General features: G+C 41.4%; 4 protein-coding genes across 4 annotated transcripts; 1 reads left to right on the forward strand and 3 right to left on the reverse strand.

Annotated features, from left to right (window-relative positions):
• Positions 1-10,688: 10,688 nt before the first annotated feature.
• LOC133825632 (uncharacterized) lies at positions 10,689-12,492 on the reverse strand. The gene is made up of 2 exons (XM_062258546.1): positions 11,847-12,492; positions 10,689-11,213 (listed from the first exon to the last, which is right to left on the reverse strand). The coding sequence occupies exons 1-2, from the start codon at positions 12,411-12,413 to the stop codon at positions 10,689-10,691; spliced, it is 1,092 nt and encodes a 363-aa protein (XP_062114530.1). The 5' UTR covers positions 12,414-12,492.
• A 3,657-nt stretch (positions 12,493-16,149) lies between these two features.
• On the reverse strand, positions 16,150-18,176 carry LOC133823992 (protein MOS2). The gene is made up of 2 exons (XM_062256853.1): positions 18,041-18,176; positions 16,150-17,806 (listed from the first exon to the last, which is right to left on the reverse strand). The coding sequence occupies exon 2, from the start codon at positions 17,804-17,806 to the stop codon at positions 16,301-16,303; it is 1,506 nt and encodes a 501-aa protein (XP_062112837.1). The 5' UTR covers positions 18,041-18,176; the 3' UTR covers positions 16,150-16,300.
• Positions 18,177-37,461: 19,285 nt separating this feature from the next.
• Positions 37,462-38,847, reverse strand: LOC133825633 (uncharacterized). The gene is made up of 2 exons (XM_062258547.1): positions 38,123-38,847; positions 37,462-37,831 (listed from the first exon to the last, which is right to left on the reverse strand). The coding sequence occupies exons 1-2, from the start codon at positions 38,845-38,847 to the stop codon at positions 37,462-37,464; spliced, it is 1,095 nt and encodes a 364-aa protein (XP_062114531.1).
• A 21,655-nt stretch (positions 38,848-60,502) lies between these two features.
• LOC133823995 (transcription termination factor MTEF18, mitochondrial-like) lies at positions 60,503-62,674 on the forward strand. Its single transcript, XM_062256856.1, has one exon. The coding sequence runs from the start codon at positions 60,536-60,538 to the stop codon at positions 62,216-62,218; it is 1,683 nt and encodes a 560-aa protein (XP_062112840.1). The 5' UTR covers positions 60,503-60,535; the 3' UTR covers positions 62,219-62,674.
• The last annotated feature ends 9,415 nt before the right edge of the window (positions 62,675-72,089 follow it).

The raw sequence follows: 72,089 nt of genomic DNA on the forward strand, positions 1-72,089 counted from the left end.
GTGCCAATATTAATAGTGTCCGACCGTGACAGACGTTCCACGTCTACATTCTGGAAGGAAAAGCAAAAGAGACTGAGGACTAGGGACCCAACTAAAGTTTAGCACTGTGTTTCACCCCCCTAACGGATGGAAAAAGTGAGCGGACCATCCAAACCCTCAAGGATATGTTGAGATCATGCGTGCTTGACTTCCAAGGGTCATGGAGTGGAAAGCTCCTGTTAATAGAATTCACGTACAACAATAGCTTCCATGACTCAATCAAGAAGGCACCATACAAGGCACTCTACGGGAGGAAATGTTGATCCCCAATCCATTGGCATAAAGCCGAAGAAAGAAAATTTTTTAGATCTAATGAGGTCGATAAAGTTATTGAAGATATTAGAAAGAAACGAAAATAGTTGTAGACTTCGGTTGATCGACAACACAAGTACATGGACCGACGGAGAAGGTCATTGACTTTTCAAGTAAGAGATAAGGTGATGCTAAAAGTAGCACCACTCAAAGGAGCTATGCATTTCAATATAAAGGGAAAGCTCAGCCCAAGGTATATCGAACCTTTTGTGATCCTAGAAAGAATCAGGGAAGTGGCATACCATTTAGTGTTGCCACTTGCCTTATCTCAAGTACATGACATGTTTCATGTATCCATGCTGAGGAAATATATCAATGACCCCAATCATGTACTCAGCTATGAGGAATCAAGCGTGGATCCAAAGCTCTGCTATGAGGAGAAGCCAGTGGCGATCTTGGATCGAAATGACAAAGTATTGAGAAACAAGTCCATACCCTTGGTAAAAGTGCAGTGGTGTGTGACCACGGGGTCTAAGAGGCAACTTGGGAACCCAAAGATAAGATTAGAGAGTTGTATCCTCACCTACTTTGAGTATTGGGGACAAAATGGTAACGTCCCAAATTCGCTAATAAGGCTTAGTGCCTCGATTAGTGTGTCGGGAGGGTATAAATGGATTAATATGTGAATTTAATTGAATATATGTGTGATCATTTGAAATATATGACTTGTATGATAATATGACTATTTATGCATGCTTGCGTGCATTAAATGTGATTGTGGGGCCGTTTTGGTGAAAAGGGGCATTTTTGTAATTTTGACCCATTGAGGGTATAATTATAAATTATATGTTCTTTGTGAGTGGGACCACATTATTATGTGGATATATATTTGAAATGTGTGGCACGAGGCGATCCTTGTGAGCAATTTGGCGGAAAAGTCACAACGGGAAGTTATACCAGACTCGAGGTGAGCCTAGGAGTATTTTAGTAATTTGGTGAGTTACTAGGGATATTAGAGTATGAATCATTAGTGGGGGAAAATATTATTGTTTGGAAGATTAGTGGAGTTAAATGAGAATCTTAAGTGGAATTTGAGGTTTAGCTGGAAAATTTGGTAAATGAAGATATTACCCTTGGGGCATTAAAGAGCAAGGTTTTAGGCTAGGGGCGTATGATCTTTTACCTAGCCTTGGATTACCTTAGTCACCTAGAAGTTGTGGGAAGCTTTCAAATAACATAAGAAACAAACTCAGCAGCTCAACTCTCTCTCTCTCTCTCTCTTGAAGCTTGGAGGAGGTTTGTTTTTCTGAATTTTAAAGAGATTGAAGTTATGAATAGGAGCTAGGATTGGATTAAAGGCAGCTTGAGGTCGTAGCTAGTTAATTGAGGTAAGAATCTTCCTATATTGTAATGAATTCTTTAATTGGTTTAAGTTTTAGCGGAGTTTTAACTTTAGCTTGGGTTTTGAGTTTTGGTAAGGATTTGGTTTGGTTTTGGGGGTATAAGTGTTGGGGTTTTATGCTCTAATTAAAACCCAAATTCTTTGTAATCTCATTTTATTATTAATAAAATAATAGAAATCATTTTTTGACTTGGTCAATCACTTTGCTCACATGTTTTATTTTCATGATTATTTGTTTAATATAAACTTCTATTAAATCCCGAGCATATAACTAATCTTATTTATAGTGACGTAATCACAGTGGAATATAAATATGATTATATGTTCAAAATAAGTTAGTCCTAAGATTAGTCAGTGCACAGGATTTACACTGACTTGCCAACCTATGATATGATCTACTTACACGTTACAGTGTTATGTTCTTTCCAGAACATTAGCAAAGTAGATAAGATCGGATGTATTTGTTACATCGGACAGGACCGATATTGACAGTTGATAAGATAAGTACACATACCGTTATTATCTATTCTAGTCATATCATATAGTTGACCATAGGTCAATTCAATCTCAATTCTGAGTGGTTAGTATTCTAACTGATTGTATTATTTGAGTTCTTTGACTTGTTCGTTACCAGCTTACCCTACGGACTAGCCCATACTTACATCTTGGGAACTCGGTAGTATAATTGAGTGGGAGTGTTAATCATAGATATGAACATCTATAGCTTCTAATGAAGAAGTGAAACGATGGCTTCCTTTTAGTTTGGTTCAAGGTGTTAAATGATAGAGATCTCATTTCAGTAATTAAATTAGTTTACTGAAATATCATTTACAAGGACTAAGTGTTTTAAGGATAAAATACAAGGAGGGGTAAAACGGTATTTTAGTCCTATCTCATTATAGACCGTCTATAGAGGATTGAGTGACAATTATGGTTGTAACAATGGATAACTAATAGTGTATCTATATTTGTTGTAGAGCGTTCTATGAATTCAAGAGTGCAATTCCGAGTCTAGAGTGGAGTCACGAGGAATTAATAAGTTAGTAAATTTATTTGTTAGATTTATGATAACTTATTGGAGCTTGATTTCATAGGCCCATTGTACCTTGGATAAAATCATCTAGATAGTCTCAATTAATTGATTTAATTATCAATTAGAATTATCAAAGTTGACCAGGTCAATTTTGGACAGTTTCATAGAGTTGTGTAATTTTGAGAAGAAAATAGAAATTTTGCCAGATTTATTAATTAAGATAAATTGGTATCTAAATTAATAAATAAATTTAAATCAATTGTTCAAATTATAAATAATTAATTTGATAAAGGATTTAAATGATTATTTAATTAATTAAATCAATAGAAAATAATACAGGCCTTGTTTTTAAGTCCAATGGGCTTATAATCAAATGGGAAATTTCACGGGCCTAAAGCCCATGATAATTTCGATCTAGGGCTTTAAAATGGCTATTATTTTATTAATTTTTTAATTAAATTAAATGGCCTATTTGATTCTATAAAAGGAGTGCTTAGAGAGAAGTCAAAAGATAAGTTTGATAAGTCACAAGTCAGATTTTCTGATAGTTTTAGATTCTCTCTAAACACAAGTCATTTTCTAAGCATTTTTGTTATTTTCTCTTCTTCTTTCTATATCTATCTCATGTGTTGAGAATTGCCCACACTAGTCTAGGTGATTCTAAGGATACATTGGAAGACTGTGAAGAAAATAGAAGATTGGTTCAGTTTCTTGATAATACTCTGCGACAGAGGGGATACAAGAGTTAGAGAAACTGAAGGAATGACTCTTTCATTCCGATGCGTATACTGTAAGTATTCTTATCTTTGTTTCACTTTGAATTCAATTTTAGAAACATGTTCTAGGCTATTTCATATTAATTTGTTTAATATTAGATATACATGAAAATAAATAAATATCATGTATAAGTTTTCCTAACAATAAGTGTTGCTTATGTTGTGTTAGTAACAGTTCTAGGCTCAGTTAGCAACTTTGGGATTGTTTTTGGAGGTTTTGGTTCGAAGGAAATGGCTGGAAAGTGTTGGAAATTCTAGGTTCGTGGGGTTGCACCGCGGCGCTGTTCTTGGTGTGTCGCGGCCTACATGTACCCAGAGGCCAAGGCAGTTCCCTAAATCGTGTTGGCGCCGCGGTGCCTGGTGGGCTGCGCCCCGCGCGTGTGTCCAAAGAGATAGCTTGGGGGCTCTCTAACTTGTGGAGCGACGTGGCCCTTAGTGAGGGGCGTCGTGGCTCAAATGGGGAAAATTGGCCAAATAGGGTTTTTGAGTACGGGGACTCAAACATAAAGGCTCGGGAATGATTCTACTACCTGGTTTAGTAAAATTTAAGGTCCCGGAGGCTAGGAATCCACCTTGAAGCTTTCAAATTGGTTTAGCTCTTGATGATTATCTGTTGTTATGTTGTGACTAGGTTATACCGTTAGGCTCGAGAGTAAGGATCGCGCTCGGGGTCGCCATATGCTATCTATTCGGGACTTGAGGTAAGAAAACTGCACCCAGGTTGTGATTAGGGCTTAAGCCCCGGTTATTAAGTATGACTATAATCATATTTTTGAATATCTGCTTAAACGTGAATGACTGTGTTATGTATAAACTGTTCATTTGATTGAATCTGATTGAAAAGCTCAGCTTAAGGCTGTGATCGGCATAAGCATGTGGAATGCAAGTCGTATGGCTGAGCCATTTTGGAAGTGCGATATGCACTCATTTGATCCTAGGGTCATGTAATTAAGTTGAACGCCTGCTTGAGTATGTTTATTATTGCTAAGCTTGCTATATGTTGATTATTTGTATTTGTTTATTTGAGTTTTCTTGCTAGGCCTCAGCACACGGGTGCTACGTGGTGCAGGTAAGGGCAAGGGGAAGCTGGACCAACAATGAGTTGGAGAGCTTCGGGGGCGGTGTGTACATAGGAAGTCTGCTTGACCACCATGGTCGAGACTTCTTTTGGAAAGCAAGGGTTTAGTGGTTTTTCCGCTTAGAATGGTTATTATGTACTTTATTTATTTTTCTTTCCTTTGTATCAACCTTTTAAACTTCTTTTTTCTTCTTTGGGATCCTGTGTTATGTACTAAAGCTTTTAATGAAAAGTTGCCAAGGGTTAATCAAAAAAATTTATGCCAAATTTTAACTAACCTTAACCACATGCATTAGTCTAAATGACTCGCTTAACGAGTTAAGCACAATTTTAAATACACAGTGTAACGATCCTGGCTATTAGGGCGTTACTTTTATAAATTGTGGGTATTGTAACGCCTCGCGTTTTGGGCACGTGATAATAGTAATTCAGACCAAGATTTTATTCTCATAATATATATCATATTGGGGCTGTATTACGATTTGAAAATCTAAGTTCAAATTAAGATGTGGCATCATTATGAATTTAATTGACTTTTGGTCAAACTAAGAATTTCGATGTCGGCCCGAAAAAAAAACCTTACACAGGTAAAATCTCGGATAATAAATAGTGAAAAATAAATAATTATGGCGAAAATATTTAGTTTGGGCATAGGAATATCAGAATGCTATGAGAGAATTTTAAATAAAATTCTTAGGAAAGAATCTTAATATGTATTTTGAGAGAAAATGTTTATTTTGTTTTATTGGGAAAAACAAATTAAAATGGTTTCCAAAAATGCTATAAGGGGACTTTGATGACATTTTGGTTGGCTATATTTGCATTTTTATCATGTTAATGGGCTTTAGGTTTATACCACCCTTGGACCTTATTTTTGGGCTTAATCACCCTTAAGTGGACTTTTAGGCATATTTCAAAAGACACGCATGCCAAAATCCAAGAATGCACTATAATTTTAAAGTTTTTAAGTTAATTATTTAAATCAAAGTAGGAAAATTAAGAGATCATTAGTAGTGGTTGAGTGTATGAGGCTAGTGGCATGATGTAGTCAACTCTCTCAATGGTGGCTTGTGACACTTGTTGAACATGAAGGCAACCACACTCCAAAAATCACATCACCATTTCTTCATTTCCTCTTGGCTGAGTACCCCATACACTCAACCCCTCTCATTTGTTTCAAATCAACTCTGAAAGTTTTAGAGCCTCTCTCTCCTCTTTCTCTCTCCCTCTGAATTTCGTTGCTCTCCCTCTCTTGTTCTTCCAAAAACTCCATGAAAACTCGTTGCAATCATGAAAACTTAATTTTTTTTTGTTGGCAAAATGATGCAAATGCGATGTTTTTTCAATGATTTTGCGATGCAATCTTGAAAACTTTATTTTTGGCCAAAATGATGCCAATTTGATGCTTTTTCGATGTTTTGCGCTGAAATTTGACGAAATTTTTAGTGATGCATAACTTTTTGCTTAGATGTCAATTTTAGATTATTTTTTTTAATCTTAGTAGTTTTTTGTTGAGATACACGTTTAGAAGATTTAAAGTCTTAAATTTTTTATGTAGAACACAAAAACTAATTATGGATGCTTCAATGGTTGTGGGTTTATTTTTTCTCTTTGTTTTCGGAAGGCCACGAGTAGAGAGAAGAAGAAATGAGAGAAATAGAGACGATTTGTGTGAGAGAGATGAGCTTCTAGCCGTGAGGAGGTGGTGGTGGTGGTAGGGAGGTGGTGGCGGTGGGGAGAGAGATAGTTTGAGAGAGAGAGGAGTTTAATGAAAAGGGCATTATTGTCAAAATTTTACAAAATGACATATATTTGAGATACCCATTAAATTTGTCATATGGGAAAAATATGATATACTATTAAGCATATACGTTGAAATTTCCCTTTTAAATCAAAACTGAACCACCATATGATACAAATGCTCATCTTTCATTTAATACCAAAAATACCCCTCTCATAACACCTTTCCTCTCCTCTCTATTCTCCCTCTTCCTCTCTACCTCTCTTCACCATACATTCTCTCTCACTCTCTCTTCACCATACGTATTACACAAGATTTTCATACTAAAATCTTGCAAGAAAGATACACATTCGGACATTGTGGATTGTTTGAGGAGAAACACCAAGCTTTGTGTTATTCTTGCTCATAGTGAAGAGATTAAATGGGTAAGTGATTTTCTTTGATTCTTGTTGTTGTTGGTTGTTTTTATGATTTAGAATGCTGTTTAGATGTTGGATCTATAGTTTGTTGGTATTTTTCGCTGTTTTTGGGTGAAAATCGTGTTCTGTGAAAATCTGCGTTTTTTTGGGTTACTTGAGTTTTTTTCGAAGTGCCCGATAGTGTCCGATAGAGGCCCGATTCGGGCACGATGGTTGTTGAGTTTCAAGGTTAGGGATGAATGTCTGATGGCAACCCGATAGTTGCCCGATAGTTTTGGTTACCCAATGGTCATAAAGGTCCGATGGCTACCCGATGGTTGCCCGATTATTATTTTGAATCTATACGCCCTTTAAGTACGATAATGGATCGATAATAGTCCGATATATGCCCGATTTTTTTTAAGCTACTGCGGACCTAATAGTACGATGGTGCACAATGGTACCCGATACTTACCCGATATTAGTTGTTTTAAGTGATAAAAAACATAAATAAAACTTTGCCCGATACCGCCCGATATTGGTACGATGCTAAAAAATGCCGAACTAAATTTCGACCTTTTGTTGCCATTTACTGATATTTTTTTCTTTGTACATGATAGGGTCAACTTTGTTCACGTACTTGATGTATAATGGTGTTTGGGAGCGTGAAGGTAGAGATTGGGTTTTTAATGGAGCCGAAAATTTAACGTTCGAGTTGGAGAAGGACATAACTTACTCACAACTTGTTGAACTTTTGTACTCAGAGCTGGAGGTTGACAAAGTGCAGTATGACCTGAAATTATAAGTGAATTATAAGTACATGAAAGGGTTAATGTATCAGCCTGAACTTATAAGGAATGACAAGGGTGTAAGCTTATATTTGTCAATGCTTTTGAAGAAGCCAGATGAATTTGTTCCCCTTTTTGTGACTTTGGTGGAGAAGAATATCATTGTTGATCGTAATCCTCCACCAAGTACTGTTAAGGATACTCGTAGTGAGGTTGGGACTTATGTTCCAGAAACAAATCCGAAGGTGCTGGTAGCCACTACTGTTCCTGAATCAAACCATTTCATACCGACAGTTGATCATGTAGCACAGATGCCATTTCATGATGATTTTCCTGATTGTCCTGACCCTGAAGATGATTTTGAGGGCAATGAAGATTTTCCTGATTATCCTAAACCTGATGCTGATGCTGATTTTGATTGCAATGATGATGTAAGAGACAACCAAGAAACAGAGGTCTATTCTCAAGCTTTGAACCTGAGTCCACTGTCGTACCAAATACCGAGGCAAACAGCATGTAGAAGTGGACCCCGTAGAGAAGATCGCCAAACACCTGGTACTAGTAGTAGTCGTCCAGACGGAACAAATGATGCTAGAGAATTTAGTGATCCACTCTCTTCTTCGACATATTATAGTAAATTCAAAGCTCAGATGTTTACAAGAGAAGACATTGAGGATAATAGTCACTATATATCTATGGGTGGCACATCAGGCGGGGAGATTCATTTAGGAAAGTTTTTCAGAGACGAGGAATATTTAAAGAAGGTTGCTGGCTTGTTTGCAATGAAGAAGGGATTCGACTTTATAGTTAAGAAGTCCGGTACTGATGTTTGGTACATTGCATGCAAGGATCCTGATTGTGGGTGGAGGTTAAGAGGGAAGAAGAAGCAACTTTCTAACATGTTCGAGGTGACAGCATTTGAAAATGTACACACATGTTCCCTCGATGTTCGAGAAAAAGATAACCGTCAAGCATCACCTTTGGTAGTTGCCGAACTGATCAAGGATAAATTCTCAGTTAACGGTTCAGATTATTTAGCCTTCAAAATAAGAGAAGATATGAAGAATTCTTACGGGATCGAAATGAGTTATGAGAAGGCTTGGAGATGCAGAGAGAAGGCACTCCACATAGTTAGGGGTATGCCGGAAGCTTCATATTCGAAGTTACCTGGGTACTTGCACATGCTGCAGTTGAACAATCCCGATTCCATTACTGATTTCAAGGTAGACGAGGGTCGCTTCAAGTATTGCTTTTTTTCTCTGGGTGCTTGTAGGCGGGGATTCATGTTTTGTCGACCTGTTATATGTATTGATGGGTCATTCTTGAAAACTAGGTATGGTGGCCAATTGTTGTGTGCCGTGGCATTGGATTCAGACAGCCACATATTTCTGATTGCTTTCGCAATAGTTGACAGCGAGAACCACGACTCTTGGACCTATTTCATGAGGAAGTTGAAACAAGCGATTGGTGATGTTGAGAACTTAGCATTCGTATCGGATAGGCATCAAAGCATTGTTCATGCTTTGGAACTTGTCTTCCCTGATGCACCCCACGGCGCATGCTACCACCACATTATTATGAACGTGGCTAGCAAGTTCAAGACTGATTGCTTCACGGATCATATTTACAGTTGTGCATACTCGTATAAGAAGACAGATTTTGAAAGAGAATTTGAGAAGATAAAAGCAATGGATGTTGCTGTTGCACTATATCTTGAGGGCATTGGATTTGAAAGATGGGTTCGTGCGTACTTTCCAGGGGACCGTTACAATGTAATGACAAGTAATTGGGCTGAAAGTTTCAACAGCAAAACTAAGGACGCAAGAGCCTTCCCGATCACTGCTTTTGTTGAATTCATCAGGTTTACTATTCAAACATGGTTTGCTACTCGAAAGGAAAACGCTGAAAAGTGTAGCACGACTCTATCACCAGTTATGGAGGGGGACTTGTCATGTCAATTTGAGAAATCTCGGTTCTTAAGCGTCGACAGAGCTGGACCTTATACATTTAATGTCTACCCCGGAGGAACAGTTCAGAGTGGTGGTATAGTTGATTTGGAGGCACGAACATGCAGTTGCGGCCTATTCCAAATCATAAAGATTCCTTGTCCACATGCATGTGCTGCTACTCAAGAACGAAATATTAGCATGTACGCATTGTGCTCTCAATATTACATAAGAGAGTGTTGGAAGAGCACATATGAGGGGACAATTATGCCAGTTGGTGATGAGGATGATTGGGAATTGCCTGAAGACATTAAGAACATCCAAGTTGGAGTACCGATTGAGAAGAAACCTGTAGGCCGACCGATGAAGCAAAAGGTCGGACGAATTAGGAAAAATCGATATCCTTCTAATGGAGACAAGGTTGTGATACAACGATGTTGTAGCAAGTGTGGTGGTAAAGGGCACAACGAAGTGTCTTGCAAGTACCGAGGTTAAATTGTTTTGTTTGTATTCTAGTTGACCTATTATGTTTTATTTCTTCTTGAACTAGTAATATTTGTTATGTGCTGGATTTTGCAAGTTTTTTTCTGTTTTTTTCTCCATTATGAAACTCTTAAATATGTAATAATCCAGTGTTGGTCCGATAGTGCACGATGCTGGTACGACAATGTACGATATCGTTTGTTGTATGATTATTTAAATGTATCATACGATATGGTACGACGTTGCTCGATGTAGAACGATAGTTAATGTACGACATTAGGGTACGATAATGTACGATATTGGTCCGATTGTGTCATGACAATGAACTTTTTTGATTTAGTACGATAGTGTCCGATAGTGGTACGATGGTATGGTTTCAGTACAGTTTCGTGAAATTTGTGAGACATGTGAGGGTACGATAGAGTACGATAGTGATCGATGATAGTACGATTGCAAAGATTAAACACATTAAAATGTAGTAATTACAAAAAGAGCAATCAAAAAAATTATACAATTCAAAAAAATGAAGACCGTTCAACATAAGTTTTGGTAGAATAAATCTTCACACCACCTTTGCCTAAAAAATTTCATATTATTGTCAGTTACATTATCAAATGGTAGTTGTAGAAGCTTATGTTCAATATGCTCAATTACGTAACATCCGCAATCGCCACTGCATTAGAAAATAAACAATAATTTAATAAAGTTTTGTAATTAAGAAATAATAATTAATATGTGATATATAATAAAGTTCACCTGGATTTTGTTTGCGGTACGAATTCACGTGGACTGAGTTTCCAATCGAAGGGTCTGACCTGGCTCTCTGATGCTGTCAACTGAGGCGCGAGTATAACGTCATGGTTCTCAAATAAACCGGAATGTTGCAAGACCGACGGGAAAATGGTACACCAGTCAACCATCAAACTGATCAAATCGTTTTCGGAAATTGATCCAATACTGGAGTCAAAGATGTTGAACATCCACCCATTCATGTTTGCCTCTACAGCTACCCAATGCAATTGGTCTTTCAAGAAGAGGGCAAAATAAATGAACTCCTTGTTCTGCCAACTCGGTAAGAATTGGACTGCATCACCCCTAACCAAGTCCAATATACTGTCATCCCAACTAAAGCTAGAGTAGTCAGAACCTGGAAAAGCGTCCCACCGAGCCTTCAATGATTCGGGAAAAACTGTAGGCATAACAACACAGTTCTGAGGGTACACGTCAGGATAAAATTGTAGACGCCTCCTCATGAGATGGAATGCTGCATCTAAATGCTACATTAAAGGAAAATTAAGTCAGTAACCACATTATCGTACCAAAATAAATAAACAAAAAATTATCAGACATGAATATAGTAACTATCGTACCCCAATCGTACATGAATATAGTAACTAAATAACAACAATAAAACCTTCTATCGTACCCCTATCGTGCTAATGTCGTACCATCATCGTACCTTTATGGCAAAAACTACAGTATTATACACCATCGTACCCACTAGCGTCCCACTGTCGTACCATCATCGTACCATTGACAAAGTAAGTTAACAATTTGAAACTAACTATTATCGTACTACCATCGTACCTATATCGTCCCACTACAAATTCTAAAATTACGATGTTAATAGTAACTACTTAACAAATTATATCGTACCCCTATCGTGCTAATGTTGTACCATCATCGTACCCATTATGGAAATAACTACAGTATTGCACACTATCATACCCACTATCGTAATACCGTCATACCACCATCGTACCATTGACAATATAAACAGTTTATAATTTGGCACTTTTAATTATCGTACTACTATCGTACACCAATCGTACCTATATCGTACCACTACATATAGAAACATTTAAATAAATTTTCAACATTCTATAATTATGAAGTTATAGAAAACTTACAGAGTCAGAAAGCCATGTCCTCGGAGTATGCAGTTTCAGGAACCAAGCAGCATCGTGTGTCCCTGAGAAGCATTCCCTCAGATATTTATTCCCAATGGTGCCAAGCAACCACTTGTGAAAGGTCATAAGTAATTTGCCATCAACAACCCTCAATGGATCCACATTCACTGTTGTCTTTGATTTCTTATTCCTTTTCTTCATTGCAGTGTACTCATCGAACCACCTAGGCCTCTTTCTTTCTCTCCTCTTCTCCGGTGCTGGTGGAGCTATGTCTAAGAATTGTACTTCAGAATCTTCAGTATCTCCGATTACAGTAACTTGCATATCCTCTGGTGTGAGAAAAATGTGATCATCTACATCATCAGGTCTGTAATCGTTAGGGAGAATGTCTTCATCTACAGGAGATTGAGGGCCTTCTTCAGTGGACTGAGGGTGTGGATCTGGAGCTGGCCTACTAAGATCTTCCATCATTGTCATCAACTTCTGCAATTGTCCCAAGATCTCGGACTGACCTTTAATAAGGGCACTTTGTTGCCCTTCAACCTTTTCCAACCTGGCCAAAATCATAGAGTAACTTGGTTGCTCAGCTTGGGAGGAGGTGCTGGCATGAGGTGCTGATGGGGGAACCTCAGGTGCCTCAGGTGCTGGAGGTGGTGGAACCTCCTTAAAAATTTTTGCTGCTTCCGCTTGCTCAACTAACTTTTCAGCAAGCTTTTTAGCCTGGCTCTGTAAGGCTTCCTGTGTAGGTTGTCCATCGGCACCCACCTCTAGTTCCTCTAACCCCATGTCCACATACAATGGGGCTTCATTGTCTGTAAGGGTCCTCATATACTGTTCTTCAGCAGGTCGGGCACACAGGTAGGGGTATACTGTCAACTGCCACAAAAAACAATGAATATTTAGATTGGAAAGTAAAACAATATAAAAAATAAGTAATTGTCATCGGTGATAAGTAACCTATCGTACCCCAATCGTACCTCAAGCGTACCCATATCATGCAATTATCGTACCCATATCGTACCCATAACATAACAATATCGTACCCATATTGAACCAATATCCTACTACTATCGTGCCCAAATCGTACCCCTAACGTAAGGGAGAATTACTTGCTATCTATCGTACCATCATCGTACAACATCGTACCAATATCGTTCCTCTACAACTACATTAAAAAAGAATACATATCGTACCCCCATCGGACCATCATCGTACCAAATCGTACCCTTAGCCAGTTTTCAAACAATTGACAAAAAACCACACAATCGTACTCAAATCGTACCCTATCGTATTCCTATCGTGCAGTACCCATAGAATTGCATATCTCGAAAAAAATATAGAATATTCAAAATATTTAAAAAGTAAAGTAAAAGCTCACCTTTTTGGCAAACAATTTAATAAGTTGCTCTTTGTGTATCTCTACTTTCTCCTTGCTCTGCCAGCTGATCATTCTTGGAATGCCTTGGCCCAATCTCACAGCATAATCCTGACCCAACTCAATGATGGACTCAAAAGCTCAATACTGCAATGCTGCAGCATACCCATAAATAGAGTACTTGGCCTCCTTCTGAGTCTTTCCTTTCTCAATCTTCTTCTGTAAATGCTTCTTCATTTCTACAAAGTCTTTTTGACAAGTTTGTAACAACTTCTGGTATGATATCTTCCCCCACGGGTACTGGAAAAAGAAGTCAACGTCATCTACCATCTTCAGCATGTCAGTCCAAACCATCAACTTCTCCCCACGACCTTTCAAAACACCCTCTACTAATAAACACAAACCCATCTTGTACACATCATCAACTATTTAACAACTCTCAAGAGTTTTGCGCAGTTGCCCTATGCTCACTGGGGAATGACCATTGAAGTACTCAAAAATCAACCGATCCGAAGTGGTCTTCGCTTTAATCTCAGCTTCAGACGGTCCAGCCTCGAAATTTAAACCAGTAACTAAAGCGAACTCTAATTGGCTAAATCTACATCGTTTTTTCCCAATATAAAACTGGACTTCGTCAGTCTTCTCCCCTCTGAATTTGTGCAACAACAACTGATGGACTAAGGCACCAGAAAAATTTAATAGTTCCGTCATGAAGAATTGTTTGAAAGGGGATTCCTTCACCCTATCCAATAAACCACACTCAGTAAATTTTGCTTTAATCTTTGGAAAGTACCAACTGCCGCGCCAAGTGATACGTCCAATAAAATATTCTTCTACTGGAACTATCAGTTGTGGAGGTCTTAAATTCTGCATAAAACAAATAAATACCCAATTAAATAGAATAACAAAAAAAACATCAAATTTTATATTCTGCAATCTACTATCGAGCAACTATCAGACACTATCGCACCATATCGGACACCACTGAAAAAATAAAAACAGGAACAACTATAACATTATCGTGCACCATCGTACCTCACATCGTACACCATCGGAAATTAAAAAAAAAATACATCGGGCATGAATCGTACCCAATATCGTACCCTATCGTACATTCATCTTAAATCACAATTTATCAAAAAATACATAAACTATCGTACCAATGTCGACCTACTTTCGTACCCTATCGTATCTCTACAACAACCCAAACAATTTGTTCCCAATATCGGGCACACATCGTACCCAATATCGTACCCTATCGTACCTTCATCTTAACCTCAAGTTATCAGAAAACACAAAATTATCGTACCAACGTCGAACCACTATCGTACCCCTATCGTACAGTCATCTTCAACCTGAAGTTATGAGAAAACACAAACACTATCGTGCCCCTATCGACCCACTATCGTACCCTATCGTACCTCTCAAAAAACCCAAAAAAAAAAATTCAAAATTTTATGGTTTCTCATATTTCACACAGTCAGATTTCACATAGTCAAATTCAAACAATACATACTATAACATTTTGCAATGGAAAAGAAATTGAAAAAAACACATACCCTAGACATTTTTGCGTTCGGGGTCTGGGTTTTTCTTCGTCTCCGGTGGTGGTTGGGGTTTGGGTGAGTGTCGGGGTTTAGGTTAGTGTTTGGGTGAGGCTTGGTCTCCGGTGGTATGGGTTTTCCTTCGTCGGGTGGTGGGGGTTTTTCTGACCGTCGGGTGAGGGAGAGAGATGCGTCGGGTGAGGGTGGGTTAAGGAGACAGATGCGTCAGGTAAGGATGAGAATGGGTTGCTCGATGGTTTTGTGGGAGTGAGGAGTTTTGGCAGAGAGAGGGAAAGGGAAATGACAGGGGAAATGTAACGGTTTAGATTATTTATGTTTTTTATCACTTAAAACAACTAATATCAGGCAAGTATCGGGTACCATCGTGTACTATCGTACTATTAGGTCCGCAGTAGCTAGAAAACAAACATCGGGCATATATCAGACTATTATCGATCCATTATCGTACTTAAAGGGCGTATAGATTCAAAATAACAATCGGGCAACCATCGGGTAGCCATCGGACCTTTATGACCATCGGGTAACCAAAACTATCGGGCAACTATCGGGTTGCCATCGGACCTTCATCCCTAACCTTGAAACTCAACAACTATCGTGCCCGAATCAGGCCTCTATCGGACACTATCGCGCAGTTCGAAAAAAACTCAAGGAACCAAAAAATAAACGCAGATTTTCATCGAACACGATTTTCACCCAAAAAACAGCAAAAAATACCAACAAACTACAGATCCAACATCTAAACAACATTCTAAATCATAAAAACAACCAACAACAACAAGAATAAAAGAAAATCACTTACCCATGTCTTACCCATGTGTATCTTTCTTGCAAGATTTTAGAGAGGAAAGGTATGAGATTTTGTTATGAGAGGGGTATTTTTGGTATTAAATGAAAGATGAGCATTTTTATCATATGGTGGTTAACTTTGGTTCAAATTTTAATTATTAAGCTAATGTAAGCATGAATTATCAAATTTTCCTTTGCTTCTTACCGTGTGTTCAATGCCCCAAAAAAATTAAAAGAATACTCTTATCCAAACATGTAATATATGATAAACTAAATTGAAGAAAAACGATTGCCAAATTAAAGTCGCCCAAACCAACCCGAAAAAACTGAAAAAAAAAATACAACCCAAAAGCCCCGAATTAAATTTAACCCACCTAATCTATGGCCCGCCCAATTAAACTTTCATTTTTTAAAAATATATAATCCAATTTAAAAATTTTATACTCAGCCCTACTTGGTGAGTCGCGATCTCAATGCAGGGTTACGATTGAAATTGTAAAATTTACTTATTTGTCTCCTAAAAGGAATTTTAAGCTCACGAGGAGAAAGTTTACACACATCACATAACAATAGAAAAGACCCGATCAAATCTATCAGTAAAATAATTATATGAGTGAATTCTGGAAAGCCTTATAGATCAGCTAGTACAAGTAATATTAGTTTGAAATAGTTAATGATCAAAAGGAAGAGTCATAAATTATATATCTAACGAAATTGCTGCACAAGACTCAATAGCCAAGATAGCTTGGATCCCCGATATACTCTGCAACCTGTTCTAGATGGACATTATGCAAAGCATGAGTATCTGCATCTCGAACAACACCGGTTTCTCGGTCCAAATCCCGCTCCACAAGACTGCCATAGACTCCTTTATGTTTCCCAAACAATACAAGAACTGGTCCCCCTCGTCGGGGAAGTGCAGTCTCAAGAAGATCTTGTGAGACACCCCGAATAAGCTCATTGCTCTCATCCATGGATATGTCACAGATCCTTGGACTTACCACATCAACCACCTTTCCCTTCTTCAAATACAGTCTCCCTCCTTTCAAGTCTCTGCTAATGATCCTAACTCGGATATGGCTACAAAGCCAAGATATTTGCCCCATGCTACTTGAATTCCTACTTTGATTATTGAGGCTTTTACTGTCTCTTCTTCCCTCCTCCCTCACTGGCTTACTTGCCTTAATTTCTGATCTGTCTTGACTCCTTGACTCCTCTACTCTCTTTAAGCCTCTTTCTTTAATCTTCAATTCCTTCAATCTCTTCAAGCATCTTTCCTCTTCCTTAGAACCCAGCTCCGCAACATCCCCAACTTGCAGTGTCACCAACTCTTCACTCCTCGAAAGCCTCACAACTAGTCTATCATGACCCAGTTTTTCAACAATCCTTCCTTTCAGACCTGCATTCCTGCCCCCAACTATCCGCACGTCCTTCTCTACAGAAGTTGCACCTTCCCTCTCTCTATCCCTATCCCCTCTGCCCTTTTCTTTCTTTTTCTCCTTATCATTCTCTTTTCCTTTGTTGTTTGATTTTTGTGTAGGATTCACATCACGCGTGGGAACATCATCATTCACAAACCCTAAACCACGCTTGTCTGTCCTCTTGTGGTACTCTACTACCTTGACATCCTCCTTAGCATTCTTCCCAATGCCTCTCCCTTCATACCATCCATACCCAGCAAGCAAAGCAGCACCAAAGCCCTCCACGGGCATATCTGCAAACTCCTCCATGCCCTGATCCTCAGGCAACCTCTGCAGGTCATACTTTAATTTCTGAAGCAAACCATCTTCTGCTGAAGGAGCAATTCTTGATGGTTCCATTTCTGGAGATTTAGAATCTGAACCATTGACTTGATCCTGGCTGTCAGTCTCAGCACCCTTAGTAGACTTCCTCAGGTTGAGGCCATATGACATCTTTGAATCATTGGCCTCTGCAACAGCTGACAATGATTCAACCTCAAAATTAAGACCACCAGAGCCATCAGATTGCACAATTGGAAGTTCAAAAATTTTCATCTTTTTGCGGGGCTCCCACTCATTTTGTATAGGAGGGATAACCAAATCCTTTCGCCTGTCATTGTCGGTTATGATTTCAGATGCGTTAAATTCAGTGACAAATTTTTTAGAATCCTCAGCATTGCTGCTGTTCTTGCTATCATCCCCAAAGTTATTCGATGGCTTTATGGAGTTTGACTTTGAATTTGTCTTTGAAGGTAAGGAGAATGAGAGTTTCATCTGTACAATACATGCAGAAATATTAATTGATCTTACCAAGGAAATAGAGTAACTAAGAATTCAGGGTTTACTGATGAAAGTATTGGGGGTTTTTAGAGATTCTTTTCTATAGAACAAGGTAATATAGTTTGATTTGAAGATAAATTGAAATTTTGGTACTGCAATTCTATAGAAAAAAAAACGTAAATAATTGATCCGTTACGAAGAAGAAGAAGAAAAAAAACCTAAACGGACCTGTAACGATGGCGGCGACGCGAGGTCGGCGGCGGAGGAAAGTGGTCGGAAGAGTAGGAAAGGTTAACAAGGCCGGTCCACAATCAGGGCTCTCTATAATTTTGTCAGGGGCTCTCTATAAATTTATGAATATATACTAATATAATTTCATCAGAATCGCTGGAAAAAAAAAATCATCAGGATCAGGCAATATAATTAAGGGCTATAATAGTAATTTTATGCTGAATAGTAAATAATTATAGGTAATATAATAAGGGGATTATATCTGCACCTAAAATCTTGTAGATAAAGAAAATTATTGTTTTTAAATATTTTTTATTTTTTATCACTAACTTTAATATAATATTTTTATATTTAATAAAATATTTTTATATTTAACGATAGATTATAAATATAATTTAAACTTAAAAAATAAATAATTAAATAAATTAAAATAAGATATTTTAACATGATAATTATTTAAAAATAATAAAATCATATATTTTTTAACTTAAATAAAATTTAATTAAACTTAAACTTAATATTATATTAAATATATAATGTATAATATTTTGTTGTCACTACCAAATTTAAAAACTAGAACAAACATAAACTTAAACAAAAATTAATTAATTAATTAAAATATGATATTTTTAAGATATTTTATGATAATTTAAATAATTAAATCATATTTATTTAAAAATAATAAAAGCATGCATGTCATTTTTTTATCTTATAAATTTGTGTGATAATTTACTTTTTATCAAGTAATTAAAGTTCTTTTTCTTCATCAAATTCAGCAAAGAACATTGCGAGATACATTACAAACTAAAAATAGTTGATGCATATATACTACTGTAGCGTCCCAAATTTATTAATAAAGCTTAGGGCATTGATTAGCGTGCCTAGAGGGCAATAAATGGTTTATCATGTTAATGTGTGAATTTGATGAGTATGTGATTAGAAATGCATGTGTTAGGTGAATTAAATATGCATGTGGGCCCCGTTTGATTATTAGGGGCATATTTGTAATTTAGCTCGCTGAGAGCATGGATGTGATTATTGTGATATATATGTGTTGCGCGATCCGAGACAGTCCTTGGAAGCGGTTTAGCTAGAAAGTCACAACGGGGTCGAATTCCCAACTTGGGGCGAGTCGAGGGGTATTTCGGGCATTAGACGTTTGATGGGGTGATCGGGTTGTGGAAATAAATATTTGGAGATATATTTGAAGTTAGAATGTTTAGGATGGAATATTGAGGAAATTTTACCATTTTGCCCTCGGGGACGTTTTTGGTACCCCGAGCCTTGGAGGTAACTTAAATGACTTAGGATAAGTAAAACAAAATCAAGGAAGCATTCAGAAACTAAGGAACCGACCCAAACCTCTTCTCTCTCTCTCTCTCTTTCTCTAAGCCATATTAAGGGGAAACTTTGAGGAGATTTAGCTAGGAAATTCAGAACTCAAGCTGGAGTGTTGGAGGATTGAAGCTTGGAAATCAGGGGATTAACTTAGAGCTTAATTAGGTTCAAAGGTAAGATCTAAAATATGATGATCAACTAAATTTTTGCTGAGTTTTGGTTAGGAATATAGGTTCATGCATGTGAACTAAGTTGTGAATTTCTCTTGGATGTTTGGGTGTGCATTGGGATTAGTTTTGTTAAGTTTTGTTGCTGAGACTATAGTAGAGCTTCTATGATGATTAACTTGAATTGTTGGGTTGATTTTGGGGTAAATTGGCTTGGTTTTAGTTGTGAAAATGGAGGATTTTTCTGGGTTCGAAGGGTCGGGCTGCGACATTGTTCTTGCTGAGTCGCGACCCTCTAGAACACTTGGCAGGCCACGAAGAAGGGCGGGCCGCGACACACCCTAGCTTGGGTCGCGGCGTGCATGCCCTGTTTTTGGGGTTGGGGTTTCTGGTTGAGGCGGGCCGCGGCATGGGTTCTTGGGGCCGCGACACTTAGTGGGTTTTTGGACCCTAAGGAGGTTTTAGGCTCGGGAATCCAAAAGTTAAGGCTCGAGATGGATTTCATCACCCGGATTGATAGAATTCCAGGTCCCGAAGACTATAATTATGACACAAAGTTATTTAATGGATTAGAACTTGATGGATGGATGTTGTTGATATGTTGTGACTAGGTTTTCAGCGAGGCTCGGACTAGGGGACTGTGCTCGGGACATCGATGCTTGGAAAGCTCGGGACACAGGTAAGAAAACTGTTGTACCCGTAGAGCAGGGCGAGAACCTATAGTTTGTGTTGTAGGGCACGACCCTATATGATTGTGTGGCAGGGCATAGCCCCATTAATTATTTTTATACATGTTTAAGTATTTGTTTAATTATGCTATGTGTGCATATATGTGAATGAACGACAAGAGCTGAGAACGGCGAAGGCCGAGAACGGCAAGGTCGAGTACAACACGTGGCCGAGAGCAGCGTTGAGCACGCGGAGTGCGAGATGCCAGGGTGAGACCCTATAGGATACCTAGGATATCCTCACGGTATAGACCGCGAACCCAGGGCTTGGTAAAGTGCCTGGGACGGCATGGCCGTTATGTGTTTAGCCTGTTGACGGTTTTGTTATGGGTTGAATGATGTTATGCATATGTTATTTGTTTGTGTGGAGTTTTCTCGCTGGGCTTCGGCTCACGGGTGCTCTATGGTGCAGGTAAGGGAAAGGGGAAAGTCGACTAACCATGAGTATGGAGAGCGTGAAGCGACACGTACATGTTTGGCCTGCCTAGCTGCCACGACCAGGGGTATTTTTGGGAGACTGTATTAAACCTAATTTTGTCGTTTAGTCGACTTTAATTATATTCAGAGTTGTAAATATTTATAAACAGTATTTTGGGATCCCAAATGTTAAACGCTTTATAATTTTCAATGAATGGATATATTTTCAAATTATGTGACTTTTGTTATGGTTTAGCTACACTTTTGTCTTAAAACCTCGATTAGCGAGTTAATTGCACATTTTAAATTCACTTAGTAACGGCTCTAAGGAAGTAGGGCGTTACAACTATTGTCTACACTATAACTTTTTATATTATTATTTTATTTCTATTATTAATTTCTTTTTAAATATTATTATATTTTATATATATGTCTTGTAGCCATGTTAATATATATTTATATCAACGTTGTATTTAGATGTCATATATGTAGAGATTATTTATATAAATATTTATATATATATTGAAAAAAAATAATGAAATAATTTTTATTAAAATTATAGATAATGTTTACAACTTTAAAACTAAACACACGTACATTGCATGTTGCTTCTACCTAGTATATATAAACACCCCATTCATTAAAAAAAAAATTAATTTTTAAAATTATATTAAACATATTTTCTTATTACTTTTTTTTGACATTCTTTAATTATTTTTTTTTGTTAATTTTAATAATTTTATTTTTATTTTGTTTTCATAATTTTTAAAAAAAATAATATATAATTTTTTTGTTAAAAACTCTTACATTAACAAGTTTTTATATTTTTTTTTGTTTTACTTTTTTTATTTAAATATTTAAAATATAGATTTTTATGTATTTTCTAGAATATGACAAAGAAAAAATGAGCAAAAATTGAAAATATATATATATATTATACATTAATTTTTAATAAAAATTGAGTATTTAAATTAAATTTTGGGTACAAATATAATGCCCTAATAATTATTAAGACACTATATTTTTATTTAACTACTCACTTTTTTTTTTTTTTACTTTTCCTATTCTAAAACATGCATATAAACCAATGACCAGATATAAGTTATTTATAGACCTGGTTACAAGAATATCTTCCCACAAATTTAGGGAAGTTACAACATATATTCAAATCTAAACTCAAATGAATATTTGAATAATAATAATAATAATAATAATAATAATACAACTTAAATGCATTATTTAAATAAAGATCCCATAAAAATAGGGATTCAATACACGATTTAACCTAATCTCAAAGAAATAGGGATTTCCTAACAGCTTTTCTATGTGTATTTAACGCGTCTTCGAGCTTGAACATTGCTTCAACACGCTTTCGAGATCACTTAATTTCGAGCTCACCATTCTAGTTATCGCCACCTCTTTACTCGACTAGTTTTGTGAACTCATCCTTTTGGGTGAGACTTTTGCCTTCGAGCCTACAACTCATGCTCGAGCGTTGATGACATGGCACTGGAACTTGACATTTATTTGTGCAAGTATAATGCCAATACTTGTTAACTTCGAGCTTAAAACTTACGAGCCTACATTTTGAGGTTATTTATTTATTCTCGAAATTTGGGTGTAACATTTTTCCCCCTAAAAAATGCTGGCTCGAATCCTATGAGAAGAAAAATTTTGAACTTCATTTTCAAGAAATGTGCTCACCTACCACACTCGAGTGTGACACGTGTCATTATGGGATTGCATATAGAGAGTACTCAAGTACTCTCTTTCTGCACACGTCTTTTCCCATTCTATTATTTTGTCGCCAATCTTCGAGATTAAATGCAGTCCATTAGATCTCATTTAATTCCCTTTTGACGGTTCAGATTTATTCGAACCTCACCCCATTTTAAACCTATATAAACACTCTCTTCTTCCTCAATCACCACTTTCATTTCATTTCTCTTAAAATTTCCCATGTTCTCTGAGAAGAAAAGAAAAGAAATCTCAAGAATTCCTCAATTCCCCACTCACTCCCCTTTTGAAGACGAGTTTCCGAGGATCTCTCTGCACATATACTACCAATCGACTCTTCGATTTTTCATCAACTCCCAACGTGTAAGTTTTCTGATCTTCTTGTTGTAGTTTTATAGGAAAAGCTTGACTGGTTCTTTATTTAGTTCTTGAAATGTTATAGAAAAAATGGGTGTTTTGATCCAATATGCTAATATAAAAAATGGTAAAAATGAGTTTTTTAGGCAAATTTGTAGGGTATATGGTATCTTTTCTGGGATTTGAAAGGGTTACGTAAATGTATCGTATAGATCAAGGAATAGATTTAAGAAATAGGGTTTAGGTGCTCATGTTTCAACTACACTCCCTATTTGGGTAACTGCCAACTTTTCCTTGAAAATTGAGACAACCTTTATTAGAATTAACTTCCCACTTCGGGCTTGGGGACATTTTCGATACCCCAAACTTGTACTAGCTCGGTTAGGTCATTTGAGTTGTCTCACTTATTTCGAGCCTTCAGTCTCGAATTCTCAAGTTTTTCTAATTTTTATTCACCTTATTTAATCCCTTTGTCTCGAGCTTTCGAGCTCAAGTCTTCAAATATTTTCATATCTCCTTCATTTCCAAGTAATGGGTCCTTACCTTTCTCTTTCTTGTTAGATGTCGTAGTCTTCCGAGGATCGGTGGGGGCCCGAGCTTGCAATCCCTTACCACCCACCTTCTCCTTGAGTTGAATCCTCATTCACTCAAAATCAATGGTTGATCTAGGAGCACGAGGAGCGTCTTAGCGTAAAGACATCAGAGCACACTTTCGACTTCAAATCATCGAGGTCAAAGAAAGAAAGTGAAGGAGACTACAATTTGTTGTATATCCCGATCATGATCCTAAGATCCATCCCATTCCCTTAGATCCGCAATATAAAGTTACAGTAGCTTATCCACAGGTTCGCTCTCCTTTGAGTTCATGGAAAACTCATCATGCCAGATCCCCTCATCTACCCCTCCTCTCTCTTCTATCTTCACTCTTCAGTGTGAGTTTTTCGAGGCTAAACTGTACAAGAGTACCATCTGCACCACAGAGTAGATATTGGACATTATGTCTTGTCACAGTCTTAATTTGTCGGGGGAGCTCATCTGTCGAGCTCCTAAGGCTAATGAGAGAAGTTGTTATCCTTCGGGTGAAGATGACCCAAAGAGAAAGGTTAAGTTCATGGCCTGGAGTCGCGAACACATGCGAGTTGGGACTCTCCTACCTCTTAATGATTACTATAGAAAATTCACTGACTACGTCAGTATAGCCCTCTTCCAGCTTCAAACCAACTCATACAGAGTTTTAGAAGCACTTAAGTCATTATATCATGAGATGAAACGAGAAGGTCCATCTTCCTAAGAGATATTGTACCTTTTTGCATGAAAAGCAATCCCACCAGAGCGAAGGGTGGAGATGGTTTCTGTAACACCCTACTTCTTTAGAGTCGTTACTAAGTGAGTTAAAAATGTGCCATTAGCTCGCTAATTGAGATTTTAGGTTAAAAGTGTAGCTAAACTGTGATAACAGTTGTTTAAAAACATTTAATATAAAAATGTGATCATTCATTGAAAACATAAAGAGTTATACATTTGGGATCCCAAAATACTGTTTAGAAAATACTTTACATCTCAAAATACATTTAAGATCGACTTAGGCGAAAAATCTATACCAATATATTACATCTTCCCAAAATAACCCTGGCCGTGGCAGCCAGGTAGGCCGAACATGTATCCGTCGCTCCACGCTCTCTATACTCATGGTTGGTCGACCTCTCCCTTGCCCTTACCTGCACCATAGAGCACCCGTGAGCCAAAACCCAGCAAGAAAACTCAACACAAAACAATTAACATATGCATATTTATCAACAACATGTAATAAAGCAGCCAACAAGCTAAACGCATAGCGGCCATACCATCCCAGGCCCTGGGTTCGCGGTCTTCACTGAGAGGATGTCTCCAGCATCCTAGGAGGGTCTCACCCTAATGGCCTGCTCTCCGCGTGCTCAACTCCGTTCCCGGCCCCTTGCCGTACTCGGCTTCCTACCGTTCTCGGCCTTCGCCGTTCACTCACAAATATGCATTATATAGCATAATATCACACATATATTTAAACATATACTAAACATAAACAATAGGACTACGCCCTGCAATTCAATCAATAAGGTCACACCCCACTCAATGGGTACAACATTTTTCTTACCTATGTCCCAAGCTATCTGAGCACCGCAATCCTGAGCATAGTCCTCTAACCCAAGCCTCGCTGAAAACCTTGTCACAACATATTCATAATAGCCATCCATCAAGTTCTAATCCAATAAATAACTTCGGAATATAATTCTAGCCTCCGAGACCTTGGATTCTAGCCTCAACATTTGGGTTCCCGAGCTAAAAACCTTCAAACAACCAATATCTTGTATTTAAGCCGCAGCCCAGCCCTTTAAGGGCCACAACGCGCTCAAGTCAAAGGCAAAACAAAGAAAGTTTAAAAAAAACATGCTTTAATCCCTTACGTCTGAGTTAACTTTGGCTTGAGCTGAATTCCAATTGCCACAAACTTCAATTCTCCCCAAGCTCAGCAAACCTCTAGCTTCAAATTCCCAGGCTTGATTTCTCCAACAAATTTAAACACCAAAGAAAGGGAGAGAGAGAACCGACTTTGAGAGAGAGAGAGAGAGAGAGAGAGAGGGACTTAATGTTATCTCCCATTCTATTTTCCTTCTAACATCTCAGCAGCTTATGAGCCTAAGCTTATCCCCTAGGCAAAAGTCCAAATTACCCTTAAATCCATCTAAACCCTCAAGTGCTACCAAGGGAAATTTCCTCAATTACCAAATCCCGCTAATTCCTCAAGTGTTCCCATAAATCCCTGTTTAATCCTGACATGTCCAAATAATTACTAAATTACTACCCGTTACTCGATAAATCCCGAACACATATTACATTCCCAAATACCCCTAGGCTCCTCCCGAGCCGGGTATTCGACCCAGTTGTGACTTTCTAGCTAAACTGCTCCCTAGGACTGTCTCGGATCGTGCATCACAAATGTATCACCACTCACTCGTGGTATCACCCACAATATACACAAATATTGCATTTATGCCCTCAACGGGCTAAAATTACAAATATGCCCCTAATATCCAAATGGGGCCCACATGCATATTTCATTCACCTAAACATGCATTTCTAATCACATAATTATCAAATTCATATATTAACATAATTAAATCAATTATTGCCCTCCCGACACGTTGATCAAGGCCCTAAGCCTTATTAAAAAATTTACTTGAGAGGATGACTATTTGTGGACATCCCCAATCATCCGCCAAACTTCAAAATGCAATTCTTTTGGATGAATGTCCTCGAATCATCCAAATTCCTCTCATTCCAACGCCTTCGTAAGTCATCTGTCTTTTGAAACAATTTTTCTATCGGTCTTTTTCAAACTCAAATGTTCATACCTTTCTGTTCTTTTTAGCCAACTATGATCACCCAAAGCCGACCCAAGATATGGTGGACCATAAAGAGAGAATGTTGAAGCTCTCTTATAGGCGGCAATCTCTCCTCTATCTCTTGCACGTGGATAAGTTGCACTTCTGCAAGCTTCTTGATGAAAGTGAGTCAGCAAACGACTTTCCAACTCGCAAGTATGCTCGATGGGAAAATGTCCCCCTTCCCCATTCTTTAGGTCCTTCAAAGAAAAATAAAGGGAAAGACTCGAGCATAAAGCTAGTGGAGCCTTTAGGGTCAGGTAGCGAGGCTCAAGATGAAGCGTCTCTAGGCTCATCAGGAGGTAAAGTAATGTTGGATATGTCCATGTGATCTTCAACCCTTTTGAAATATGAGCCCAGTGTCTCTGTTCTCTTTAACAATCTCCATAACATCTTTTCTACTTGGTCAGGAGTAGATTTTAAAGTTCATAGAGACAACAGCTGGCTAGGTAGATTTCAAACAATGCATAGTTTAAAGGAGGTTTGGGAAGGGATAGCGGTTCAATACGGAACCAATGACTATAGGAATTTTTCTAGATTATCCCCCACCTATCGAGAAGGTACCCTCTTAGAATCCTCAGAAGATAGGGGGATTTCCTAGTCCCCAAGCTCAAGCTCGACGAAATCTTCTAGTTAGGTTTCCCCACTAACTGTTTCCAATCTTGCTATGATAACCAGTTGCTGATTTTCCACTTGTTTTTCAGGTGATATGGACTCAGAACTCGACAAAATTCCTGGGATGTCGCCTAAGGTTTGAGATGGCAAACGAGGTCGCGAGTCCTCGAAGAAGGATGCACATCCTTCTAAGGTCATCGAGGACCCACATTTGGTGACCTCGAAGGCTATCCCCGGTGAGCCAAGAAACAAAACTCCTCCCTCAAAGAGAAAAACTCCACCTCCTTCTCCTCCCCTCAGCAAAGTCCTTGCTGAGGATAAAGGTAAATAGGTTGTTGACCTTGAAGCTTCGAGGCCAATGGGCGCTCCCACTTCAACCATTGTCCGCAAATTTTTCGCCACTCCGAATATGCCATAATATTCTTTGTCAAATGAGGCTGGAGCCTTAGGAGTCGACTTGTGCTTTGACTTGCTGTCTCGGACTGGCCAATCATGCAGCAACCTCGATGCTAACATGTGGGGGTTTCTTAAGGGAGACAACACCACTGCTAGTTTCGACCAGACCATGGAGCTCGGGGTTTCAGTAAGTCTCTCCATCCCTTTAACTCTTTATTATTATTATTATTATTACTTATAGTTATTTTCTAGGTGTCATTGTTTTCCTTTTAGACTCTTTTCGGGTTCATGCGCCAATGCTCCCTTTCATCTTTGAAGATCGTGACTAGTGAGAAACTGGCTAAGGATGCTCACCAGGCCTAAATCCAAGAGGAAGATGACCTGAAAGAGGCAAAGGCTAAAAACGTCCTGAAAGAGACCCAGGACAAGCTCGCCTCCTCTGAGGCTGAGGTGAAGCGTCTGAAGGCGAAGCTTGACACGAAGACTGTAGACTTCAACGCTGCCAAAGCTGAGCTCAATAAAAGAGCTCCGGAGATTGAGCACCTCAAAGAGGAGAAAAACATGACCTATGAGATCCTCGAGGATGAGAAGAAGCGCATGCTCGAAGAGTTTGTAGCCAAAAAGGAGTGGGCCACCGATAGATCCATGTATCGAATGTGATCACTGAACCCAGATATTGACACCTCGTTCCTGCTAGACAAAGAGGAGGAGTTCATGACAAAATGGAAGGCTCAGTTGGTGGAAGAGGAGGCGACTGCGGGCACTACCGTCGAGGCTAGCGGAGAAGATGAGAGGGGCGAAGAATTCGAGTCCACTCCAGCTGCTCAGAAGTAGTGTTTTTTTCTAACAAGGGCTGCATCCCTTATTTTTTATTGTATATATTCTATTAAGGCCCTTGGGGCTAAGACAATTTACGTTATAGCTCAGGTTCGAGCTGCCCTATTATCTCTTGTGAATATTCATATATTTTTAACAATAGTTTTATGCTTAAATTTCTATCTCGAAATCTTTATGCACATTATCTACTTATATCTTTTGCCTTAATATTATGCATCATATTCCATGGTCGAAATATTTTGAGCATGTTACTAAGGACATGCTTTTATATTTGTTTATCTGCACAAAATACACTTTCGTGCTTAGGTTCGAACTTCTATATAATCATACACAGTTCATTCGATTGCACAATTTTGATCTCGTTATATTCAAGTTCAAACACTACTTATACCACACATTTTTGTGCTTAAAACACTTGTCGGTGTGTAGTCTTGTTAGTCTAGTCATTTCTCGCTAAGCGATAATAATTTTTCCTCATCCTCAAATATGGTCTCAAGGTTGCGAGGTTGAAAATATTTTGCCAAATATTCCAGCTCTGTCTTGATTTATGAATATTTTTGGTCAATCTAGAATTCCCACTTTATTCTTGTATCGATTTGTTTGTGCTGGTTACTCCAAACTAGTAGTTAAGTTAGGCTTGTGCCTAGTTATGCATGGTTAGTAGCGATCCATGCACTTTAATTATTATTGTTTTTGCTTCTATTTTTATTTTATAATTTTTTTATGCTATATTTTTTCGAGTCAATGGTATGATTTTATACCACTTATGCCCCCTTAAATTCCTACAATTGTGAAATCTTATGTTATTAAATTTTGAGAGCTTGCGAAAAATATAACAATAAAAATAAAATTTGAACAAGTAATTGTGCTTTATTAATAATAAAAGCGAAAAATATAAGCTTGGTTGCAAATAAATAAACATCATTCCTACATTATTAATAATAAGGTTGTAGATGTGACCGTTCCAAGCTCGTGGAACCAACTCTCCATTCAATCTTGCTAGTTTGAACACTCCAGGTCGAATGATAGATTCGATTTGGTAAGGTCCCTCCCAATTAGGCCTGAGCACGCCTGCAAATGGGTCTCGTGTGGCCAAAAATACACGCCTAAGCACCAAATCTCTCAATCCAAAGTGTCTGCTCAGACCCTTTTATTGAAGTATCTTGTAGCCCTTTGTTGGTATGTAGTGTTTTTAAGTTGGGCTTCATCTCTCTTTTCTTCAATTATATCTAGGGCTTCTTCGAGCTGAGATTGGTTATATGCTACTCGTTTGAAAGTGGGAACTTCGACCCCGATTGGCAACATCGCTTCGCAGCCGTAGGCTAGGGAGAAGGGTGTATGTCCAGTTGAGGTTCGAGTTGTCGTTCTGTAAGCCCATAGGACTTGTGGTAGTTCTTCTGGCCACTTCCCTTTAGCTTCTTCGAGCCTTTTCTTAATGGAGCTCTTTAGATTCTTGTTTATGGCTTTGACCTGGTCGTTTTCTTGTGGATGGGCTACTTAGGAGAAACTTTTAATTATCCCACTTTTCTCGCAGAACTGTGTGAACAGCTCGCTGTCAAACTGGGTCCCATTGTCCGAGACAATCTTCCTTAGTATCACATATCTGAAAACTATGTTCTTTACCACAAAATCCAAGACTTTTTCCAAAGTGATTGTGGCCAGAGGTTCCGCCTTGGTCCATTTGGTGAAGTAGTCCACAACCACTACAACATATTTGACTCCACCTTTTCCCGTTGGTAAAGATCCTATGAAGTCGATTCCCCATACTGCAAATGGCCATGGGGAGCTCATCTTGGTGAGCTCGGTTGGTGGAGCTCAAGGTATTGAGGCGAACCGTTGACATTTATCGCAACGCTTGATGTATTCGAATGGGTTTGTCCTTACAGTAGGCCAAAAATATCCTTGCCTAATTACTTTCTTCGAGAGATTGTGCCCCTAGTGTGATCTCCACAAAACCCTTCGTGAGTTTCTTCTAGGATCTTTTTAGCCTTGGGTGGAGTTACACATCTTAGTAATGGAATGGAATACCCTCTTTTTTACAATCTCCCTTCCAAGATAGTATATCTTGGTATTTTTTACATCAATTTTTTAGCCTCATTCCCGTAACGTCCCGAATTTTTTTATAAAGTGCCTTGATTACTGTGCCTGGAGGGTCTCATTGGAATGATATGTGTGACATAGATGACTTGTGCAGTAATGTGATTAGACATGTTTATGTGTATTAAGTGTGCATAATAGGGGCATGTTTGTAATTTTGGCTCGTTGATGGCATAAATGTAATTATGTTTGTATTGTGAGTGAGACCCCAGTGTTATGGGGATATATTTGAGATATGTGATCTGAGACGATCCTAGGGAGCGGATTAGCGGAATAGTCACAACGGGATCGAGTACTCGAATCGGGGGAGCCTAGGGGTATTTTGTGAACATAGTACGTGTTCGGGAATTATCGGGTAATGGGTAGTGATTTAATGTTTGTTTAAGAGTGTCAGGGATTAAATGGGGATTTATAGGAACACTCGAGGAATTAGCGGGAGGTGGCAAATGACAAGATTGCCCTTGGTGGCAATAAGGGATTAAGGATAGACGTAAGGGTACTTTAGACATTATGTCATTAATGATAGGCTTAAGTTGAACAAGGTAATAGAACTAAAGAAAAAAAAAACAAATAGAAAACTCTTAGCCTATCTCTCTCTCTCTCTCTCTCACGGCTCTCTCTCCCTCTCTTGGTCTTTGGAGAAGCTTTGAGAATTTTGAAGAAAATTGCTCAGAAGTTGAGGATTTGAGGCTGAGGATTTGGGGAAAGCAAGCTAGAAGTACTGAGGAACTATTCTAAGGTCGGAATTGTCACTGAGCTAAGATTCAGAACAAGTTTTCTTACTGAATTATGTTGTTTACTTTAAGTGTTTTAAGGTTTAAGCTTTGGTTTGATTGTTTGAATTTTAATGGGTTATGGGCTAAGAATTTGGGGTGGTTTTGCTAGCCATGCTGTGTTGTTATAAGTTTGGGATGTGAATCTGAGTTTGGGGCAAGTTTAGATAGGAATTTGGTGATGTTAGCTTGAGAAAATGCAGGGGATTTCTGGGTTAGTAGGCTTGAGTCGCGACCATATTCTTCAGGCATCGCAGCCCGTATGAACAAAAGGGATTTGGAGCCTTTGATTTTTCTCAGACGTCGTGGCGCATGCTGAGGTGCGTCATGACTCGTGTCCCCTTGGCGAGAGCCCAAGGCTTTCTAACTTGAGCGCGTTACGACCCTTAAGGGCTGGGTCGTGACTCAAATGGGCAATGCTGGCCAAATGAGGGTTTAAGCTTGGGAACCCAAATGTTAGGGATTGGGAAGGGTTCTACTACCTAGTTTAGTAGAATATGAGGTCTCGAAGGCTAGTATTTTAATCCGAAGTTCTTAATTGATTAGGACTTGTTGGATGTCTACTTATCATTATGTTGTGACTAGGTTTTACCGCTCAGGCTTGGAATTAGGAATCGTGCTCGAGATCGCTTTGGGTTGTCAGCTCGGGACACCAGGTAAGAGAAATGTTTGTACCCATAGAGCTATGTGGTGTATAGTGTTGTATGTATTGTTTATAGTTGTTATGTCATACATATGATTGTGATTGATCGTCAAAAGCTGGGAGTGGCAAAAGTCGAGAGTGGTAAGAGTCAGAAGCGGCAAGAGCCAGGAGCGGCAAAGGGCCGGGATCAGAGTTAAGCATAATGAATGCAGGTTGCCAAGGTGAGACCCTCGAAGGGTGTTGTACACACCCGTTCGATTAAGACTGCGGACTTGGTGCTTGATAACGCTCCCATATCGGCGGAGGCCGCTGTTGTGTTACTATACTGATGTGTTATTGTGTTGTTGTACTGATGTGTTACTGTGTTGCTGTGTTACTGTACTGATGTGTTACTGTGTTGTTGTGTTACTGTAAAGATGTGTTATTGTACTGCCGTGTTACTATACTGTTGTTTTACTGGACTGATGTGCTGATATACTATTAGGTTGTTATGTCGTCGTGCTATTGTGTTGTTATGCTGCTCTGTTGTGCATTCCAATAGGAACCCGTAACTGTTTGTTGTATTGATTAAGTATGTATTTGTTGAAATAAATTATTATATGATGTGCTTTGAAGTTCTCTTGTTGGGCCTCAGTTCACGAGTGCTCTATGGTGCAGGTAAGGGCAAGGAAAAAGTTGAACAACCATGAGTTGGACGGCATGGAGCGGTGTGTACATGTTTGGCCTACCTGGCTGCCACGGCTGGGGTTGTTTTGAGGAACACGTGGTAAAGATTGATTTTGTCGCTTAGGTCGACTGTACCATATCTTTGGATTGTAAATGTATTTCAAAACAGTATTTTGGGATCCCAATGTAACATTTTTTATGAATTTTAATGAATGACCAACTCTTTATACTTAATGTTCATTAAATGAGTCTTTATTTTGATTTAATCACACTCTTTAACCTAAAACCTCGATTAGCGAGCTAATGACACATTTATAAATCACATGGTAACGACTCTAAGGTAGTAGGGCGTTACAAATCCGGTCTGCTGGGAGGCTCCCAGTTTCGGGGTAGTCGATTATGGGTGTCATCCAAGTAGGTTGTGAGTCTATCATATCGACCTCAACTTCATCATGCTCGATTCTGGAAAAAAATTCTACTGGTACCACATTAAGTGTATCAGCTTCCCTAGTCATTGTGATTCAAGCTAGAACGTCTGCATTCGAGTTCTTTTCTCGTGGAACTTGCTCAATCACGTAGAACTCAAATTGTTCGAATGTTGCTTTGACTTTTTCCAAGTATGCTACCATTTTAGTGCCCCAGGCCTGGTATTCTCCTAAGACTTGGTTGAAAATCAATTGAGAGTCACTATAGCAGTGAATGGCTTTAACTTTTAGCTCGATAGCTATGCATAGCCTTGCTAATAGTGCCTCATATTCAACCTCGTTATTGGAGGCCTCGAAGCCAAACCTTAAGGCTGAATGAAACATGTTTCCTGATGGGATTATTAGCATAATGCATGCCCCCAACCCGTTCTCATTAGAGAATCCATCGACATATAGTCTCTACAGCTCGCGGGTTGGGGTTATGACTTCTTCGTTGGTTATTCCTGTACATTAAACTATGAAGTCAGTCAATGCCTGGCCCTTTATCGTCATTCTCGAGTGATACATAATCTTAAACTACCCAAGTTCGACTGCCCACTTCAATAGTCTTCCGGATGCTTCAGATTTCGATAATATTTGTCCCAACGGTTGATCAGCCAGTACATGCATGGGGTATGCTTGAAAGTAAGGTTGAAATTTTCGAGATGCATGTATTAAGCACAATACAAGTTTTTCCATCGATGGATATCTTGATTCTGCCCCCAGTAATATTTTGCTTACATAATAGACATGTTTTTATATTTTTTTATCCTCCCGAATAAGTGCTGCACTGATTGCATGCTTGGTTGTAGCGATGTATCAATACAATATTTCCCCCATAACTGATTTGGATAAGATAAGTGGCTCAGCGAGATGCTTTTTGAGAGCCTGAAAAGTGAGATCGCACTCATCTAACCATTCAAACATTTTCCCCCTCTTAGAAGATTAAAGAATGGTACACACTTATCCGTAGATTTCGAGATAAACCTACTCAAAGCCGCCATACGTCCAGTTAGACTCTGGACATCTTTATGTTTTTGAGGTGAAGGCATGTCAATTAAGGCCCTTATCTTATCCAGGTTTGCCTCGATGCCTCGAGCGTTTACTATAAATCCGAGAAACTTTCCCGAAGATACTCTGAATGAGCACTTTTGTGGGTTGAGTCTCATGTTGTACTTTTGAAGTATAGCAAAACACTCTTTGAGGTCATCAACATGGTTATTATTGTGCTTGGACTGACCAGCATATCGTCCACATACACTTCCATGTTGTTTCCTATCTGTTCAGAAAACATTCTATTTACCTGTCTCTCAAATGTAGCCCCAACATTTTTTCAGCCCAAAGGGCATCACGTTGTAACAATACATCTCTTTATCGGTCATGAAGCTCGTATGTTCCTGGACGAGTGCATGAATGGCTATCTGATTATGTAACGCCCCAACTCCAGGGACCGTTACGATGCACATTGCAAACAGTGCTAAACTCGTTAATCGAGTCATTTGGCCATAAACGTGTAACTAAGTATGATTAGCGGTTTAGGGATTAAAAATTTCGGTTAAGATATAACGTTTCACTAGAACGTTTACTGTATACATTGGGATCCCAAAAATATAATTTAAAGGTTTATTACAACAAAATATTTACAACCAGCCGATCTAAGCGGCAAAACAGGGTTTAGCCCTAGTTCCTCTCCTTCAAACCTCGGCCGTGGCGGTCGAGCAGCTGCATATGTACACATCGTCACCTAAGCTCTCCAAATCAAGGATGGTCCAGCTTTCTTTTGACTTTACCTGCACCACATAGCACCCGTGAGCCGAAGCCCAGCAAGAAAACTCAACATGCTCATGAACAGTCATATCATGATATCAAATCATATCTGGCATGCCTAGCAAACATAGCTTTATTCAAGCATGCAAATAAGTTCAAGCAATGCTGGGGTATCCAGGATAAGAAATCATGCCCTTCTGATTGGATGACTATCAAGTCAATCCTAATCAGATGAGTGTTTCGACACTTGAGGTTCTGGCAAACCATACTGAGTGACCCACAAGCAAGTCACTACGGGGCTCAGCACCCAAAGCCATGCATATGATGATCAAAATGATCATACAAAGCTCATAGCTCTAAACAGATGAGTGAATATGACTTTGAGGTTCTATTAACCATACTGAGTGACTGACAAGCAAGTCACTATGGGGCTCGGTACCCATAGCTGTGTAACGAAACCGTTACCTGGGCTTTCCTGCAATGGCTCTAATCAGATGAGTGTCTGATGGGTAGTCACTAGCTTAAATAGATGAGAGACTGATGGGTAAGTCTCACGGGCTCAACACCCACAGCCATGCGACTAAATAGTCACTGTGGCTCTAAATGACTAGCCTTTGGCTAGACACGCTTATAGTATTCATCGAACTTGAGGTCGGTCCGGCATTAATGATTTTTGAGTCATTCAATGCAGATATCGATTAGATCTAATCTTTATTGGCTTGCGTTGAACACGCTAAGGCCGTCCTGACTTATGAGTCAGCACTGTGTGACCAGTGCCCAGTACCACTGCCGAACCTGACTAATGAGTCACAACTTCACAGTTGATATAGACACCTTTGCCAATTCTGACTAATGAGTCAGTACCATGCACAAGTAAGCAATGCTACCAAACATATGTCATATGTCGAATATTCAAATGTAGGGCATTCAGCATGCTTACTTAACAGTTGCTAGCACAATTATGATCATGCACAAACACAGAGACTCAAGCTCTGATCAATCTCACAGTCAATATTCATGGCATGCCCTAATCACATGTTTCTCATGCATCACACTTAATCATCCATCATGCCTCAATAATAACCATATGAAAATGAGCAAGATTGCTAAGCATTCAATATGCTATCAATGTTTACATTTAAACATCCAACATGCATCAAGAATAACCATGCATGTCACATATGGGGTGCAGTTTTCTTACCTTTGGTCCAAGCACGGGTTACTAATAAACGAGCCACAAGCACGATCCTGATTTCAAGCCTCTAGTGATAACCTAGTCACAACCACAAATGGTGATCCAATGAGTTCAAGTTCTAAAACCAATCCCAGAACCAAAACCTAGCTTCCAAGACATCAAACCCCACCAATCCGGGTAGTAGGAATGATCCCGAGGCCTAAAACCAAGTTCCTGAGGTCAAAACACTCAAACGAGCTCAACCATGCTCAAGGGCTGCGGCCCTAGCACCTTGGGCTGTGGCCCCCAGCCACTCCAGAAGCAAGGGTCACGGCGCCCAACACTAAGGGCCGCGGCGCCCAGTAAGGGCAAAACTGCTCCACCTGCTTCTTCGAGCTAGGGCCGCGGCCCCCAACCCAGAGCCATCCCCAAACACGATTTTCAACATCCCAAAGCCTCCAAAATCATGCCTAAACATTTCCAAATCATCAAATCAAAGTTCCCAAACATCCTCATGATCCAAAACCCATAAAACCCAAGCTTCAAATCTAACAAAAACTCATCAAAACACATAGTCCAATTCAAGCTTAAAAACTTTTAAAAACTTAAAACTTGAATTACCTCTAATTGAGTTGTTTCCAACTAAATCCTCCAGCTAAAAAGCTTCTAATCTTCCCTAGGATCGCTATGCCTCGATCCTCACTTGAATCTGAGTCCTAGAACTCAAGTTATCTTCGAAAATACGATCGGGAGACAAAAAGGAAACTTTGAGAGAGAGAGAACGTACAGAACGTCCTTTTATTCTTTTAAAAGGTTACTTCAAGCTTAGGTAGCCTCAACCAAATCCTAATGCTCGGGGTCCCGAAAATACCCCTGGGGAAAAAATAGTCAAAACCTCCAGAATTTCCCCCTGATCTTACTAACTCCCAATTTATCACCAAATATTTATTCCCATTACCCAATAACCCCGTAATGCTCTAAATACCCCTTGACTCACTCTGAGTCAAGAATAAATCCCGTTGTGACTTTCCCACTAGCTTACCTCCTAGGATCGTCTTGTGCTGAGTAACCCTAGCATAACCAAACAATAATAAAGCACCACACACATATCACATATATGCCAAATATGCCCGAAATGGCCAAAATATGAAAATCACCCAATTACTCAGAAATGGGTTCACATGCATCTTTAAACACCTAAACATGCATATTATCATTTAAAAACATAACAAAGCAATTATGGCCCTCCCGGCTGCCTAATCAAGGTCCTAAACCTTATTAGGAAATTTGGGGCATTACAGATTATATCCAGAATATGTGTCCATGAATGACAAGATGCTATGACCTGAGGTTGCATCCACAAGCTGATCGATTCGAGGCAGAGGGAAACCGTCTTTTGGACATGCTTTGTTGAGGTATGAATAGTCGATGCAAGTTCACCATTTTCCATTGCGTTTTAGGACCAACACTAGGTTCGCAATCCATTTTGGGTAGAAAGCATCTCGGATAAACTGATTTGCTTTTAATCTATCGACCTCCTCTTTCAAGGCTTTCTTCCTTTCGTCGTCAAGGAGTCTTCTCTTCTGCTGTTTTGGAGGGAAGTTTTTGTTGATGTTTAACTTATGGCTTATAACATTGGTACTAATCCTAATCATTTCTGAGTGTGACCATGCAAATACATCCTAATTTTCCTTCAGGAAGTAAATTAACTGCTATTTCGCGTCCTTTGGGAGGTTCCTCCCAATCTTTACCACCTTGGTGGTGTCCTTTTCATCGAGCTGAAAATCTTCGAGCTCTTTGATTAGACCGAGATCGACCCTGTCTTATTCTACTCTTGGGTTGATCTTTTCTCTGACCTCGTATACTACCCCATCCATTTCCTCAATGATAACTAGGGCTTGCACACTAGCTTGGCCTTTTCCCCTCATCGAGATGTTACAGCATTCTCGGGTTGCTAATTGATCCCCTTTCAGTGTCCCAATACCCCTGAGAGTTGGGAATTTAATGGCCAAATGCCTAACAAATGTGTTTGCCCCCAGCCCGATTAGGGCTGGTCTACTGAGCAGGACATTGTAGGCAAATGGGGTGTCTACCATGATGAACTCCAACATCTTGGTTGTCGAGACTGGGTAGTCTCCCAAGGTTATTGGGAGCTCGATAGACCCTGTACTGGTGATTCCCTCTCCTGAGAATCTGTATAGCGTTGTTGCACATACTTTAAGATCTCGAATAGACAGGCTCATCTTTTACAAGGTCACTTTATATAGGATGTTGACTGAGCTCCCGTTGTCAATCAAGACTCGATGCACCCTCTTATTGGCGAGTTGGAAGGTTACAACCAGGGGGTCATTATGAGGAAATTGGACGTGCAAAACGTTCTCTTTAGTAAAAGTGATAGGTTGGGATTCAATTCTCTGTTTTTTCAGAGCTCGCGGTTTAGGCATATAGGGAGATCTATCTCCTGTTTTAAGCTCTTGGACATACCTCTTTTGAGTGTTTATGCCTGACCTTGTAATGTGTGGTTCCCCCGCGATGGCTATTACATCTTCTCCATCGATTGGGACAGGTCGAATACCCTCCCTTGCAGGTGGGGCTGCAGCTTGTTGGGCGGGTTGAGTCAAAATGATCTTTTGACTAGGCGAAGCCTGGACTTGATTCTGATTTTGGATATACTGTCCGAGGTAGCCTCTCAAGATCAAATCCTCGATCTCTTCTTTTAACTGTTTGCATTCCTCAGTTGTATGACCCACGTCCTTGTGGAATCTACAAAACTTGTTTGAATCCCTCTTGGTTCTCTGATGTCGCATTACATCGGGTTGCCTAAAGGAGACCTGATTCCCATTCATGACAAATATATTCTCCCGAGTATCAGTGAGCTCGGTATATACTATGTAAATGGAGAAGTGTTTATCTCCTTTCTTTTTCTTACCCCCATCAGCCTTGAGGTTGTTCCCTTCATTCTTCTTTCTATTAAAAGAAGTGTCTCTTATGGGTTGTGTCGTGGAGGGCGTAGCCGAGGTAGTGGCTAAGTTAACGTTCGTAGCTATAGTTATTGAGGGCGGAGGAGCCAATTTAAGTGCCAACCTTGCCTCCTCTATAATGACAAACCTTTTGGCCCTAGTGGTGAACTCAGATATTGTCCCCACTGGCTTCCTTTGCATGTCATCCCAAAGAGGGCTTCCTGGCAGTACTCCAGCTCGTACTGCCATAAAATGACCGTTGTCATCAACATTGCGAGCTCGGGCCACCTCTATATTGAACCTTGCTAGGTAGCTCTTCAATGATTCACCTGATTATTGTCTAACATTTGTTAGGGTGGAGGCCTTGGGCTTGATACTCTTCGAAGCTTGGAACTGCTTTTTGAAATCCTTAGACAGCTGATCCCAAGATGAAATCGAGTGTCTTTGAAACTTGTCAAACCAATTCTTTGTTGGTCCAGTGAGTGTGGTGGGGAAGAGCATACATCTGAGCTCATATCCAACATTGCTAGCTCACATCACAATATTGAACATGCTCAGGTGGCTGCCCGAGTTCGGTAGTCCCATCGTAGGGTGCCACGTGGGGTATCTTGAAACCAGGGGAATGGTGTGCTCAATATATGGGGAGAAAAAGGCTCGAGCTCCTCATTCGAATCGTAGGCCTTTTCTTCATTTTTCCCTTCATGAAGGAGCATGAACGTTCCTCAAGTTGGTTGATTCTCTCTTGAACCAAATCCACCAGAGGGGGGGGGGGGGGGGGCTTGCACTACTGGGAGCTGGTTGTTGTTCATAGGAACTCTAGTTCCTTATTGCAATATAGGGTTGTATAGATTTTCATATACTGGTTGTAGAGGCTCCCTTTGGGAATTTAAGTGTGCCCTCAGGTCCGGGTTTGGCTAATTAAACTGCCCCCAGTTTTGGTTCAGGTGGTCTCAAAGATCAGGATAACTATTTTGATAGTTCTCATAATACCTAGGTTCAGTGTTATAATCACTCACTGACCTGCTATAATCTGGACTTCCATCTCGGAAGCTGATAGTTCTTTATATTTTTTGTGAGATTTGATTGCGAGGTGGGTTACTCACATGCACCCTAATTCTTGCTGCAGGTGACCTCGATACATAACTCCCAGATGGTTGGGGTTATCTAGCCTGTCTATGCTCCTGACGTGCCCCCAGTGGGATCTCGTGTTCTCCCCTGTGCTTGGATCGAGCACAATGGCTCTTGTCCCGACTTTCGCTTTTAGTACTTTGAGAAGGCCTCTAAGGCACTCTCCCCCCAGCTCAATTTTCGTTGGGAGCTTGCTGAGGTACTGTAACATCCCAATTTCCCTAATAAGGCTTAGTGTCTTGATTAAGGGGTCAAGAGGGCAATAATTGAATTATTATGTGATTATATGCATGATTATATGAATTATGTGAGTTATATTATAATATGACTATGTTTGCATGTTTAGGTGTATTAAGCATGCATGTGAGCCTGTTTCTTATTAGAAGGGCATTTTTGTAATTTTGACCTATTGATGGTATATTTGTAAGTGTATTTGTTTTGTGATTGAGACCACATTATTATGTGGATATATTTGAGTTACTCGGTATAAGATGATCCTAGTAAGCAAGTTAGCGGTTTAGTCACAACGGGGCAAAATACCCAGCTCAGGGTGAGCTTAGGTGTAACGCCCTGCTAATTAGGGTATGTTACCATGTGTGTTTAAAATTAGTGTTGGACTCGCTAAACGAATCATTTTGACTAAAACATGTGATTAAGCCACTAAGGGTTCATGTATTAAAATTTTTGGTCAAGAAGTAAACATTTCTATTAAAAGAAAACTTTAGTCTTTACATGGGATTCCAAAATACAAGTTTAAAAGTCTGTTACAACTCAGAGATTACAAAATACGCCGACCTAAGAGGCAAAACAGGGTCCAACCCTAGTTCCCCTGCGATATCCCGGTCGTGGTGGTCGAGCGAACTGCATATGTACACGTCACCTCTAATGCTCTAAAACTCATGGCTAGCCAAGCTTCTCCTTACCCTTACCTGCACCACAAAGCACCCATGAGCCAAAAGACTCAGCAAGAAAACACATTAACAAATTCAGGTAGTCCACAAAACATAACAGCATGCTCAACAGGAATAACTGGAACCAAGCATACACACTGTACAAGTAAGTGACCATAGGGTCACACAAGTGTGTGTTGCACTCTTGTTCATTCAAATGGCATTCGAGCCAGTCAAGTGTGTAATGCACTCCTGGGGTCGCCTAGCCATAACGCGCATAATGTCGATCACGACTTATAAGCCGAGCCTTACAAACCCTCGAGCCTCGGCTTATAAGTCGAGCCTTGGAATCCCTCGACTTATAAGTTGAGCCTCTTTTTAACCAAATATATGCTTGACTAGTAGGTCAAGATTTAATCAGATGCAACAGACAGATTCTCGACTTATAAACCGAGCTCTCTAGGCATTAAAAACATCCACATAATACATTCATCATACACGCAGATACAATGCATTACAATATACTAAAACAGATATACACATGCATAATTATAATCATGCTCATTAGCTGGGCCCGAGCCCTAATCACATTTACATTTAACAAATGGGCCAAGCCCCAATCATATTACATTAATAGCTGGGCCAAGCCCTAATCATGCATCTCACGCATCGGGTGGAATTTTCTTACCTTTGGTCCGAGTGTAAGCAATTAGGCAGGCAAGTAAGACTCCCGAGAATGATCCTCTTCTAAGCCCTAGCGGTAACCTAGTCACAACCCACAAATAAAATTCTCATTACTATTCGATTCCATACTTGAACCCCGAGACCAATCTCGTGCTCTTGGGACCTCCAATTCCCCCACACAGGGTGGTGAAATTGTCCCCCGATCCCCTGGGCCTATGCCCTAAAAATGCAAAATGAAGGCCCCTGAAACTGGCCTAGCGTCGCGGCACAGCCTTACAGGCGTTGCGGCACACATTCAGGGCCCCCTGCCCTGGAACATCACAGCGCCGCGGCTCAAAAGACAGCGCTGCGGCGCCTCTATGCGAACCCAGAAAAACTAGGTTTTTCCACCATTTTTCCCTGAGCCAAAGCTCTCAAATCTTGCCCCAAACTTTCCTAAAAGTTCCAAATGAGTTTGAAACCCCAAATAACATATCATAAGCAATACCAATACCTCAAAAACCTAACTAAATATCTAACCCAAATCAAAACCCATCCCTTGGTTTAAAATTCTGCAAAAACTTAAACTATAGCAAGAATCACCAGAAAACAGAGTACAATCTTACCTTACTGAAGAACCACGTCCCTTGTCCTCCTCCTACTTGAATTCCCAGCTTAAACTTTCAATTTCCAAGCCTTTCCTTCTCCAAAAATCAAAACCTCACCAAGTTAAAGAGAGCAACAGGAGAGAGAGAGAGAGTTGTTCTATTTCTTTGTGTTACTTTGTTCTGAGAAGCTTCAAGTGACTAAGTCACTACCTAGATAGGAAAGGACCAATATACCCATTGCCCCCTAATGCCATCTCCAATGCCCTCAAGGGAAAATGAGTATTTTACCCCATAAATTCTCGTTATCTCTAATTTCCTGAAATGATTGCCAAATAATTTCCCATTACCCAACAAATCCTGATAATGTGCTAAATTACTAAAATACCCTTAGGCTTACCCCGAGTCGAGTATTTGATCCTATTATAACTAAACCGCTAACTTGCTCCCTAGGATCGTCTCGTGCTGGATAACCCAAATATATGCACATTATAATGTGGTCTCAATCATATGAAAATGCCCTGTGAATAAGAAACGAGCCCACATGCATGCTTAATACACCTAAACATGACAATATAGTCATATTATAATGTAACTCACATAATTCATATAATCATGCATAAAATCACAAATATGCACATAATATTCAATTATTGCCCTCTTGGCCCCCTAATCCAGGCACTAAGCCATATCACGGAAATTGGGTTGTTACACTAAGGGTATTTTGGTAATTTAGTACATTACCGGGATTTATCGGGTAATGGGAAATTATTTGAGGAGTATTTGAGTGTAATGGATTTAATTGGGAAATTAGAATGATATTTGAGATTAGTGGGAATCTCGGGAAAAGACTGAAATGCCCTTGGTTTGGTAAAAGGGGCATTGGCTTGGATGAGGGTAAATTGATCATTTTTACCCTTGGGTTGAGTTAAGTGGCCAAAGTAAATCACTTTGGCTCATTCTACGTAATTAACTCTCTCTCCCTCTCTTTGTTCTTCCTCTCTTAGTCCTCCTTTGAAGAAACGTTGAAGAAAGCTAACCTAGGAAACTTGTGGGAGAAATCTTGTGTAATTGGAGTTCTTTTGTTGGGTTTAAAGGCTGTTGAGAGAACAAGGAGAGCTTGGGGCTCAAAATTCTGCAGCTGAGGTAAGGGTTTGCTGAAGTGTTTATCATGTTCTTGGTGTTCTTTGGTTGTGGTGGGTTTTGAATCTTAATTTTCATTTTTTGGTGCTTTTGGTGTTGTTTAAAGATTGATTTGTGGATAGGAATTGGTTTATAAACTAATTTAAAGGCTTTTGGTGGTTTGAATTATGAATGGGAGCTCTTGATTTCTGGTTTTTGTTAGAGAATGAGTTTTAGAACTCAAAGTGTGATTCTTGGCATTTCTGGTTTTCTGAGAGCTTTGAGGTTGTCTGTGAGTTCATGGGCACTTGGATAACCATCTTTGGGGTCAAGGTGTTGTTAGAATTGAGTCAGGAGCTGGGTTTGGTGACCCTTGGGGGTCTTGGGTCAGATTTTGATAAGGTTAGGTCAGAGGAACTACAGAAAACAAAACCCATAATTCTGGGTTTGCGTAGTAGCGCCCTTGCCTTAGGTTTGGATGCCCCTGTGCTATGCAAGGGAGTTCTTGGGGGCTTTTTGTTTTGTTTGGGAACCCCTGCCCTAGCTTCGGGCGCCCCTGCCCTATGTCAGTTTCAACAAGACTCACTTTTAGAGCTTGGGAAGAACTTGGGGGCTCGAGGGACGATTCCCACCCCGTTGGTTGGAATTGGAAGTCCCGAGAGCACGGGATTGGTCCTAGAGTTTGTTTTTGGGATTGAATCATAATGAGGATATTATTTATGGTTGTGACTAGATTACCGCTAGGGCTCGGGACAGAATCGTGCTTGAGGGTCATTTTATCTATCCAGTGCTTGGACTAGAGGTAAGAAAATTGCACCCAATACGTGATATATGTGATTAAGGCTTGGCTCGGTTGTTAAATAAAGATATGATTAGGGCTCAGGCCCATGTGCATGAGCATGATTATGATTATGCCTGTGATTGTTTGATTAAGCATGCTTGAATGCCCTGTATCTGGATAATTGTTAAATGATGTATGCATGTCTGCATTATCTGATTGAAAAGCATTAACTTATAAGTCAAGGGTGGCAATAGCGCGCAGAGCGCATGCCAATATGATTAGGCCTAATTAGGAGCATGGTATACGCTTGACTGACTCTATGGTCGTTTGGAAAATAAAGCGTCAGGTACACTGGGCCAGCTCTAAGGCTGGTTATACAAAGGATAGGGCAATGGGCACCCCGGTATGACTCTATGGTCATTTATTTAGGGAAACGGGCCCCTAGTGTGACCTTGTAGTCACTTGTTTGAGTAGAATGCATGTACGAGTAGAGTTATTACTGCTAGGCATGCTAATTATGATTCTATAATATGTTGTTAATTGCTTATGAGCATGTTTAAGTTTTCTTGTTGAGCCTTGGCTCACGGGTGCTATGTGGTGCTAGTACAGGGAAAGGGAAGCTGGACTAGCCATGAGTTGGAGAGCTTCGGTAGCGGCGTGTACATATGCGGCCGCTCGAACATCACGGCCGGGGTTCTTAGAGGAACTAGGGTTGAACCCAATTTCGCCACTTAGGTCGTCTTATGTTGTAATTTCCCTTTTGGAATTGTAAATGATTTTGTAAATGTTTATTTTGGGATCCCATGTATGAACTTAATGTTTTAATGCAATGACTATTCCTTTCGTCCAAAAAATTTCACCCTAAGTCGTTAATCACGTTTAGTTACACATTTATGGCCAAATGACTCGTTTAGCGAGTCTATCACTATTTAAAATACACAGTGTAACGGTCTTGGCTATCCAGGGCGTTACAGGTACACCCCAAGCTGGGGAGGGATGTATGATTGGTGATGGATGGTGTCTGATTAGAGATGGTGTTGGCATTTCATTGTTTGGCCTTACATGTTTAGGGTTATTATTATTCACGGCAGGTCCTGGGTTATTACTCTAAGTTACTGGGGGATCTTAGTTATTCTTAGAGTCTGCGGGAAAGTCCCTAGTTGGGTTGTTCCTGGTAGGGTTTCATGATGACACCATGGGAAAGTTTTCTCGAATATTTTCCCTAGGCCTTGGTTAAGCCTGTTGGGCCCTTTGCTCAGCCATCATGGTAGCCGTACTTCCCCGAAGACGCCTCCTGGTCCTTCGCGGGGGTGCTTGGGTCTCAACAGCTTGTCTTGCCATCTCCTCATTTGTAACGACCCAACTACTCTAGACTTTTGGACCATTAACAAAACTATACATGAACACTAATCCTTAATAAAACTTACAAGTGAAAATACCATAACTTTATTAATAAACTTGTAGAAATAAAAGTTAAACTTACATAAAATTCAAGTTAGGATATGGGATCCCATTGTTTTAAAATCAAAACATGACATAATTAAAAAGAGATTTACATAATAAAATGCGGAAAAATACATGTAAAAACCATAAGAAACAAAACTACATCCTCGAATCGAAACGCTCGGCTCTTGAATCCATTCCGCCTCAATACACATTCTCCAAGCTTCCAAGAACCTTTCCCGCCACTAAGACTATTTTCCTGCACATATAAACAAAAAGGAGTGAGCCTAATGCCCAGCAAGGAAAAATCTAACACATAGTCCATATACATAAATTTCATAAAAACATAAAAACATAACATAAGACTTATATCACATACATACTATAATGGCCATTATTACTTGGGGTCCCATAGACTAAACAAGTCATATGCCCATTAGATTAGTGGGGTCTTGCTAGCTAAGCAAGTCATATGTCCATAATCTATTTGGGGCTTGTTAGTCATATAGGTCATATGCCCAAGCCTACAAACATATTTAACATAACATATTTCATAAAAAAAAAAAAAAAACATAAGATAACATATAAAAAAAAACATATAACATATAAATTCTATCATATTTTCCTTACCAAAATTACCGGGATATGAGGACAGAGTTGAGACTTTGGAACACTCCTAAAAACCATTTGTAACAGAGTGAGTACTTTGAAGAAAAGAAATGAAAGGAATGGGAGGACTATACCATTGAGAATATACTTACCAAAAACTTATGTGCAAGTTCTTAGATTTCCTAACCAAAATAAAGAATAAGGTTAGAAGGCTGAGTAGAAGACTATGAGAACTTAAATAAAATAATACCAATGAACTAGAGTGTGGGAATACCTTGAAGACTTGTAAGACCAATCTAAACCTTGAACCGAAATGCTATAAAACCTTACTTCCCAAGTGTTTGATAAGCTCATGATGATCAAGCTTATGATTCCCAACCCAAGTGTTTACACTCTCACACTCACCTAGCAACTTGCAGCCTCTGAACTTAGAGTAATAGATGAATAAATGGCTGGGTACTAGGTCCTATTTATAGAGTTTAGGAATGAAGAGATCTTCATTTAACTTGAATAAAAATAATGGCTTTTTAAGTGAAAAACATTTGAATTATCGTTCAGCAGAGGCTGAAGACTCGTTCAAAAAGATGCTGGACTTATCAAGAGGTTGAAGGTTTGAATGGAAAACGATTTTAAAAACTTTCAAATTATGCTGAGAGGGGCGATATATCGCCTGGGCGAGTATGCCCGAGGCAATCGTGCATCGTTTCGGGTTTTTCGTATCTTCGTGCTGCGATATATCGCCCCCTATAGCTGCGATATATCGGCATACGCTGAGTATTTAAACACGAAATTACACATTTTTAGCTTAATTTAAATTGAGTAAACAACCTTGACTAAGCCCTCTAACGTTTTCAAAGCCGTTGACTGGCCTTAGAGTATTCAAATTTTACCCTTAATAAATTTAATCCTCAAAATACTTAATCATTAATAACCCATACATAACATGTGCTATTATCTAATTGGTTCTTATCTAAACCTTATAATATAATAAATATTACCCTCAATATCAGTCATATTAATCAAACCTTAGGTTAAAATTAATATTCTTAAACTATAGGTTAAACTTAGAAAATCTACAAGTACTACTACGAGTGTCCAAATAAATCCCGGTCTGAACCAAAAATCCACAGGCATAAAGATAATACTATTATTACTATTATACTACTATCTACTTAGCTAAGTAAAGTTCTTGGACTCTACAATTCTCCCCTACTAAAAATAATTTCGTCCTCGAAATTTACTTACCAAGCAATTCCGGATACCGGCCTTGCATGTCCTCCTCCAACTCCCACGTTGCCTCTCGTTCAGAACTATTACTCCATAGGACTTTGACTATAGGAAAGCTTTTGGACCGTAACTGCTTCATCCCCCTATCTAGGATGCTAACCGGTCGTTCCTCGTAACTTAAGTCTTTCTGGAGTGCTATCGTATCGTACTTGAGGACGTGAGATGGGTCTGACACATATTTGCGTAGCATCAAGATGTGGAACACGTTGTGACTATCGGCTAGTGCAGGCGGTAGGGCTAGTCTATACGCAACTGCTCCCACTTTGTCCAATATCTCAAAAGGACCTATGAATCGGGGACTAAGCTTGCCTTTCTTCCCGAACCGCTTGACACCTTTCATAGGAGATATCTTCAAGAAGACTTGATCTCCAACTTGGAATTCCACATCGCGTCGCTTGGCATCCACATAGCTTTTTTGACGGCTTTGAGCAGCAAGCATACGCTGTCTAATAAGCGCTACTGCTTCTTGAGCTTGTCTAACAGCTTCGGGGCCTAGAAGCTGCCTTTCTCCTACCTCGTCCCAGTGCAATGGTGATCGGAACCTTCTTCCATATAGCAACTCATAAGGTGCCATCCCGATCGTGGAATGGTAGCTGTTGTTGTAGGAAAACTCTATCAACGACAAGTACTTGTTCCATGATCCTCCGAAATCAAGTACACACGTGTGTAGCATATCTTCTAAAATCTGAATCGTACGCTCGGACTGCCCATCTGTCTGAGGATGAAAAGTTATACTAAGACTTAACTTAGTACCCATAGCTTGCTGTAAACTTCCCCAAAATCTCGATGTAAACACCGATCCTCTATCTGACACTATTGTCTTGGGGATTCCATGCAACCGTACTATCTCTTGGATGTAGATGTCTGCGTATTGGTCTGCCGTGTATGAACTCTTAACAGGCAGGAAATGAGCCGATTTGGTTAGTCTATCTATTACTATCCAAGCGGATTCATGTTTCTTATTCGTCCTTGGTAGACCCGTCACGAAGTCCATAGCTATATCGTCCCACTTCCATTCTGGTACGCTAAGCGGTTGCAATAAACCTGCAGGCCGCTGATGTTCTGGTTTCACTTGCTGGCATATAAGACACTTAGATACAAACTCTGCTATGTCCTTCTTCATCCCTGGGCACCAATATACTACCTTAACATCATGAGTCATCTTGGTAGACCCTGGGTGAACTGAGTACGGGGTGCTGTGCGCTTCCTCCAGAATCGTCTTCTTAATACTTTGATCATTTGGCACGCATACCCGATCCTTATATCTCAATAAACCTTGGCTAGATATTGAGAAATCTGTAGCCTTGCCTTCTCTGACTGCATCCATATGTGCTGCTAGTGTATCATCATGTCTCTGACCAATCCGTATGTCTTCTAGAAGATTCGATTGGATAGAAAAGTTAGCCAGCTTGCCTACAATTACTTCTATTCCGGCACTGATCAGCTCCTGCTGTAGCAGCTTTTCTATTCCGGCTAAAGCTGCTAAATTTCCATAACTTTTCCTACTAGGCGCATCGGCAACTACGTTCGCCTTTCCTGGGTGGTATAGGATTTCACAGTCGTAATCCTTTACTAACTCCAACCACCTGGGCTGCCTCATGTTGAGCTCCTTTTGAGTAAGGAAGTACTTTAAACTCTTGTGGTCCGTATAAATCTCGCACCATTCTCCCTAAAGATAATGGCGCCAGATTTTCAACGCAAAGACCACCGCTGCCAACTCCATAGCGTGAGTTGGATAGCGCTGCTCGTACTCCTTCAATTTTCGTGAGGCATAAGCTATCACCTTGTCATTTTGCATTAGCACGCAACCCAATCCTTGCTTTGATGCATCACAGTAGACTACGAACTTATCGTTGGGTGTCGGTACACTAAGTACTGGTGCTGAGCAAAGCTTATCCTTAAGCAACTGGAAGCTTTCTTCACACTTATCATTCCAGTTAAATTTTTGTTGTTTCCGGGTCAAGTTGGTGAGCGGAGTGGCTATCTTAGAAAAGCCCTCTATAAACTTCCTATAATAACCTGCTAGCCCTAAGAAGCTTCTTACTTCAGATGCGTTCTTTGGTCTGGGCCAATCCTTCACGGCCTCTACCTTTGATGGGTCTACTGCAACTCTGTCTTTCGATATAATGTGCCCGAGGAACGCCACTTGCGAAAGACAAAATTCGCATTTCTTGAACTTGGCGTAGAGTTGATGCTCCTTCAATAGCGTCAAAATCAACCTCAAATGTTCCTCGTGCTCTACTTCATCCTTGGAGTATATCAAAATGTTGTCGATGAACATAACGACGAATTATCTAAGTAATCCTTGAAGACCCTATTCATTAAGTCCATAAATGCGGCTGGTGCGTTAGTAAGACCAAAAGACATAACCAAGAACTCGTAATGTCCATAACGAGTCCTAAAGGCTATCTTAGGAATATCTTCTCCTTTTACCTTGAGTTGATGATACCCGGACCGTAAATCAATCTTTGAAAATACAGTCGCGCCTCGGAGTTGATTAAACAAGTCGTCGATTCGAGGTAGCGGGTACTTGTTCTAAATCGTTACTTTGTTCAGCTCACGATAGTCTATACACACCCGCATACTTCCGTCTTTCTTCTTCACGAATAGCACCGGGGCTCCCCATGGCGAATGGCTTGGCCTAATAAAACCCAAGTCTAGGAGTTCTTGTAGCTGCGTCTTTAACTCCTTGAGTTCTGTAGGTGCCATCCGGTATGGTGCCTTAGAGATAGGCTCGGTGCCTGGTACTAATTCTATCGTGAAGTCTATTTCCTGAGTTGGCGGAAATCCTGGCAAGTCATCGGGAAATACCTCTGGAAATTCTTGTATAACAAGTGGTGTCTCCCTTTCCACATTTGTGATGCTGGCTAAGAACGCTTGACATCCTTTCTCCATCATTCTCTGAGCTTTGAGAGATGATACCAATGGGGTGCGTAATCCTAAAGCTTGTCCCATGAAGCATAATCTCTGGCCGTCAGGAGTCTTGAACCTCACCTTCTTGCGTTTGTATTCGATGGTTGCGCCATGCCGTGCTAGCCAATCCATGCCTAATATCACGTCAAAGTCTTTGATCACCAGTTCTATCAGGTCTTCTTCTAGTTCTATGTCCTCAATCTTGATCGGTATGCCTCGTACTATCCGTGATGATAGAACTACTTTGCCCGAAGGCAACTCGGTTACAAACCTAGTTCTAAATCTTTCACAAGGTTTGCCTAGTTTTTCTATCATTCCTAACGAGATATACGAATGAGTGGCTCCCGAATCAAATAATACAGAACATAAGTTATTGAGGATATAAACCTGACCTGTGACCACTTTATTGCTAGCATCAGCCTCTCCTTGTGTTAAGGCAAAAACCCTAGCAGGAACCATCTTGTCGTCCTTCTTCCCTTCTGGCTTTTGCTGAGGACAATCTCTTTTATGATGCCCTTCCTGACCACAGTTAAAACATTCCTTGGTGTTTGCGCGACATTCTCCAGGATGCTTCTTTTGACACTTAGCACATGGCGGGTCTTCCACGTAGCCCGGCCTATTTCCCCCATTATTCGTACGTGCCCTCTTATCGCTGTCGAATTTCTTGTTATCCGGATGCCGTCTTTTTTGGCCGTTACCGTTGTTGCTGGATTGATTGTTGCCATTATGGTTGTTGCTTTGACTGGTCTGAGGTTGATTCTGCTGTCTAGGTTCAGGCTTTCCGGCTTCCTCTTTACTTACATTAGCCTGCAACCTTTCTACTTCTATTGCCGTCTCAAGAACATCGGCATATGTAGTGTTTCCCGGGTTCGCTAGTTTAACCCCCATCTCGATTTTTGGTCGAAGTCCTCTAACAAATTTGTTCACCCTCAGAAAATCCGTTGGAACCATCTCAGATGCGAATTTAGCTAAGCGGTCGAACTGACGAGCATACTCTGCCACCGATAAAGTACCCTGCTTCAAGTTAGCGAACTCCTCAACTCTCGTAGCGAGTACAGCCGAATTGTAGTACTTTTTGTGGAACAGCTCCACAAATCGGGTCCATGTCATGGTGGCAACATCATGCGATTGTTGGACCAAGTCCCACCATATCCTGGCATCCTTCTTGAGCAAAGACGAGGCGCAGGATATGCGGTCCGCATTACTGAGATTCATGTGCGTCAGAATTGGCTCCGCATTCCTTAGCCACTCTTCTGCCTCAAAGGGGTCTGTAGTCCCTTCGAAGTTTGGAGCGTGCTGCTTGCGGAACCTCTCATACACTGGCTCCATGTTCGGTACTGGATAGGGCGCGTAGTTCGTTACTGGGCATCCCCCATATGGACCAACTTGTCGGGGTGCTGGGGCCATTTGTTGTGGCTGCGGCTGTGGTGGAAGCTGAGTCTGAGTCTGAGCCTGTTGTCGCTGCAAAAGTTCCTCGACTTGCTGTCGCAGTCTAGCGATCTCCGCAGTGTTGTCAGCTGGTGGTGCCGGCGCGTTGCGGCGGGCAGTAGCACACACTCCCCTTCTGCGAACTGGAGGGGCTTCATTGGTCGCTGGAACAGCGTTGGAGGCGTTTCCGTTGGTGCATGCAGATCTTCAGAGCGACATCGTAGCAGAGTTCTAACAGTTGAAAGAAACATGTTAGAACTTTACCTAATAGGCTCTAAGACAAAAACTTATTCTAAAACAAACATATCTCGGACCTATTTATTATGACTTCTTATGAAAAATTATATAAGTCTTTATTATTATTATAGTGGGTTTCTATGCTTAGAAAAACAATCCATCTTTATTTTCTAAGTCTGTTTCTAATCATCCTATATGACTTAATTCTCAGGCTCGAAACTCATCTTTGTTCCAAAGTTAACCATATTAAGGGAGGGTTGGGATCGATAAAAACGTTCCCACTACTATGGCCCCCTAACTCTCAATAAGGCACTTGGTTCATTGATTTGTATCCACCCTCACCGAACTTAGTCATTATTCATTTTATTTATTATTTATTATGATTGCGAAAATAAAATCAAACTCATACATGATAATAAAGTAACATGTTATTCATTTGGAAAAAAAGTTTTTCACTTATTACAATCATAAAATAAAGAAATAAATAAAGCAAACAATGAAAAACTAACTATTCTAAAAATTAGGATCTTCTACATCTGATCCTTCATCTAGCATGTCATCATCTATCTCCTCATAATCATCATTGTCATGTGCATCAAAATGTCCTCTAGGAAGGTTTGTGAAAATCCTATGTTTTTGCTCATTTGAAAACTGAAATTCGGATTTTGGAGTGAACCTAACTAAGAGGAAATAATATCGCATTGCTACTGGCAGTTCGTCCTCATCATTCATGGTTTCCCATATTTCTTCTAAGGCTACTATTACAGGATGAAAATCTTTAAATAGCCTAATTATTAATACATATTGTTCCGTTGATCTCATTATTATTTGCTTAGACTCTTGAAGGTGACCTATCTCTTTGTGGAACAAAAGTAGTCTTCGTGTGATTCTTTCTAGTGCTCCTACGGTGTTTCTTGGCTCCCTTATTCTTTTTAAAGCCTTAATGGCTCGAATATCCTGATAGGTTGAAGCTCCGTTCATACTTAACTGAAAACATAAACATTAAAGTTGTTAGCTATACACATAAGCAAAATAACTTATAACTTAAATACTTACTTGGCGGTCAGATTCGGAGCTTTTGAGTGTGTGTATCGAGGAGAACTTCATGCGAAGGAACCGTTGCTCTGATACCAACTGTAACGACCCAACTACTCTAGACTTTTGGACCATTAACAAAACTATACATGAACACTAATCCTTAATAAAACTTACAAGTGAAAATACCATAACTTTATTAATAAACTTGTAGAAATAAAAGTTAAACTTACATAAAATTCAAGTTAGGATATGGGATCCCATTGTTTTAAAATCAAAACATGACATAATTAAAAAGAGATTTACATAATAAAATGCGGAAAAATACATGTAAAAACCATAAGAAACAAAACTACATTCTCGAATCGAAACGCTCGGCTCTTGAATCCATTCCGCCTCAATACACATTCTCCAAGCTTCCAAGAACCTTTCCCGCCACTAAGACTATTTTCCTGCACATATAAACAAAAAGGAGTGAACCTAATGCCCAGCAAGGAAAAATCTAACACATAGTCCATATACATAAATTTCATAAAAACATAAAAACATAACATAAGACTTATATCACATACATACTATAATGGCCATTATTACTTGGGGTCCCATAGACTAAACAAGTCATATGCCCATTAGATTAGTGGGGTCTTGCTAGCTAAGCAAGTCATATGTCCATAATCTATTTGGGGCTTGTTAGTCATATAGGTCATATGCCCAAGCCTACAAACATATTTAACATAACATATTTCATAACAAAAAAAAAACATAAGATAACATATAAAAAAAAAAAACATATAACATATAAATTCTATCCTATTTTCCTTACCAAAATTACCGGGATATGAGGACAGAGTTGGGACTTTGGAACACTCCTAAAAACCATTTGTAACAGAGTGAGTACTTTGAAGAAAAGAAATGAAAGGAATGGGAGGACTATACCATTGAGAATATACTTACCAAAAACTTATGTGCAAGTTCTTAGATTTCCTAACCAAAATAAAGAATAAGGTTAGAAGGCTGAGTAGAAGATTATGAGAACTTAAATAAAATAATGCCAATGAACTAGAGTGTGGGAATACCTTGAAGACTTGTAAGACCAATCTAAACCTTGAACCGAAATGCTATAAAACCTTACTTCCCAAGTGTTTGATAAGCTCATGATGATCAAGCTTATGATTCCCAACCCAAGTGTTTACACTCTCACACTCACCTAGCAACTTGCAGCCTCTGAACTTAGAGTAATAGATGAATAAATGGCTGGGTACTAGGTCCTATTTATAGAGTTTAGGAATGAAGAGATCTTCATTTAACTTGAATAAAAATAATGGCTTTTTAAGTGAAAAACATTTGAATTATCGTTCAGTAGAGGCTGAAGACTCGTTCAAAAAGATGCTGGACTTATCAAGAGGTTGAAGGTTTGAATGGAAAACGATTTTAAAAACTTTCAAATTATGCTGAGAGGGGCGATATATCGCCTGGGCTAGTATGCCCGAGGCAATCGTGCATCGTTTCGGGTTTTTCGTATCTTCGTGCTGCGATATATCACCCCCTATATCCGCGATATATCGGCATACGCTGATTATTTAAACACAAAATTACACATTTTTAGCTTAATTTAAATTGAGTAAACAACCTTGACTAAGCCCTCTAACGTTTTCAAAGCTATTGACTGACCTTAGAGTATTCAAATTTTACCCTTAATAAATTTAATCCTCAAAATACTTAATCATTAATAACCCATACATAACATGTGCTATTATCTAATTGGTTCTTATCTAAACCTTATAATATAATAAATATTACCCTCAATATCAGTCATATTAATCAAACCTTAGGTTAAAATTAATATTCTTAAACTATAGGTTAAACTTAGAAAATCTACAAGTACTACTACGAGTGTCCAAATAAATCCCGGTCTGAACCAAAAATCCACAGTCATAAAGATAATACTATTATTACTATTATACTACTATCTACTTAGCTAAGTAAAGTTCTTGGACTCTACATCATTTAGCCGCGTTGCCTCGACTAACTGTTCATGCAACCTCCAATTTTCGAGCTCAACTGTTGGCACATACCCTCTGGATTATAATAATCCTGCTCATTAGGTCTAGAACTTTAACCAGGCCATCCTCTGGGAGATGATGAGGCGCTCCCCTCATCTGGACTCCGGTCCACGTCTAGTTGTTTTCCAGGCCTTCGAGGATGCTCCTCAACACGTGGAGTATTTTCCTCAGGGATTTGGGGAAGTGTTCGCCCACTGGTTCCAGGAATATTCAACGCAGCCATTATTGCTAAGCGGGAAGTTTTTCGCTAAATGGTAAGAAGAATTGCTTAATGCTCTCAACAAAATCACCAAACTATTGACGTCATTTTTCGTCAACTTAATTATGTAAAGCAATTAAACAGGAAGAAAAGAAAAGAAAGAGATTTTTACGTGGTTCAGTAGTCACTTTTATTAGCATGCATGTGTTAGAGCTTCAGGAAAGAGCAATTTCATAGAGTGTTTCTCAGTACAAAGTTGTGCATGAGTACAAATGATCAGATCCAAACTATTTATAGACCCGGTTACAAGAATATCTTCCCACAAGTTTAGGGAAGTTACAACATATATTCAAATTTAAATTCAAATAAATATTTGAATAATAATAATAATAATTAAAAAAAAGGAAATTAGATTTTAGCGTGAGCTCCTCCTTCTCTCTGCCATGGCGCGGCGTAGAAGGGCGGTGCAGAAGCTTGTTCAGACTGATTCTAGATAGGAACTCCCTTCAACCAACGTTATCTCGCCAATTTCTCCAGAGGCTGAATTGATTAGCGAGGAAATAGCAGATGAGGATGTGCCCTCGGATGTAAATGTGATCCCAGATTTCGTGGAAACTGCTCCTTCTCCGACTATTCTGTCAACGACGAAGGTTGGGTCTGCATCGTGGGCGGAAGAGGTAGAGAGCCAATCATTCCAAGATGCTGCGAAGGCTAACTGGTCTCGGTTCAAGGATTCCCTTCCTTTTCAGGGGGGTTCGAAACTGGAATTTAAAGAGCCCCTTCAGATGGATGGTCAGAAGATAGCCCAGCTAGATATTGATGAAATTGAAGTTGAAGCTTCATACTGGAAATCTGCTCTGATATGTGTCGTTATTGGAGCTAATCCTCATTTACCAGTGTTCGAAGGATTTGTCAATCGGATTTGGGGGAAACTTGGGATTCTTCGGGTAGCAAGGATGAATTCTGGCTTTACGATGGTAACATTCAGAGATGAGGCTACACGAGATTTGGTTCTTGAAGCAGGGGTAGTTCATTTCGATAGAAAACCTGTTATACTCAGACCTTGGACAACTGATATTGAGTCTTTGAAAACGATCAAATCAATTCCGGTTTGGATCCGCCTTCCTGACCTTGGTCTGCAATATTGGGGTACAAATTGTCTGAGTGCATTGGTTAGCACTTTCATCACGGTTATCTAAAGAGAAAGATCTGAAATCTCAGACTGAGGATATGCCTAAGGAGCATGGTTGGGCTACTCCGAAAAAACCAGGTTCAATGAAGTCCATAGCCCTTGTCACTGATCAGATTTCAAAGAATGCTTTCAGTGTTCTCCAAGAACAGAAGCAATATCTCAAAGATCCTTCAGTCTTACTGAATTTGAATGGACAGTTTCAATATCATGAGTTGGAATGTTAGAGGGTTAAATAAAAGGAATAAGCAGATATCAGTTGTGGATGTTTGCAAGATAAATAAGATAGGTTTAGGGGCTCTCCTAGAAACCAAAATAAAAGGTGACCGTGTTAAAGAGGTTATGAACTCTAGTTTTCAGGGATGGGATTATTACAGTAGCAAGAGTTTGGAAGGGAGAATTCTGCTTATTTGGAAGGCCAGTTGGCTAAAGGTTGAAGTCCTGGTTGATAATGCCCAGTTTATTCTGTGTACAGTCCAACTTTGGGCTTCAGGTCAGGCTTTCTGTTTAACTGTGGTTTATGGGGCTAATCAGATGGAGATCAGGAGAGACATGTGGTCTGAGTTGTCTGCATTGTCCCTCCCTATCAAACTGTGGTTGATTTTAGGCGACTTTAACTCTGTGTTTGAACCAACTGACCGTGTGGGAGGCAAGGCAATTACTCCTAAAGAATTTGAGGACTCTCTTAGATGGCTTGATCTTGGGCTAGTGGAAGAATTGAAGCTGCTGGGCTCTTATTATACGTGGTCTAACAATCAAGAAGGGAACAACCGCATCTTTTCCAAGTTTGATAGAGTGTTTATTAATGAGGATTGGCATGATTCTTTCCCTAATGTCAATGCTATAGCTAAATGGGAGGTCATATCTGATCACTGTGCTGTAATCCTGAAGCATATAACTGTTCAAAAGTCTGGCTTAGCTCCTTTCCGTTTTTTCAATATGTGGACAACTCATCCTCAATTCAAAGTTACAGTCATGTCTAGCTGGAATGCCCCTGTAGCAATAGAGAGTTATGGTTTACAACAGATCATGAGGAAATTACATCGGCTTAAGTCTATCTTGAAGAGATTCAATTGGAGGGTTGTTGGGAATATAGTTAAGAACTATGAGGACAGTAAATTGAGATACCAGCAAGCAAAAAGTAATTTGTTTTCCAATCCGAATGATTAGATTTTAAGAGATATTGAGCGAACTTCTCATATGGAATTCAAAGCTCAAGAGGTAGCTTATGCAAGTTATCTTTATCATAAGAGTAAGGTTGATTGGATTCGGTTTGGTGATGAGAACTCCTCCATGTTCTATGCCAGTATGAAGAGACGGAAGACTGTTAATAGAATCGTTTCTTATGTTGATGATCAAGGCAGAGTTGAGGTGGATTACTCAAAGGTAATCAGTCATTTTACTCAACATTTCCAGTCTTTCTTAGGAGGAATTAGTGCAGCTTTTGGTTTTATAGAGCATTCTGTGGTTCAGACAGGTTATACTCTTAGCCTTGATGACCAATCTTATCTTATAAAACCTTTCTCCTACCAAGAAGTAAAAAAAGCCATGTTTAGCATTAAGGCTGTTAAGAGTCCTGGTCCGGACGGTTTTGGTGCTAGTTTTTATAAGAGTATGTGGGCTGGTATAGGCAAAGAAGTGGCTACAGCTGTGATTGATTTTTTTGACAGAGGTTGCATTCCGAAGGCACTGAATAGTACAATTTTAGCCCTCATTCCTAAAGTTAGTCATCCTTCTATGGCCTCTGACTATCATCCCATAGCTTGTTGCAATACCCTCTATAAATGTATTTCAAAAATGCTCTGTAATAGGCTGAACTCAATTCTTCCTAAGTTGACCAATCAAAACCAAGGAGCTTTTGTTAAGAATAGAACTTTAGCTCATAATGTTCTTATTCTTCAAGACCTTCTTAAAGGTTATAATAGGAAGCGAATTTCTCCTTGTTGCTTAATGAAAATAGACCTTAGCAAGGCCTACGATTCTATTGATTGGGACTTTCTTGAGAATCTGCTGAATGCTTTCAAGTTCCCGGGCCGTTTCATTAAATGGATAATGGTTTGTTTCAGAGGCTCTTTGTATTGTATTCAAATAAATGGCCAGCTGTATGGTAACTTTAAAGGAGGTAAGGGTCTGAGGCAAGGGGACCCCATTTCCCCCCTTCTTTTTGTTCTTGTTATGGAGTACCTCACTCGAGCATTACATGGGGCTGTTTTGGATAAAAATTTCAAGTTTCACCCGCTTTGTAAGTCTTTGAATATCGTTAATCTTTGTTTTGCGGATGACTTACTTCTAGTTTGTAAAGCTCAAGAAAAATCCATTCAGATTTTACATCAGACTTTCAAGACTTTTTCAATTGCTTCAGGGCTGAGTATAAATCAAGCCAAGTCCCGCATGTACTTTGGAGGAATTTCTCCAGCTGAGAAGGAGATTATGCTGAATATTACTAATATGACAGAAGGGAGTTTTCCCTTAATGTACCTTGGTATTCCTCTTCGACCTACAAAATGGAAAGCTATGGACTATGATCTCATAATATCGAAAATTAGGCAAAGGCTTCACAGTTGGACCAGCCGCAATCTGTCTTATGCGGGGCGTGTTCAACTTATTCAGTCTACTTTGTTGGGGATTCGAAACTTTTGGATGAGCATTTTTCTTCTACCTCAAAAAGTTATCAGAGAAATTGACTTATTGTGTAGAAATTACTTATGGGGTGGAAATGGCATGAGAAGGAAGTTTCACCTTGCTTCTTGGGATTTGGTGTGTAGACCTAAGAGCTATGGAGGTTTAGGTTTTAAAGAGGGTGTCCTGTGGAATAAGATCAATCTAGCAAAGTACATTTGGGCTATCTCTTCTAAACAAGATAGCCTTTGGGTAAAATGGGTCAATTGCATTTATATGAAAGGTGTTCGGTTTTGGGATTACAAGTTGCAACATGATACCAGTTGGTATTGGAAAAAGCTTGTTAAGTTGAGTAAGAATTTGTCTGATGTTATCTTGGACGCTGCTGTCTGTAAGGGGAAACTAAAACTGAGTTCTCTGTATCTCCATTTCACCACTGGTGTCCCTTTTGCTGGTATGCAGACAGTTTGGTGCAAGCTTTCTCAGCCCAAGCATCGCTTCATTCTTTGGATGGCTGTCCAACAGAAGCTCCTCACTAGAGACCTACTTCACCACTGTCAAATCCCTGTCGTCTCCCTTCTCTGCCCAGTTTGTGAGTCAGCCTTGGAGAGTCATGCTCATCTATACTTTGAGTGTTGGTTTTCAAGGAAGGTTCTCAAGATGGTTTCCAACTGGCTGGGTACATTAGTTTGGCCTGAGGAGTATCAGAAATGGTGTAGTTGGCTAAATGATCCCAGGAAAGATATCTTGTCCAAGGTTGTTTCAGCTTCTCTAGCTGCCTGTGTGTACTTCATATGGATTAATAGGACAAGTGCTGGCTGGAGAGTAGTTGTTATACTGTGGTTTTTGTTGCTGATCTCATAAGAGATTCAGTTAAGGCTAGAGTTCATAATTTTAGCCATAGATGTACAAATTTGACTTTAAGGGAGAAAATGATGCTTCAATTTTTTTCTCTAGTTTGTTGTTGAGGGGGAGTTGATTTCTCCTGCCGTTGTTTGTATTGTTGGTTTGATCAATATAATTTTCATTTCTTGATCAAAAAATAATAATAATAATAATACAACTTAAATGCATTATTTAAATAAAGATCCCACAAAAATAGGGATTTAATATACGGTTTAACCTAATCCCAAAAAAATAGGGATTTCCTAATAACTTTTTCGTGTGTATGTTTAACGCGTCTTCGAGTTTGAACACTGCTTCAACACGATTTCGAGCTCACCGTTCCAGTTATCTCCACCTCTTTACTCGACTAGTTTTTTGAACTCATCCTTTTGGAGGAGACTTCTGCCTTCGAGCCTACAACTCATGCTTGAGTGTTGATGACATGACATTGGAATTTTGTGTTTATTTGTGCAAGTATAATGTCAATACTTGTTAACTTCGAGCTTACAACTTATAAGCCTATATTTCGAGGCTATTTATTTATTCTCAAAATTTGAGTTTAACAAACTTATTAAAGAATTTTTTTTTGGAAAATTATTAAAACAATAATAAAATAGAATGATTGAACTGAACATAAAAAATAAATTAAAAGAAATTGAGAAAAAATATTAAGAATGAATCAAAAAATAATTTAATTTTTTTAATAAATGGAGTGCCTATATGTAGATATCATCCTCCATTAATTATTATTTACAAAAATAACACCCAATTTTTTTTGTTCTTTTTCACAAATAAGCCAGCCGTTAAATTCTATTGGTAGTTCTGCAAATACCTTAATGCCATGAGGTCCATGCCCTTTTCCAAGGCTTTCTTCCTGGTCCTCGCCCATGGCTTCTCTTCTGCTTCAGCTCATGCAGGGAAGCTTTCAAGGTTTCCAGACCTTCCTCATGTTCATTCCAAGTACAAACATAGAGTGATTCAAGAAGCTCAAAAGGCCTTTATTGATTACCTTCACACCACCAGGTCATTGCCTTTCACCTTCGCCGAGCACATTGCCAAAAACTCCATTTTTTCTCTCTGCAACCTTATAAAGAAGATCGATTCCTTCTATGTTTCCACTTTCTCCAGAAGCTTCAGTAAGCTCCTCAGGTATCAACCCATCAACGAATTTGAATTTTTTTTTGAAAGCATAGGCATAGATCACGATGAAGTTCCTCGATTTTTGCCTGACAAGTTCTTGTTTTCGGAAGATGGGTCGGTCTTGAATGTTTCTTTTGTTCTTTCTGGATTTGGGTTTCCATGGAATACTTTGGGGAGGCTGTATAAGGAGGAGGTTTCGATTTTTAGTCAGGGTACTGCTCAGATAACTTCTAGGCTTCGTGGGTTTAAAGAGTATGGGTTTTGTAATCTCTCAGTAGTTGGTATTTGTCTAGCTTTCCCTCACTTGCTGAGTATGGAAGGTCAGTTGGGTGGTGATATCGATGCACTATTTGATGATTTGAAAAGGGTTTACGTAGAATTGAATATGGGGTGTTTTGTTGAGGGAAATGTGGATGGTTGGTATGAGGTTTGTAGTAAAGTTAGGGTGTTTTATGATTTGGGTTGTGAGAAGGGGAAGGTAGGGGAGTGGATTTGTAGGAGGAAAGAACTTTTCCTTGAATGTCCAAATGATGTTTTACTCCAAAAAGTTGATTACTTCTGTAAATTTGGGGTTAAAATGGAGTGTGTGGGTTGGTTTCTTCTTAAGAATCCAAAAGTTTTGAATCTTGACTTGGAAACACCAGTGATATCAGTGTTAAGATTGTTGGAACATTTTGGATTGAACACTAAAAAATTGCAAGAGGTTAGTCAAAATTACAATCATGTGTTGGGAAGAAATAAAATGGCTAATTTACCGCAAGTGATGAGGGCTTTGGATCTACACGAATGGTTTTTCAATAAGATTATGTATACAAACAGTCGATTATTGGTTACTTACTCCATCAGTTGCCCTGACCAAGATATAGATGAAGAGTTCACAGATGCCTTGAAGGAGATTGAATCTTCAAGACTTCATGCTCATACGGCTAGTAAACTGGATTTCTTGAAACGAATTGGGTTTGGGGAAAATGCTTGGACTATAAAGGTCCTAAATCATTCGCACGGTACCAGTAGTGAGCTGCAAGAACGGTTTGATTGCCTTCTTGGCACAGGCATTTCATACTCAAAGCTATGTTTGATGATAAATATATCACCGAAGATCCTTAGTCAAAGTCCTGAAATATTAGAGAAAAAGGTGAACTTTTTGTGCCAGGAAATTGGGTCCTCTTTAGAAATACTTGATAGTTTTCCAAGATATTTGAATTTCCACTTGGAAAATCGGATTAAACGCAGACACAACTTTTTTGTTTGGCTTAGAGAGAATGGTTTATGTGCCAAAAACTACTCCATTTCAAGCATGGTTGCCACCAGTGAAAGAAACTTCATAGCACGCCTTTCTGGAATTCATCCAGCTGCTCCGAAACAGTATTTAGAGTGCTTCTAAACATTCTAAATTTCTAATACAAAAGGACCCATTAACAATTTATTGGAAGTTGTTGTACAGACTAAGATGTTGAATCTGATAATTGGCTTATTACCCACTGGTACTTCTTCAATATCATTGTCACTCAAGTCCAAAAAAATTAAGCTTGGTGAGATTACCAATGGCTGGTGGTATTGAACCAGTGAGACTGTTGTTGTTGAGGTTGAAGACAGTGAACTGGTCTAGTGCTCTATTCAGGTCAAGGTGAAGACTTATTATCTTCTATTTATCATCTGAAGATGCTGATACTGAATTTGTTTTCCTTCTAAGAATGGTGAATAGGGCAGGAATTGGATATCATTTGTTATGATGGCTCAGATTTACTTCTTTGTTCTATTTTGTACATTCATGTTGTACATAATATATCTGGAAAAGGGCCTTTGCTTTGTGCAAATAAATTATTTGTTCAAGTGGTAACTTCTTCTTCTCAACCTCTAAACATGTTTGCAAATATTAGTGCAGCATGAGCAAGGGTGTTTGATATCTATGACAAAGTTTGAGGTGGGGAAATAATACCAAAAATATTATATTCTTTCAAAATTCATCTTTAATTATCATGGATTTGTTTGAATTTGGAAAAAAATTCAAATCTGTTTAGGAAGAAAAAAGTGAAAAAGATGTTAAAAATTTAACAGAAGCCAAATTTTGAGGTTGGGAAAAGTATAAAAAATGCCAGTCAGATAGGGGAATTTTACTTGGCAAATTTACTTGAAAAGCTAGTGGATATAAAGTAGTATATACGGCAATTATAATTTTTTTTTTAATTTTTTCTTATTAATACAACTTTATTATGTTTATATTTTTAATAATACTAGATAATTCCCTTTCTATTATTTTTAGAATTTATTAATTATTTTTATTACATTTGTATTATTGTTATATAAATTTCAAATAAATAAACAATATTATCTATAAAAGAATGACATAAACATATTCTTGTATCTAAAAATTAATATGGATTCACTGTATAGTTGGTAGATAAACATGCGGAAAAAGCAGGCGAGTAAAATATCTAGCTGTTATCCCCATTTCTTGCATGGGCTCGGGGCCTTCGTCTTGGCCCACTGTCAGGGGGCCAGCTCAGCACGCGGGCTCGGCCCAAGGTCTCTTGGTATGGAGAGTGCCCATGGGGAAGGGTATGGACCGGAGACTCAAGACTGGGCCCATTGGAGGGGTCCGGGATGTCCCTCCGGGTCCGTCCTCAGCGAGGATAGTCCGGGCGGCGCGCAGAGCATTCCAACCGCTGCGGCCTACGCGTCCCTATCCCGGACTACTGACGCAGTCCGGGCCGATGGTAAACGAAGCGAGACAAAAGTAAATGGACTCGGATCATCTCACCCTCGTTGAAGGGGCTAGGCGTCCAGGACCCTGACGCCGCCTCGCTCCACGTGGGCGTTGTCCTCCACTTTTCACCTGCAGAAAAGGTCATCTCGGGATTGCACGCCAATGTGTCAGGTCTGCGCAGCCAAACACTCTGACTGGTCTTGTCTCCTGAATCTGCCTCGTGACTCGAAGTGGCCAGGCCAAAAGCGCCGTTTTGTCGGGCGAGATATAGCTCTAAGGTCAACCTGTTGGGCCTTAGCTGGTTTTGGATTTATGTATTTTGTACCTTTTTGTATTGGGCCTCCACTAGAAAGGTCCCTTGTATCCATTTCTCCGATGGACCCGGATCGGACCCGGTCCAGACCCGATATTCCCATCAGCTTATAAATATAAGCTACAGAGCACTGTAAACGCTCTCTCCTTTTTAGAAAAAAGAGAGGAACTTTGCCAAAATATAGAGAGAAAACTCCATTGTAAAAGCTTCTTCAAGCTCTAATAATATGAACTCGTGGACTAAGGCTAGTTAACGCCCCAACCACGTAAAAACCCCGTGTTGATCTTCTGCTTTCATTATTATTATCAGTAAATATTATTTATTAATAGAGTTGCCGAAAATCTCGGTTAACAGTTTGGTGCTTTCATTGAGAGCTGAAGGAAGCTAGTGCCAACGTCAGGCCTTTACTACGATGGTGAACACACGACACACCACCTTCGACCCTACCAATCCAGAGCAAGGCAACGGAGACCCGCTGCCTTCTCAGCATATTCCTCAGGACCTGCCCGAGGACGTGCCTCCTCAGACATCTCACCAAGATGAGTCGCAAGACTACGAGGGTGAGACGGAGTACGAGGTGGAAAACGAAGAAGAGTATTACGAGGAAAATGAGGGGGAGTACCACGACGAAGCAGCGGATCCCAGGACCCCCCGCGCCGATCAACAGGATTTGGAGGTGACTAGACTAAGGCAGCAAGTCCTGGATCAGGAAACCAGGATCGCTGAGCAGGCGGAGGCGCATCGCCGGATGCAAGAGTCTCTCCAAGCCCTGCAGGCGCTCATGGCAGCACAGGGTCCGGCAGCCAACCCCACAGTTGGCCCACTTCCAGAAACACAGCAACCCGCTCCCCAAGAGCAAGCCGGGGTCCCCAGAGGTGCTAGCCCGGTCCGCCCCCCTGGGCCTTTTGCCGAACCGGCTCCAGGAGTCCCGGACAAGGAGCGACGGAAGACCCGGGAGAAGACCACCCCCGTCGAGAAAACCGGGGCACGTTCACGGTCGTTACCTAGGAAAGAGAAGGTGCACCCCGTCCCAGGACGAGGCCACCCGACCGATCCGCAGGGGACGCGGCCACGGAATGGACAGCCCCGGCACGCCCCAGGGCCAAACGGGCGGGAAAGGTCTTTGCACCCAAGTGCCTCGGTCAACAAGAACCGTCGAGAATGGCCTCGTCGCGAGGATCGTTACGCTCTCAGTTCAGGGGACGACACTTCCCGGATAGATTTACGCGATGGACTGAACGCTCGGAAAGAGCGGGCCCGCAAGGAAAAAATCCTCCCTCGAGACGGCGACCTCAGGAACGACATCAACGACAGGAGGAACGAGAGAATCCCCCTGGAGGATAGCACGGCCAAGCTGCTCATGGAGCAGATGGCCGCATTAAAAAATATCACTGATCGCCTGGTCCGCAAGCAAGAAGGCGCGGACACTGACTCCGACGAAGAGGATAAAGAGCCATGCGCGAGGCACATCCTGGACGCCGTACTGCCCAAGGGGTTCAAGATGCCGAGCCTCACTGCCTATACTGGAAATACCGATCCCAGGGACCATCTGTCCCGGTACAACCGACTCATGACAGTAGCTCATGTCAGCGACGACGGCAAGTGCCTCTGCTTCTCGATCACTTTAGGCGGTCCCGCCGAAGAGTGGTGGAAGAGGCTTAAACCGGGGTCCATCCAATCCTGGTCCGGGCTGCAATCAGCGTTTCGAAAGCAGTTCGTGCCGCAATGAGGATGGATATGCAAATCAGCGCTCTCGCCAATATTAAGCAACTACCCGCGGAGACATTGAGAGCCTACATCCAGCGCTTTACCGAAGAAGCCTCCAAGACGAAGGTCGACGACGGACAGCGCCTGGTGGCACTGCAGTCCGGGATCCGGGCTGGGTCCCTCTTTGGGATGACATGCAGCGCAGCAAGGCCGCCACCTTGGAAGAATTCATCAGGAGGGCCCAAGGATTCATCAATTGGGAGGAAGCTCAGATCCAGGCCTTCGGGTGGCCCCCAGCTCCTCACCCCATCTCTCAGACGATTCCGGGATGTGCGGGACAGTTCCCGACGCAGTCCTACGCCACGCCCCCCATTGCCCCGGGATCGGCCGTCACGCCCGGAATACGTTACACCCTTACGATATACGGCCCTGCCACCTCGGGGTACGCCCCGGCCCAGTCAACCCACTTCTCCGGTTATGGCGTCGCGCCGGCAAGACACAGCATGGCCCCCGTCGTGGCTCAGCAGTCACAAACGGGAGTGACTGAGGCAAGCGTGAATCCCTTCCGGGGGAAGCGATCAGGCAAAGGCCAAAACCGGCCCGAGCTGGCGAAAAAGGGGAAGAGGGGCTACGAGCCCCAATATTTGGAATACACCAACTTGGTGGACACCCGGGAAAACATCTATCTGGCGACAGAAAGGGCGGTCCACTACCGGAAGCCTAGCCCCATGTTTAAGGGGGGAAGGAATCCGAGAGACACCAGCAAAAGGTGCGCCTATCACAAAGATGTGGGCCACACCACCGACGAGTGTCGGCAGCTCAAAGATGAGATTGAAAATCTCATCAAGCTGGGGCACCTCCACCAATGGGTAAGAATGCCCGTGGGAGTCCCGGGCATGTCAACAAGCCCCGGTAACGACTCGGGCATACCCCCCCAGGGAGGGTATGCACAGGGACCTCCAGCGCAGGCCCCTCAGGGGGCCCTCGCCGCGCAAGTTCCCGGCCCCGGAATGCCCTATCCCTCTGGGGCAGCACCCCCTCGAGTGGACGGGCATGTGGCGACCATCTCGGGCGGACCTCACCTAGGAGGACCCTCGAGGAATGACCAAAAACGCTATCTGAGCGAGCTGGACCACGACCAGGAAGTTTGCGCCCTTGTCCAAGCTCCGGCTCAGCGCCCTAAACTGATGAACCTCCCCATCACCTTCACGGAGGACGACGCCCACAACGTCCATTTTCCGCACCATGACCCGCTGGTCATAGATGCGCAAATCGCCAACAAATTGGTGTCCCGTGTGTTGGTGGATGACGGAAGCTCCGTCAACTTGTTGTTCAAACCCGCCTTCGCCGCCATTGGCCTGACGGAAGCAGATCTGGCGTCCTGCCCGACCCAAATCTACGGCTTCAACGGAGATGCGCTTCTCCCCATGGGAAAGATCCAGCTGCCGGTGACGCTGGGGGGTGAATTGCAGCACTCGTTCAAGTTCTGCACCTTTGTTGTGGTGGATTGCCCCACCGCTTACAACGTCATCTTTGGCCGGCCCGCACTGGTCGAGTTCAGGGCCATCACCTCCATCCGCCATCTTTGCATGAAGTTCCCATGCGGCAACGGAGGGGTAGGGACTGTCCGGGGAGACCATAAGAGCGTCCGAAAGTGTTACCATATCTCCGCCCGGCCCATATACATGGTTCGGGAGGAGCCTGTCGAACAAGCCCTCCTCCTTCCTGCTGAGCAAGTGGTCCAGGAAGAGGATGATCTAGATCCGCGGATAGGAGACGATCGCGTCCTGGAGCCAATGGACGAAATAGAAGAGGTATGCATCAGCGAAACCGACTCGGCCAAGATCATCCAAGTAGGAAAGAGCCTGTGGCAGACATTCGGGCCGCCATCATCACCCAAGTCCAGGAAAACCAGGACCTTCAGGCCTGGTTCCACTCCGACATGATCGGGATCGACCGCAATATCATCTTCCACGCGTTAAGTATCGACCCAAACACGACCCCAGTCCGCCAGAAGCGCAGGCCTTTGGGGACGGAGAGGGCCGAGGCCCTCAAGTTGGAGGTGGAGAAGTTGTCTTCCATCAACTTCATACGCGAGGCTGTATATCCCGATTGGCTGGCCAATCCCGTCTTGGTGCCGAAACCTAACGGGACCTGGAGGACATGCATTGACTTCACGGACCTCAACAAAGCTTGCCCGAAGGACTGTTTCCCGCTCCCCCGAATCGACCAAATGGTGGATGCCACGTCTGGATACGAGATCTTGAGCTTCATGGATGCTTATTCCGACTACAATCAGATCTCTATGCACGTGGCGGATCAGGAGCATACCAGTTTCCAAACCGACAAGGGCATCTATTGCTACATAGTCATGCCTTTTGGACTCAAGAATGCCGGAGCAACGTACCAAAGGCTCGTCAATCGAATGTTTCGGGCCCAGCTAGGGCGAAACATGGAGGTATACATTGATGATATGCTGGTCAAGTCTAAGACATCCCGAGACCATTCGGACGACTTGGCGGAGGCTTTCGCAGTTATTCGGAAGTACGGGATGAAGCTGAACCCAAAGAAGTGCACTTTCGGCGTGGCTTCCGGGAAGTTCCTGGGCTTCATAGTAAGCTTCCGGGGAATAGAGGCCAATCCGGACAAGATCAAGGCACTGATCGACATGGCCTCTCCCCGAAAGCACAAGGACGTGCAAAGCCTGACGGGGCGAGTGGCCGCCCTGAGCCGTTTCGTTTCTAAAGCAACGGATAAGTGCGTCCCTTTCTTCAACATCCTTTGGGGGAGCCAGCATTTCGAGTGGTCGCCCGAGTGCGAAGAGGCCTTCTGGAACCTGAAGGAACACCTGGCCAGAGCCCCTATCCTGGCAAAACCAGTAGAAGGAGAGCCACTGTATCTATACCTGGCCGTGACCGAGCACGCGATCAACGCCGCGTTGGTGCGGGAGGAAGAAAGGATACAACTCCCGGTATACTATGTGAGCAAGCGGTTACTGGACGCCGAGTCTCAATACCCATTGATCGAAAAGCTGACATTCTGCCTGCTGATGGCGTCCCAGAAGCTTCGACCTTACTTCCAGGCTCACGCCATAAAGGTCTTAACTAACCACCCCCTACGACAGATGTTATAGAAGCCCGAGTCGTCGGGAAGACTCCTGAAGTGGGCCATGGAGCTGAGCCAGTTCGATATATCTTATGTGCCCAGGGTGTCCATCAAAGGACAGGCTCTGGTCGATTTCATCGTCGAATGTTCCGAGATTTCTCCGGAAGACAATATCCCCGCAGTCCTCGCGGTACCTTTGTGGAAAATCTTCGTGGACGAAGCCTCGAACGAGAATGGTGCCGAGGCCGGGATCATCTTGGTGTCGCTGCAGGGGCACCAGCTGCAAAATGCCCTCCGTTTCCAGTTCAAAGCGTCAAACAACGAAGCGGAGCATGAAGCTGTCTTAGCCGGCCTTCGTTTAGCCCGGGAAGTTGGGGCAGCGAACCTTGAAATTTACAGCGATTCCCAGCTAGTCGTCAGACAAATCTCAGGGGAATATCAGACCAAGGGAGAAAGAATGGCGGCGTATGTGACTCAAACGAGGGAAATGCTCCAAACGTTCGCAGCGCATTCCATCCGCCAGATCCCCCGGGAGCAAAATGTCTTCGCGGATACACTAGCAAAGCTGGCCACCGACGCAGAGGCCGAGCTGGCCGGGCTGGTCCCCATCAACCATCTCCCCGTCCCAAGCATCAGGGCTCCCATCGTCCACGCCGTAGACCACTCCACTTCCTGGATGGGACCGCTGATCCGATACCTGTCCACCGGGGAAGTTCCAAACGACCGGGCCGCGGCTAGGAAACTCCTGTACCAGGCCCACCGGTACATCATGGTGGACGGAAAACTCTATCGCTAGGGGCTATCTATGCCTTACCTCAGGTGCGTGTCCGGAACTGAGCTGAGTGCCATCATGCATGAGGTGCATGAGGGTTTTTGCGGAGATCACACGGCCGGGCCCAGTCTGTCCAAAAAGATCCTGCGCCAAGGATACTTCTGGCCCACCATGAAGAAAGACTGTATAGACTACGTCCGCAAGTGCGAGCAGTGCCAGAGGTACGCAAAGGTCCCACGGGCCCCCCGGCAGAGATAACCTTGATGAATAGTCCCTGGCCCTTCGCAGTGTGGGGGATCGATCTTGTGGGATCCCTCCCGACCGGGAAGGGAGGGGTTAAGTATGCCATTGTGGTTGTGGACTATTACACAAAATGAGTTGAGGCAGAGCCCATGAACACGATCACTTCCAAAAAGGCCTTAGATTTCGTCATCAACAACATAGTGTGCCGGTATGGCCTCCCCTACAAAATCGTGTCCGACAACGGGAAACAGTTCGACAGCGCCCACTTCACGGATTTTTGCGAGAGGCACGGTATAGTGAAGAGCTTCTCCGTGGTTGCCAGGCCTCAGGCAAACGGGCAGGCAGAAGCCGTGAACAAAATCCTAAAAGGGACGCTGAAGAAAAAGCTTCAGGCCTATAAGAGAAAATGGCCCGAGGAACTCCCCTGCGTACTATGGGCTTACCAGACGACCGAGAGGACATCAACCGGGCACACCCTCTACTCTATGGTCTATGGATGTGAAGCCGTCATCCCAATTGAAACGACCGTCCCGTCCCACCAACGCGACACGTATGATCCCACCCAGAACCACGCCTTACTCCAGGAATCGCTGGATCTCATCGAAGAGATCTGGGAAGAGTCGCAAGTGCAGCTGAAGATGTACCAGGGCAAGATCGCGCGACATTTCAACTCCAGAGTCAAGAGCCGTAAGTTTGAAACCGGCGATCTAGTCCTGCGAAGAGTCTTCCCTGCTACTCAAGATCCTGGAGTAGGGGTTTTGGGCCCTAATTGGGAGGGGCCATATGAGATCCAACACGAGGTATGCCCCGGAACGTACCGCTTGAAGCGGCTCGATGATTCAGAAGTCCCGCGAGCCTGGAACGCGGAGCTTCTCCGCAAATACTATCAATAGTCCTAGAACTTTTCCCAGTTTAATATTTTCGTTGTAAACAATGTACACCTCAGGGCGAATTTCTTTCGAACAATGAAAATGACGTGTGCAAAACGTCATAAAGGGCTACTGTCACAACCATGCTAATCTTTCTCAAGTGACCCCAGACCCGTCTCCGCTCACTTGCGGGGGGTATCATCCCAGGTATAAACAAAATACCTGGCGGGGCGCAAGCTTAGGCTAGTCCCGGCTCGGATATCGTCCGGGAGATGCAAACCCCAAGGCCGGTCCCGCCCCGGACGAACAACGTCCGGGGGTAAAATAAAGAGGGTCGAGCCCAAGGCCGGTCCCACCCTGGACGAACGATGTCCGGGGTATAAAATAAAGAGGACCGAGCCCAAGGCCGGTCCCACCCCGGACGAACGACGTCCGGGGATATAAAATAAAGAGGACCGAGCCCAAGGCCGGTCCCACCCCGGACGAATGATGTCCGGGGTATAAAATAAAGAGGACCGAGCCCAAGGCCGGTCCCACCCCGGACGAACGACGTCCAGGGGTATAGAATGGGGGCCACGCCTAAGGCTGGTCCCGCCTCGGACGAACAACGTCCGGGGGTAAAATAAAGAGGACTGAGCCCAAGACCGGTCCCACCCCGGACAAACGATGTCTGGGGCTATAAAATAAAGAGGACCGAGCCCAAGGCCGGTCCCACCCCGGACGAACGGCGTCCGGGGGTACAAAAAGAGGACCGAGCCCAAGGCCGGTCCCACCCCGGACGAACGATGTCCGGGGGTATAAAATAAAGAGGACCGAGCCCAAGGCCGGTCCCACCCCGGACGAACGACGTCTGGGGGTATAAAATAAAGAGGACCAAGCCCAAGGCCGGTCCCACCCCGGACGAACGACGTCCAGGGGTATAAAAAGAGGACCGAGCCCAAGGTCGGTCCCACCCCGGACGAACGATGTCCGGGGGTATAAAATAAAGAGGACCGAGCCCAAGGCCGGTCCCACCCCGGACGAACGACGTCTGGGGGTATAAAAAGGGGGCCACGCCTAAGGCTGGTTCCGCCCGGACGAATGATGTCCGGAGGTATAGAATAAAGAGGACCGAGATCAGGGCTCGTCCGGTCCGGACAATCGACGTCCAGGATTTAAAAGCATCCGGTTTTCCCCAGGGCAAAGCCAGGGCCTAAAAAATGATAAAAGGAGAACAAAACTCCAGGTTAAACTAAGCCCCGAAGGCCCTGGACTGAGTGCCAGGATTGGAGACTTGGACAATTAAGTTGTCGGGTCTAGTCCAGGCCGTTGGAACCGGAACTAAACCCCTGCAATCTGTTAGTCGCGACAACACAACGAAATTTCTACTGAACAATGGAAAGATGCTTTCGTAAAAACCAAAGAAAGTAGCAGTGTTTTAAATTTAATTACAAGCCAAAAACACGAATAAAAGTACAAGGCTGGGGGTAAGGCCTACAACACATCCGCCCGGAGGTTCGCATCCTCCCTCTCTTTGGCCTCGTACTCGGCCCGCTTTGA

This window comes from Humulus lupulus, chromosome 3, assembly GCF_963169125.1.
Source record: "Humulus lupulus chromosome 3, drHumLupu1.1, whole genome shotgun sequence".
Taxonomy (NCBI): domain Eukaryota; kingdom Viridiplantae; phylum Streptophyta; class Magnoliopsida; order Rosales; family Cannabaceae; genus Humulus; species Humulus lupulus.

What these genes read in the sequence shown, in the direction of transcription:
- LOC133825632 (XM_062258546.1), bottom strand. Translation starts at nt 12,413, where the DNA reads ATGATTTTGGCCAGGTTGGAAAAGGTTGAAGGGCAACAAAGTGCCCTT. An exon ending in GGACATGGCTTTCTGACTCT is followed by an intron (nt 11,214 to 11,846) that starts GTAAGTTTTCTA and finishes CCTTTAATGTAG; the next exon opens with CATTTAGATGCAGCATTCCA.
- LOC133823992 (XM_062256853.1), bottom strand. Translation starts at nt 17,806, where the DNA reads ATGAAACTCTCATTCTCCTTACCTTCAAAGACAAATTCAAAGTCAAAC.
- LOC133825633 (XM_062258547.1), bottom strand. Translation starts at nt 38,847, where the DNA reads ATGGCAGTACGAGCTGGAGTACTGCCAGGAAGCCCTCTTTGGGATGAC. An exon ending in GGCATAAACACTCAAAAGAG is followed by an intron (nt 37,832 to 38,122) that starts GTATGTCCAAGA and finishes AACGCTATACAG; the next exon opens with ATTCTCAGGAGAGGGAATCA.
- LOC133823995 (XM_062256856.1), top strand. Translation starts at nt 60,536, where the DNA reads ATGAGGTCCATGCCCTTTTCCAAGGCTTTCTTCCTGGTCCTCGCCCAT.